General features: G+C 41.9%; 1 long non-coding RNA gene across 2 annotated transcripts; it reads left to right on the top strand.

Annotated features, from left to right (window-relative positions):
- Window positions 1-15,498: 15,498 nt before the first annotated feature.
- LOC109025775 (uncharacterized) lies at window positions 15,499-43,721 on the top strand. 2 transcript variants are annotated; one of them, XR_008676910.2, is made up of 5 exons: window positions 15,499-15,551; window positions 18,558-18,701; window positions 38,872-39,086; window positions 41,669-42,533; window positions 42,971-43,721. It is a non-coding gene; the product is annotated as an uncharacterized lncRNA (long non-coding RNA). The 2 variants fall into 2 exon arrangements; XR_010129969.1 differs by lacking the exon at window positions 15,499-15,551 and adding an exon at window positions 17,471-17,571.
- The last annotated feature ends 28,368 nt before the right edge of the window (window positions 43,722-72,089 follow it).

Genomic DNA, 72,089 nt, shown 5'->3' with positions numbered 1-72,089 from the left:
TCTCTGAAACAGCTTCTTTACTTGGCTTCCAGCACACACCCTTTCTTTATTTTCCTCCTCCTCACTTCCTTCTGAGACTCCTTCGCTGGTCCCGCCTTTTCCCTCTGACCTCATAATCTTAGTCCTGTTCTCTTCCTTACTCACCTTCTTGGTGATCTCACCTGGTTTCATAGCCTTAAATATCATCAGAAGCTGCCAAATGTGCACCTCCAGCTCAGATTTCTCTCCTGAACTCCAGAGCTTTATCCAGCTGCCTGCTTCATATATCAAACTTAACAAGTCCAAACTTGGACTTCTGTTCTTCCCTTTGAAGTTGGCTCCACTCCCAGTCTGCACCCCATCCGTCGATGGTGACTCTATTCAAAACCTTTCGAGTCTTTCTGGACTCCTCTTTCTTTTTTTCTTTTTTCACATCCGAATCTTGTTGGCTTCCTTTTCAGAATATATCCCACATCCAACCACTTCTCACTACCTCCGCTGCTACCAATCTGTTCCAAGCCATTGTCATCTCTCTCTTGGATGATCACATTCACTTCCTCACAAGTCTCCCCACTTCTACCCTTGCCACACTGTGGGATTTGGTCAGAGAGATGCTTCAGATGTGTAGGTTCATCGTATCACGCCTCTGCTGGAAAACTCACAATAGTGCCCTCTTTCATTCAGAGTAAATACAAGTCCTTACAAAGGCCTACACCACTCAGATGACCAACTCTTCATTACCTCTTTGGCTTCAGCTCCTGCTGACCTCACCTTCACTCATTCCATGCCAGCCACACTGGTCTCCTGACTGTTCCTCAAACACTCCAGCTATGTCTGTTCCTCAAATGCCCCAGCTATGTCTGTTCCCTCAGCCAGGGATACTTTCCCCCACAGCACATGACCCACCCCTCATCCTCATCACCTGTTCACTCAGTTCTCACCTTCTCAGCAAGGCCTCCCCTGCTGCCTGGCTGAAACTGGACTTGCCTGCCCTCTCCACAGCCGGCACTCCTGATGCCTTACCCTGGTCTAACATTTCCTTTTCCCAAAGCATTTATCGCATGTAATGTCCTATTGAAATTACTTACTTATTGTGTTTATAGTTTGTTTTATGTCTTCTACCTAGAATGTAACCTCTATAAAGACAGAGATCTTTTGTTGTTGTTGTTCACTGATGTATTCTAAGCACCAGATCAATGTCTGCCACATGGTAGGAAATCAGTAAATATGCTTGAATAAATGAAAGTTCAGAACTTCAGAGACAGGAACGACAAAAATGAGAAAAGTCTATAAAAATCATATCTGTGGGCCCAGCATGCTGGCTCATGCCTATAATCCCTGTGCTTTGGGAACGCGAGACAGGAGGATTGCTTGAGTCCAGGAATTTGAGACCAGCCTGGGCAACATAGTGAGACCTCATCTCTACCAAAAAATAAAATAAAATTAAAATAAAATAAATTAAAATACAAAAGTTAGCTGGGCTTGGTGGCATAGCATTGTAGTCTTAGCTACTTGAGAGGCTGAGGTGGTAGGATTGCTTAAGCCCAGGAGTTTGTGGTTACAGGGAACTATGATTGTGTCACTGTACTCCAGCCTGAGCAACAGCAAGAACTTGTGTCAAAAAAACCACACCTCCCCCCAAAAAAACAAAACAAAACACATCATATCTGTGTTGATTCAGTGAATTTAAAAGGAATTTTTTCACTTACTTCCTGATAACAGAAATAAGCATATGACTTTGCAAATTTACATATTAAAAGCACCCATGACAGTTTATTCACTTCAACTGTTGTTTTTGAAGAACTCAATAAGTGCCTTTTCAACCCTTCTTTTTTTTTTTTTTTTTTTTTTTGATAAGCCTCTTTTTAAATACTCAAACCATCTGGGTATTTGTACTCTGAAGGCATCAGAAAGGCATGTAGCTAAAGCATAGAACTGATCAGTTTTCATGGTCAAAACGACACCTCAACATTTATTCTGTATCTTTGAAGGACAATACCTATAGCTCCCATCTGGAGAGTACTCACAGTGTTCACAGCACTGGGTAGAGGCCTTGAATTCCTATCACCTGTGTTTTCAGCTGAAAACAAGTGGGATTCTGACTCACAAGTTGGCTTGTGGGTAAAACCATTGACTACAGTTGGTCCGGGTCTGATGACCACTGTGGCTGTTACAAGTTTGTACTAATATTTCTCTTTTTGAGACATTTCAAGTACTTTTCTCAGTATTATGAGGTAGATTACATGTACGAATGACTCAACATTTCTGAGGCTGCTTAAGAGTGTTTTCTGGTAAGCCTAGCCACTACATCATAGGTGCATGGTAAATGACAACATGGTTTGTATAGAGGTTAAAAAGGGCCATTCATCTCACTGCCCTCATTGGAAGGCCTAAAATAGTCCAAGATATTTTATTCTGTGGTTTTCACCTATGCCCTTTTCCCTTGTCCCAGGAAGACTTAAGTGGATTTGCTGTAATAACTGTGTTATGCTATGATAGATAGAATCTGTGTTATGATTAAATAGTTGATGTCTGTTTATAAAAAGTAATTTTACAATTTATAATGGAGGTTATATTACTTAAAGTAGTTTTATTTGAAGAAATAAAAATTCATCACTCAATTTTCAATACTAGGGCTTGAGATTACTGTTGTATTTTTAAATTCAAACCATTAGATGAATATAATTATAGGAATATGATAACATTGTAGGAATTTGGGGAAGTTTTAAAAATTACCCATAATTTCATCTAACCATTATGATCATTTGTACATATTTCCTGTCAGTCATTTCCTAAATGCATGCTGCTTATTCCTATAACTGAAACTAATACCAGTATCACTGGATGGTAAGTTCTTTGAGAATGGGGCCCCTTTCTGATGATTCTGTGTATACCCGTAGTTTAACACAGAGCCCAGTAGAGGCAGGTGCTAGAAAAATTATTGCTAAAAGAATGGATTAATAAGCAGATCTGCTGAGGATCTAAAACTTAATTAAGTACAACCAGTGCTGGATTGATTATTTTGTTGATTCACAAGAAGAGGCCAAAGTCCCAACACTCAGCAAAGATCAGCCATTCTATGACCTCCTCTTCTGCTCAGACCTCTAGGGGCAGCACGGGAGAGGAAGGGGACAGTCAAATGGTGATGTGTTACTCTCCTGCTTTGCTCGAAAACGATAGCAGTAATTTCTCTTACTTCTCCATTCCTTGTCTGCAGATCACCTGGCCCTAGAATGGCCTTATATCTCTGAGATACAGACTGACGCTAATAAATGAGTTGCTGATCCTAAAATAAAAGTGGAAATCAGGTTTGGAGTTTGATGTAAAAGCCGGAGAGGCACAGGTTTGTTGCTCATTTAGATTACAAATGTCATCAAAAATAGAAACCAAAAGGTTAGGTAATTTCTAAATTAATCACTCTTAGAATAATTACCATGTCACAGCATCTGTGTGCTTTGGTAGAATTTGAATAACACTTTTTTGCTCAGAATAATGTTCTATTCTTGTCACCAAATAATACTTGACGTCTGTGCTCTTGTACTCCCTAACTGCAGGAAGGGTGTTGCCCTGAACAGCTGACACACCCTCAGCAATGAGGCTTAGTTTTGCTGGAACTTTTCAGGTACTAAAAAAAATCCCTTTCTCTACTCCCCATTCATTCACAGGCATGAGACTGGAGCTTTATTATTTTTTCTAAATCTAAATTGACTGAGTCAGGCTTGTAGTAGTCACCACTAAGAACAGACAACAGTAGCATGGAGAATATTACTTGAATCTTCTTTCCATCGGAAACTGGCTGTGAAAAGAGTAGGCCCATTAATCATAATTTGAAAAAGCAAGTTACAAAGGCTTGCTTTGTAACTTGTAAAGCCTCCTTTGATGAAGGCTTTACAAGCTGTCATTGCAGTAAGCAGAACTGAAACACTTTTTTTTTTCGTTGAGCAAACACACCTGGTCATTTTGGACATTTCCATTTTGATAGCTTAATGGGTGGGAGAAGATTCCTGGGCTTAAAAACAACTTTTCAGCATTTCATGTTTCTAAGACTGAGACTGAATTTAAGGAATGTTAATCTGTCCCCTTTTATACCACAAACCTACAGAATTTACACAGAGTTTTGTCAAAAGTGACATGAACTGGTTGTCACTGTCTGGCAGATAGCTCCTCACTATGACACAAAATTGCCTTTATTTGAAGGCCACACATGACATAAGTAAACAATGGCAGTGTTTTGTATATTTTTTCTGTTACTTTAATGTATTTCAATTTCAATTATGTGGGTACAAAACATGAGTTGTATTTTTAAACTCTGTTACTTGATGATGACTACTCTTTTTCTTTCTGTATTAAAAAGAAACTCTTTTAACTGTGGTCACCATTCAGTGCAATGTATTGTATATTTCAAAATTGCTAAAAGAATAGCTTTCTAACATCCTCACCACAAAAAAATTGATAAGTTGATGAGGTGATGGATATGTTAATTAGCTTGATTGACTCTACAATGTATTCATAGATCAAACAATCACATTGTACCCCATAAATATACACAATTTTTGTCAATTAAAAATAAATAAGAAACTATTCTAGCTTAAGAGCCTTATGTATTCTAAAAATGAACAATCAAAATGCAGAGACTGCTATTGGTCCCCTAACATGTGTTCTCTTCTTCCACAGTGATAGAACCCCTGATTTTTTTTTTTTTTTTTGTCGAGATGGAGTCTCGCTCTGTCGCCCAGGCTGGAGTGCAGTGGCGCTGTCTCGGTTCACTGCAAGCTCCGCCTCCTGGGTTCACGCCATTCTCCTGCCTCAGCCTCCTGAGTAGCTGGGACTACAGGTGCCCGCCACCAGGCCCGGCTAATTTTTTGTATTTTTAGTAGGGATGGGGTTTCACCGTGTTAGCCAGGATGGTCTCGATCTCCTGACCTCGTGATCTGCCCGCCTCGGCCTCCCAAAGTGCTGGGATTACAGGCGTGAGCCACTGTGCCCGGCCGAACCCCTGAGTTTTAAGCTAGGCATGTAGCTGTTCAGAAAAAAAAAAAAAAAAGCAGCTCTTTTCCAATTTCCCTTGCAAAGTACTAATGGAAGTATATGGCAACTTCTCTGTCCTGTTGCCTCCAATATGGACATGAAAGCAGGAGCTCTGGCTGCCATCTTGGACCATGAAGACAAGGGTAACAGTGCAGATGAGTGGACAGAAATGTAATAAGCTTGTCTACCTCTGCAGCTTTGTATGAAAGATAAACTGTCTTGTTTAAATGACTGTTCTTTTGTGTCTATGTTTCTCAAAATGAAAAATAATCTTAATGTATACAATCACGAATAATGGAAAAGATAGATTTTATCTGACATGAAGAAACCAACATACTGTAGCAGACACCTATTGGCTTATCTGCCAACACTCTTTTTCAGAATTAACTGACTCTGTACTAGTGTCTAGGTGGTTACAGTGGGAGTTTCCAAACTCAAGAACATGACCCCATTTTTGGTTAAAGGATAATCTTGACCCTGGCTGGGCCAGTCAAAATCTTTCCCCAGGTACTTGAAAATAAGATGGAGAAAAAGAGAGCTTAGTTTTTTTGAGCTGTAAGACTGTAATAGTAAATATCTGAGCTATTGGTAGATGTATTTTCCACCATATGTTGGGAGAAGTAGCAGAAACCAGGTTGTGATATAAAAAAAAAATGAATCAGAGTCAAAGAGAGAAGCAAAGATTTAGAGACAGAAGAGAGAAACAATTCCTAGGTTCCTCCATAGTCCTCCAGTGCCTGGTTGTGTGGGAACTGTTGCTCACTTAACAATCACTCTTCATTTCTTTTTTGAGGCAGAGTCTCACTCTGTCACCCAGGCTGGAGTGCAATGGCATGATCTTGGCTCACTGCAACCTCTGCCTCCCAGGTTCAAGCCACTCTCCTTCCTCAGCCTCCCAAGTAGCTGAGATTACAAGTGTGCACCACCATACCCAGCTAATTTTTGTATTTTTAGTAGAGACGGGGTTTCACCATGTTGGCCAGGCTGGTCTCAAACTCCTGGTCTCAAGTGATCTGCCTGTCTCAGCCTCCCAAAGTGCTGGGATTCCAGGTGTGAGCCACCATGCCCGGCCCACTCTTCATTTCTTAATGTTGATGTTTTTCTGGATCCATCCATCCTTAGAAAGGGTTGCAGACTGGTCCAAGACACTATGTGCATGGCAATGCCCTGGCAACTGTATTGATCCAGTGATGGACATGTGACCTAAATTGGCCCAATCATCTGATTGAGGATTTGTATTCCATTCCTAGGGGAGAAATTAGTCTTCTGCTGGATGTGAACAAGGAAGTGCATAGTTCTGATTGCCATTGTCAGCTCTCTTGCCATCATGAACGTGACCATGCTTGTTTGAGGGCAACACTGAAGATGGCAGCAAGAATTCTAAAAAGCCTGGACCTCTGATGGCAGTTTTGAGTCCACCTTGGCACTCAAGCCAATATATTAGATAGTAAATGACCCATTATAGAAGCCAGGAGTCGCCAAACTTTATCTGTAAGGGCCAGAGAGTAAATATTTTAAGATTGCTGGCCATAAGGTCTTTGTCACAACTAGTCAAGTCCTCTGTTTTGCTCTAAAGCAGTACTAGACAATACATATATGAATGGATGTGAATGTGTCCCAGTAAAACAAGTAGCTAATCTACAGGCTATCATTTGCCAACCCGTGTTATAAGCCAGTTTAAGTCTGAGTTTTCATGACTTGTTGCCAAAACTAGCAGATACGATACACTGGTTCTTGCTCATTTTCGGGGTCCAGCTGCATCTAGCTCTTAGAGTATATGAGGAACTCCAGTGTTCACGGCTGCTGGGCAAGACATTTAACAAAGAGTAGAGCATAAACACCAACCAACCATAAACATGTAGGATAACCCTGCTGGGGTGAATCAGCTAAATATCACTCTGCTGTTATCCCTCCAACAAGTCCTCTTTGTTAGTTAAACTAGTCAGAGTTTATTTCTGTTATTTTTAAACAAAGGCATCCTTCCCTGTTCTTTTTCGATTTTCTTTTTGGGTACTACTTTAATCATTTCACTTATTTTTTTGGTTAAAATGCTGATCAGTTTTATATCTTTTTTCTTTTGGGTTCTCCATTTCTTTAGTTCAGTAATTTCAGGGCCAGGATGGCATTACTGATTCTTTTTAAAAACGGGTATCTGGGCCAGGTGTGGTGGCTCACACCTATGATCCCAGAACTCTGGGAGGCTGAGGTGGGAAGATGACTTAAGGCCAGGAGTTTGAGACCAGCCTGAACAACACAGTGAAACCCCATCTCTACAAAAAAAAAATTTGTTTTAATTACCTAGGCATGATGGTACACACCTGTAGTCCCAGCTTTTCAGGAGGCTGACACAGGAGGATCACTTGAGCACAGGAGTTGGAGGCTACAGTGAGCCATGATTGTGTCACTGCACTCCAGCCTGGGCAACAGAGTGAGACCCTGTCTCAACAACAACAATAACAAAATGGGTATGTGAAAACTTTTCCTGATAATGAATCTCTGCAGACCTTATGATAAAAAACACAAGCTACCACTTGACAGGATGAGGTGTGACCATAACATACCAGAAAGATTTTAGCATACATGCCACAGTTCAGACATCCAATGTGTTTTGTGAAATGAAGTCACAACTGGGACTCATATCCCAGTTATGCTGCCATTTCTCAAAATATCTTTAGAATTCCTCCAATCTCCTCACTTTATTTTAACATCTGATATTGATAAAGATATATCACATCGTCATCAGGCTTGGCTCTGGATAGAGTCCTACCATTTCAAAAAAAAAAAATAGATCTTTTTTTTTTTTTTTTTGAGATGGAGTTTCATTCTTGTTGCCCAGGCTGCAGTGCAATGGTGCGATCTCGGCTCACTGCAACCTTCACCTCCTGAGTTCAAGCGAGTCTCCTGCCTCAGCCTCCTGAGTAGCTGGGATTACAGGCATGTGCCACCACGCCCAGGTAATTTTGTATTTTTAGTAGAGATGGGTTTCTCCATGTTTGTCAGGCTGGTCTCGAACTCCCTACCTCAGGTGATCCACCCACCTCGGCCTCCCAAAGTGCTGGAATTATAGGCATGTGCCACTGCACCCAGCCTAAAAAATAGATCTATCTTAATATTTATAAATCATTGAATATTTTCCCTTCCTTCCTTTCTCACATAATTCCTAGGCACCTAGCTATGCCAGTCACCCTTCAAGATGCTGGCAAAATAAAGTCCTTTTCATCAACGTGTTCATATTTTAATACGGGAGAAAATAACAAAATAAGTTATAATATAACCTAAATTTGTCCAGGCTTCACCAGTCTATGAGTGCAAATATGGTCCTCATAAGAAAAATAACCCAGATTTCACAGGCTTTGGCCCACTTACGTATATAGGAACTTAGCTTCCTGCCAGCCTTTTCACAGAGACTCCCACACTGACCCCTGAGGCTTCTCCAGTTCAGCTCTCCCCTGTTCATAGCTGCTGCTTTCAAGCCTCAAGGATTCCAGGTATCTGGTACTTCTTCCTCATCTTTTTTTTTTACTTTTAAAACTTTTATTAAATGATGGAAGAAACAATACTACTTATTATACTAGTTTAAAGCTTTTCAAAAAATTCTAGAAAACATTTTACAGGGGAGAAATCTCTGCAGTAGGCAGCCTGACCGGCAGCCAGTGTCTCTCGAATAGCTTATTGTAGAGAATGCTTACTGTTTTCTAAACTGATCTGCTGTAAAAAGGAAGAGGCTAGTTTAACCCAGTGAGCAAATGTGGAGCCAAAAGACAGGAAGAAAATAGGGACAGCAGAGTAACTGAGCCATTTCCTTCTGAAGCTCAGCCAGCTGCCCCCTCTTTTGGAGTGAGGGGTTAAAAGAACATAAATACTCTGCTACAGATGGTGGCCCCTGGTCATCACACAGCAGCAACACACCCCATGAGGGCAGAAGTTTTGTCCATTTTCTTCATGTCTTCATCAGACCTAGAAGAGTGCCCGACACTTACTAGCTGCTCAATACATATGTGAACGTTGAATGAACAAATGTCAAAATAGGGTTAGTCCTTCAATCCACATTTCACTGTGACCCAGTTATCTTCTACGCAGAAATGGGGAGAATGACTCTCCCCTTGCTCATTGCAACATTTTGTTTTCTGCATCCCAATGCAGAGGTGTCTGGGCCCCTCTTCTTCCAAAATCCTTGATGATCATAGCCCTTTTCAAATTCTGCATCAGCTCCTTTTTGTAAGAACAGTTTTGGTCTTTGAGTAACTGCTGGGAAACAGACATACTTGAACCCCAAGTATGGCCTAGGCTCAAACTTAATCTCCTGACTTAATTACCAGTTAGCGTGATAAGAGCTATACTAGATGCACATACAGGGACATGGGAAAGGAACAAAGAAACTGCAGACAGCAGGAAATCAGAGGGAGGAGGACAGATGGTGTAGAAAGATGATGGATGAAACTCTGCCTGCTTCGTGTTTTTGCTTTGTACTTGCTCCCACCCCCCAATTTTTACTTCATAATCTGATTGGAACTTCCTCTTCCTCATTTTATAATTTCCTCTTTCCAAGTACATGATAGGTGCTAATTTTGTTTGTTGACCGGCTAACAAAGAGAATTAAGACCTTAGTGGAGTCCCATTGCTTTTCCCCTAATATTTGCTTTTCCATATTGATTGCTCTTTGGTTGAACTGGGATATGAAATACTGGATAATGAGAACACAATAAATCCTCAGTTGTTCAAATCAATCACTACTAATGGACGGCACACAATATCCCAAGCATTGTGCTAGATGGAAAGCCACACAGATTAATAAGGGTGCAGCTCTAAAGAAGCAAACAGTGTAGCAATAGTGATGAAGCATGCCAAGCAGCTAGACTGTAAGGTAGAAAGAGTCCTGTGGTGTACTAGAAGATCACATAACTTGCTATAAGAACACAGAGAACACAGAGGAAGCAAAGAGAAGTCTAGTTTGTAGGCTCTGGGAAGGTTCCATAGACAGCTAGGAAGAATAAACAAGATTTTAACCAGTGGAGATGTGTGAGGGAAGCATGCAGACAGTGGAAGCCCCATGAACAAATTCCATCTACAAAGGGACATATAGATGCTTCCAGTGGTTTCTCTCATCCTTTATCAGTTATGTGGCAGTCTCTTATGACATAACCAGTAGAATAGTTATGGCATGTTTTTTAGAGTTTGCATTGAAGGACAGGGTTTCATTGAACAATGCTGCTGGCAGTATTTTAAAAGAAAGATTAAAGTGTCACACTGCATGTGACTCTGTCTGTCTAATTCTGCATACAAAGCAGATGGCTGTTAAATGTTTGTTCCATCCCTGGTATTGTTTGCCTTGTAAATGCTAAAGAGAGCTGAAATCAAGAATTCTACCACAGTAAAGGAATTTTTTTTGCCTATAATTTGTTTATAACATATTCTGGGCTAACATAACAGGCAAGCTCTCTGCTCCCTGGGGCTATGCTGTAAGCGCACACACATTCCGGAATGATTAGCCTTTTCCTCGCTGATGCTAAGAGCCCCAAAATCAATACATACAATCATTTATCACTGACAGATTAGCAATTTCTACTGATTTCTTCTGAAATGGGAATTTGCACCCTCCACGGAGCTTTATTCTTTTAATAAGCAACTAGGCAATCAGTTGTAATTTCAGGTTTTGAAATGCTTTGGCAACAGTTTTTATGAAACACACAGAAGAAAAACAAGAAGGGGCCCTGGATAGTTTCAAAGTCTTGCGAAGATGTACAGAAGCGAATTTCGATTGCCTGCCTGTGCCAACAGTGTACCTCTGTCCCCTGAAGCAGATGCTCTGTCCTTTGCCATGAATCTAAGGACTACTGTTAATTTGCAAACTTCCAAAGTCTGGTGGGCTTCTTGTCTTTCTTCCCTTTCTAAAAACCATTGTCAACCTGGGATACAATCTTAGCCTCTACATCTTCAGAGACCAGCAGGCAGTAGTGTTTGGAGGATCCACTTTTAAGCAGGCTTAAACTAGTGCTTTTCAAACTCTCCTGGGGAACCCCTTAAAATGTGGATTCTGATTCTGGGGTGGGGTCTCAGATTTTACATTTTCAACAGGCTCCCAGGTGCTACCTGTGGCAGGACTTTAAACTCTTTTCCCTGACAGAATTCCTCTTCAAGGTAGAGAGGACAGGTGTGAGACAAGGGCAGAGTGCTAGGCACTCAAAGGCCACTTGATGACACAGAGCCCTGAACAAATGTCCCACAAACACCAGCAATAGAACCAAAAAGGAGAGTCTGAGCTCTTCACTGATAAAGCTTGTTCATTTTTATGTGTATCTCTGAGGCAGTACGTGAATGGGATAATAGAAGAAGGGAAAGAAAATCAATCATTCATTCCTCTGTTCTGTACATTTGAATCCCCTACTCCATACCAGGCATTTTAGGTGCAGGAAATGTAAAATGTAGTAAAACTGGTATAGAAAAGTCTATTTTGGAAATGCAGATACTGAAAGCATTCCCCTCAACCTTTTTCTTTTGGTCAGGAAACTTACTCCAAGACACCCTACACACAAGGAATCCAGCCATTCAGCATTCCCAGCAGAACAACATTATCTATCATTGTTCTTTGTGTTCAGAGATATTCTGGCAAAGATGTTACTATTCCTGTGTGTGAGTTTGGCAGAAAGCCCTAAGATGTGACCTAATTTCCAAATAGCTTGTCCTTCTGGTTAGCTGTTATTAGTAAAACCTGCTGTAATTTATGACTCTACCTTATAGACTTCGGGAAAATCATCAGGAAGGCAATGGAGATTTCCCACCTGAATTAGCTTGTGTTAACTAGACAATCTTTTTAGAATAGTAGCTTCTGCCCATAATTTAAAGAAACGATGTAGAAACCAATGCATTATCTTTTCTTTCTGGGAGAAGGGCTCTTAAAAGCCTGGAAGTGGAAGATCATTAGGTAATGTGTTGTCAGCTCAAGAAGAGCACATTGTGGTATACTTATAGTCGTACCGTCCAGTGGGGAGAATGTTTATATATGGACCTGTCTTATCATCTCTTCTACCCTGAGTGGTTCTTGAAAGTTAAATTATAACATTGCATTATGCATAAAGGAGAAGGATGCTTTACAGAAAAGACATTTACCAAGCTCTTGAGGGACCATTGTGTGCTGATCAATGACAGATGGTGTTCAGCGTTCACAATGTAGGAGTGCTAAAGGATGTGGGGTCACAGAAAAGCCGTGGAAAATCCTAGAGTAAAATATGGTGCAAGTTGTTGTCAGTCTGGCACAAGAAGAGGAGGTACCGAGAAAATTGTACCAAACACCAAGAGAGGAAAGGAAACTGAAATGAAAAATGATAGTACTTCAATTTCTGAAAAACAGGCCTGCCCCTAATTTAGCTATGAGATGTTGGGTAAGTTACCAATGTCTCTGGGCCTTGCTCTACTAGTACAACAGAGGAGAGAGAAATTCTAGATGATTTTCAACTCCCCTCCTGCTCTGTAACTCTGGTTCGCTATGTGCTAAATGCACCTTGAAATAAACACTTCCTTTTTGTGTGTGTGTTGGGCGGTGGAATCCTCATTTTACAGAAGAGGAAACTAAGGTTCAGAGAGCTTAGGAACCCAGGCCAAGCTTACACAGCTATTAGGAGGCAGAGCTAGAACTTGAGCCCAGACAACCTGACACCATAGATAATGCTTTTAAGCTTTATGTTGCCTTTATATGTCTAAGACTTTTATGGGTAAAGAAGGAAGGAATATTTTGTAACTTTCTTAGAAAATCAATTGTCAGGGGATCTCTTAAAAAATTTGTTACATACCTTCTTTTAGAATTCTTGACATTGGGCCGGGTGCGGTGGCTCAGACCTGTAATCCTAGCACTTTGGAGGCCAAGGCAGGTGGATCACTTGAGGTTGGGAGTCCGAGACCAGCCTGGCCAACATGGTGAAACCCTGTCTCTACAAAAAATACAAAAATTAGTTGGGCGTGGTGGCGAGCACCTGCAATCCCAGCTACTTGGGAGGCTGAGGCAGGAGAACTGCTTGAACCAGGGAGGCAGAGGTAGTAGTGAGTTGAGATCACACCACTGCACTCCCAGCCTGGGTGACAGATTGAGACTCGGTCTCAAAAAAAAAAAAAAAAAAAAAAAGAATTCTTGACATATTGGAGAGTGGAGTTTGATTTGAATAAAGGAAGATGTTGTAACTGACATCATAATTTAAGGTCCAAGAATTTAAGACATGAGATGAGAAGCACATACTTTTCTCCTGCCTTACTCAGCTCAATTAGTTGCAGGTGCTGATACATTTACTTTTCAGGTTTTTGTCTGGCCAGTTGAGCCCACTATGTTCAGGCCAGGCTGCCGAAAAGTAGCTGCACAAGTGATGGCTAGTGACAACTAGAATTCATGTTCCTGTCTCCTAAACTTGAGATCCTGGGAGTCTAGGGAAATGCTGGGCTGCAAATGGCAGCTTCTCCACATCCTCATCCAACAGTTTCCCATGCCCATATCATGAGGTTCTGGCAAAGTTTCCTGGTTTGACAGACATTCCTCCTGAAACTGAATTCTTTATTAAACACCATCCTGCCTGGCTGGGGCTATGATACCTCTCAGCCCTCGGAGGCAGTGTGTTAAAGGGCAGTGGGGGAGTGCCAACTTCATCATTTTTGCATATCTGTATACCACTTGTATATACTGTTATTTACTTATATTTGTCTTTAAATGGACTCACTTTTGAAATTAAATACCTTAGTTTTTTAAAGAAAATGTCAAGTTTTATAGTTAATAAGTTTTGTATCTAGGTCTGTGATTCATGTTAATTTTCTAAATGGTGAGAGGTAAGGATTCAATTTTGGTTTTGCATACTGATATCCAATTATTCCTGCACTATTTATTGAAAAGACTATCTTTTCTTCACTGAATTGTCTTTGCACCTTCTTCCCTCTCCTTGGGAGTTAAACTGGAATTTTTGTTCTTCTTAATTGTTAGCTAGGGAGCCAAAATATGAGCTGCCATCCACCTGTCTTCAACCAGGACTCTTTCCAGGAGTACCTCCTGCTGCCCACCCATTAGTTTGAAATCTAAGTTTGCTAATACCTTTGAACATTGTAATTTAGTCTCTTATCGGCTTCTCTTTGGCCACTCTGCTTACTAATAAAAATGCTCCCTTTTCTTGAGAGTTTATAAGTACTCTGGCACTATCTCTGCCAATTCCTCACATTCTCTCCTTTTCTACCAACCTGCCTGTGATGCCCCAAAAGTTAAAACTTACAAAATAAGTTTGAAATTTTATAAGGGGTGGAATAGGGTAGCAAAAGGTTTGAATGTTTGTGGAGGAGAAAGCAACGTCATTAATTATTGGCATGTCACAAATGAGATTCACTATTTAAGGGCTCCTGTGGCCAATATGTTATTTCCGCCATAAGATTCCTGTTTTGGAGTAGCCATGTATATACTATCACACATATATGTACATATACAGACATAAAGACACAAACATACACAGATACCTGGAAATATTTTGTGCTTAACGATGACTTTCCTTCTAGTTAATTTACAGATGTATTTTGTAGACTTGCTATAGGGGGCAAAATTTTAAGTTATAGGATCTTAGAGACACTAAGGGATCATCTGGGTTGGATAGGTTGTCAACTCTGATAAATTGGTGGGGATGGCTTGGAGCATTGTATTGAAAAGGATTGCTAGGCTGAGTTTAGCTCAGCAGGGAAGACAGCTGTCATTGATTAGTCATAGACTCCCATTGCTGGGGGTGGTGGCATGTATATGGTGTATGACTAACTCTAAGACTAGGCCACTCTTTTCCAATGCCATAATCTCTTCTACACTTTTCTTGACAGCTGAATTCTACCCATTGCAGGAATTCTTTCAGTAATTGTGAGCTTACTATTTTTCAGGAATGCTCATTGCTACATTGAACAGCTCTTCTACATGTTCGAGTCTAAAATCTGTCTCATAGCAACGTCTAATCATGTCTCCTAATTCTACCATTTAGAGCCATACAAACCCATTTTATACCTATTCTACATCATAGCTCTTCAAATATCAGAAGACAGCCATTTTGTAACCTCTTCTAGATAAAAACCACCATTTCTTTCAATTATTTCTCAGATATTGTGGTTCCTGGGTCTTACATCATCCTGGATGTTATTTAATTTTTCCTTGCTCCCTTTCAGGTGTGCTACCCAAAAGGGGGCTGAGAATTTCAGATAGGATCTGACCAAGTAAAATTAATTGGGACTCTTTACTATTGGCTTCCATGTACTAATATTAATAAGCTTCAGTCTGCACCTGAAACATGTTACTTTGTTATTTCATATTGAGCTTTTGATAAATTAAAAAATTCTTTCTATATGAACTATTTGATTCAGCTCTTCTCTTTCCTGAGTTTATGTTTGTATTTGTACCTTTTGAACTGTATCTTAATAATGATTGCCCTTTCTTGAGTACATATGAGTACCTATGTATTTTCTTTAATATCTATGAAGTAAATATTCTATTCTCATTTTGCAGTTGTGACAACTGAGATTCAGAGATGTCCAATCTACTCACACAAATAGTAAGTTGCAGAGCCTGGAATCAAACCCAGTTCCTTCTGGCTCTAAAGTCTATTCTCTTTTGGCTACTGATATGGTTTAGGATCTGTGTCTCCACCCAAATCTCATGTTGAATTGTAATCCCTAATGTTGGACGTGGAGCCTCGTGGGAGGTGGTTGGATCATGGAGGTGGATTTCTCATGAATGATTTAGCACCATTCCCTTCGTGCTATTCTCCTGATAGAGTTCTCATGAGGTCTGGGTGTTTAAAAGTGTGTAGCACCTCTCTCTCGCCTTCCTCTTGCTCTGGTTATGTAAGATGCTGGCTCCCCCTTTGCCTTCCTCTATGATTGTAAACTTTCCAAGGCCTCCTCAGGAGCAGATGCCACTATGGACAGCTTGCGGAACCATAAGCCAATTAAACCTCTTTTCTTATAAATTACCCAGTCTCAGGTATTTCTTTAAAGCAATGCAAGAATGGACTAATATAGCAACCAGATACTCAATTTAGCAATTCTGAATACTGAGTCCATTATAGAAAAAAAGAAAAGGTTGGGGGACATAGGTCATCCTTTTCTCAAGATGTTCGTTGTTTTTGGGATTGTGATGAAGTCAAGCATTTTGTTTTTAAAAAATAAATAAAAAGGAAATACAGTTTGGCCTGACTAGTTCTGGTGAACACTTACTGGTTCTTAGGAGTCACCTTTCTAAAGTGCTCACTAGCTGCTTGCTTAACTATTCAATCTAGAACTTTGCTGGGGATTGATGGCAAATGTGTCTGTCTATAATTGCTAGAATCCAAGTTTATGGGGACATTTGTTTATGTCCTTTGTCTGATCCTTGTCCTATTTCCCATAAGATCCCGTGGGCTGCTCGCAGTGGTTCTACCCTCATATCTGCATGTTTGTTCAGTTCTCCATTATGGAAGTGGGGTGGGGGAGGGGTTTGCCTTCATTTAAAGTAGCTAAATGCTTTCACAATATATTCCTGTTTATTCTTTGGTTTCCTCCCAGTGTTATTTCTTCCATTTCCAATTTGTAGGTAAAAAGCATTAAGCCTCTCTCTTAATGGAGGGATTAATGGAATAGAGACACTCAATAAAGCTCCAGTGATTTCTGTTAAGTGGTTTCTAAAGTAAACACTTTTATGGCCCCAACAACAACAAAAGACAGTGAATCCACTTACTCAAAAGCCCACCTAGTATTATAAGTCAGTGAAATGCATTTGGGAACTATCTACTCTTTCAGATGATCTGTGCTGGGAAATCTCTCCATTAATAAAAATAATAGCCAAATTTGAGTACTAATAAATAGGGTTAATATTTAGTGTCTCAACTAGACCTAAGAGTATATGCATTTTAAGAGTTTTTTTTGTTTTTAAGTTTCTAGCCCATGACAGACTGACGTATCTAAAAATCATAGATTAGGTAAAGAATGTGTGCAAATTAAAATCCATGCACAGAAACCTATGTGAGAAGAAGGAGCGTTGTCATCGCAGACGTTTAACTGGGTAAGAGTTATGAAGTAAGCACTTAAAACCCAGCTAAAAGCCTACTCTCGGTTGTTTTCATGCTCCCCAGTGCTAGAAAGAGAGCCTGTCTGCGAAACACCAGTAATTGCACGTTGTCTGTGTGAAAGGACATTGAAAGACTCGATAAATTACAAGGAGGGAGGGAGCTAGCTCTCATTGCAAACTTGACCTAGCCTAGATTAGCAACCCGGGATTTGACTTTCCATGTGACCCTTCCTCTTTGTAGTCTTCAAAAGCAAGCCCGTACAAAGCCCGGCTCCTTCCTTCCTTCTAACTCCCTATCAGGAAGCTCCTTCGCCCCTCAAATCCCTTCAGGGGCTTTGAAATCCCGGGCTCCGAGCCCAAGCTGGGCATGAATATTCATCGGGGGCGTGGCCCCGCCAGCGCGCAGGGCTCCAAGCAGCTGCGACCAGCGGAAAGCGCGCGCCAGCTGCACGCAGGGAAACAGTTCTCATTTTGTGTGCTCGGCTGACTACACGTCCAGCCTCGGGCCAGCTCGAGACGGCCACATTGTGAGTCTGTGGGAGGGGCTCTACCGAGACGAATGGACTTTTCTGAGGCAGGGCCCAGGAGCTGTAATTCGAGGGGCCTCAGATCTCCCTGCCACCCACCTGCCAGGGCAAGTGAAATTCCACTTAGAAAAAATCAGGCGTATCTATTCTCTTCCAGGAGTTTGTCTCCCTTTTAAGAAACAAATGTCCCTTGTGTGAATGATTGGAGGCTTTTTATCCTCCGGTGGCGCCTCCTTCTTTGCAATTATCTACAATGGAGACTGTTTCTTTTCCCTTCTTAGTGATTACAACTGCTACTTGCATTCTTTTTTTTCTTTCAAGATCATGAAGCCATGTTGTCTCTATCTTTCCTCTCCTTCATCCTTTACTTAGTAGTACCGATAGCACTTTTAACTTATGTCTAGTTAAAAGCCAGACATCCTGGATTCAGATTCTAGCTTGACCACTTATAAGCGCCATGAATGTGGCAAGTTAGCCTTTTTTGCATCTGTTTCTTTATCTGCATAAAGCAATAACAATACCACCTACCTCATGGTTTTTTTTCCTGAGAATAAATAATTATATACAGTCATGTGACAGTCATGCATTGCTTAAGATCGGAGAAATGTGTCACTGGGCGATCATGAGTTTGTGTGAACATCATAGTGTGTACTTACACAGACTCAGATGGTGTAGCCTTCTACACACCTAGGATATATGGTATAGCCTATTCCTGCTAGGCTACAAACTCGTGCAGCATGTTACGGTACTGAATACTGCAGGCAATTGTAGCACACTGGTAAGTATTTATGTGTCTAAACACATCTAAACATAGAAAAAGTACACAGTAAAAATACAGTATTATACTCTTATGGGCCCACAATAGTATATTGACTGAAATATTGTTATACAGCACATGACCTTATAAAACATGTTTGAATAGCGCCTGGCATGTAGTAACCATTTAGTACATGCTAGTTATTAATGTTATTATTTTGATTGGATAGGCCTGGTTGAAGATGGCTGAGCGTAAAACAGAATGCAAGTCAGCTGGGGCACGTACTACTGGAGGCAGAGCCCCATGAGAAGGGGCCAAGAACCCGCACCCACCAAAATCAAGAAGAAAGGCTGAACCCAGAGAGAAAAGGGAGGTGAGCCTGCGGAGGGAGATGGGATGCAGCTGAGAGGGGAGTGCCAGTGGGGAGGTTTTGGGAGCCAAGCCATTAGAGGAAGGATCACACAACGTCCAGAGGTAATGAACACAGAACTTTTTAGTTTGTTTTTAGATCAGAGTCTCATATCCTGGTCTGCACTCGATGGATTCTTAAAGCAATTGGAACCTCAGGCTGGTCCTGGAGCAAGAGCTGGTCCTTTACTTGGGGCTCTCAGGTTGAGAAGTTTGAGCTCTAGGATTCTCCACTGACCACCTCTCCCTGTCTTTGCTCACTTCCCATCTTTAAACTCCCATTGAACTGGCATGCTATTCTTAGCATGGCACTCAGGCTCTTGACTCCACCCAGTCCTTCTAGTTATATTGGCCATGGTACCTACGTTCTTGTGTCTCCTAGCACTGTCTACCTACCCTCTCTCCACAACATATATTACACCCCCAACCCAACCCATAATTCCCATTGGTTTCCAGGTATGCCAGTCTTCTTACGGTTTCCTAAACATGTCATAGTAGGGAAAATGCTACATGTTCACTACCTCATTTCACCTTCCTAGGCAGATGAGAAGACATCTCCCAGTTTCTTTTTGCAGCTAGGTTGGGACACTGACCAAATTTTTGACAACAAAAAAGTGAGTGGAGGGATATGGCATTCTGGTTCAGGAAAACTAAGAGGGGGTCTGAGTTCTTCATGCTTATTCTCTTTTGTCCATATGCTAGGATGTGCAAAACTCTAACTCAGTGGGTTGTAAAGTGGAAGCAGGCTGGGTCCTGAATTTCTGTTGCAGGAAAGCTGATCAATAGGCATAAGATTTTTTTTTTTTTTTTTAATGAGAAAAAGCCACTGAGATTATGGGGTTTTATTTGTTACCTCAGCCTGTCCTATTCTATCATAACAGCACACATACCATGCTTTTTCTTATTTTGGCATCTCTATAGTTACATTATGTCACTTGGAATGCCTCCCTGCATTCCTACCCTGCAGCAAATTGCTACTATCCTTGGATTCTCCTCTGTGATCTTATAGCAGCATGCTCAGGTTTCTGGCCTGAGTGATTAGATGAATCTTGGCACCAGTAAGGAAAATGAAAGGGAGGAAGAGGTGTACATTTGGCAGAGAGAAAGAACTCTGTATGTGCACTATGTGTTTGAGAATGGGACATCCAGGGATATATGGATCTGAAGCTCAAGAGAGAGGTCTGAGCTAGAGATAGGTAGAGGGTTGAGAGTCATGAGCACAGGGGAAGAAGTGGGCAAGATTACCCAGGGAAAGTATATAAATTAAGATAAGAGAGTGGAAGATGGAAAGGTGAATCTTAGTGGAACACCATCCTTTAAAGGAAGGCAGAAGAAGCAGAGCCCTTATAAATTTCACAGTGTCCCCCTAAGGACATTCAGAATTGAGTGTGAAACCTGGGAAAGCAGGACTAGTTTACTGATCAACATTTACAAATGTGAAACTTAATTTTGAGGAAAACAGGGTATACTGCAATTGAAGCTGTTGAGTAGACCCAAAAATGCCTTTGAAGGTGGAATTGCTCACCTTTGTTACTGAGAAAACTCCCGGGCAAAAGTTTAGTTTTGATCATGTTAAAGGTAAATTAAAAGCTGACCTTGGCTTTTATATTCCTGGCTTTCCTCAACCTGAAGTCTTCTGACTTCTCTGAACCTAAAGGAATGAGAAAGTTGCAAGGATTTGTAACTGGCTATAGGAATTAATTGTGCTCACTAGCCTGTATTTTGTTTTGCTTTTTTCTCCATGTGTTTGCTTTTTGGATGTAATTCTTAAATTGTCTAAATGGTCACCTTTTGTTGTTGTTATTCCTTAAATGGTACCTGGACAGCTATGATGGGTCAAGAGAGAGAATTGCTTTATACTACAAGGCTATCAGAAGATCACTGAGGTTGTAGTGAGCCGATATCGCTCCACTGCACTCCAGCCTGGGAGACAATGAGACTGTCGTGAGGAAGGGAATGTGATAATCCAAGAGAGAGATGACAATGGATTGGAACACAGTGGCAGCAGTGGAGGTAGTGAGAAGTGGTTGGATGCAGGATATATTTTGAAGAGGAAGCCAACAAGATTCGGATGTGAGAAAAGAAAAAAAAGTAAGAGGAGTCCAGACGGACTCTAAAGGTTTTGAATAGAGTCACCATCAACTGAGAGAGTGCAGACTGGGAGTGGAGCTGGCTTCAAAGGGAAGAACAGAAGTCCAAGTTTGGACTTGTTAAGTTTGATACATGAAGCAGGCAGCTGGATAAAGGTCTGGAGTTCAAACGGGCGTGGTGGCTCACGCTTGTAATCCCAGCACTTTGGGAGGCCGAGGCAGGCGGATCACTTGAGGCCAGGAGTTCGAGCCCAGCTGGCCAACATGGCGAAACCCCGTCTCTACTAAAAATACAAAAATTAGCTGGCCGTGGTGGCAGGTGCCTGTAATTCCAGCTACTTGGGAGGCTGAGGCAGGAGAATCACTTGAACATTGGAGGCAGAGGTTGCAGTGAGCCGAGATCGTGCCACTGCACTCCAGCCTGGGTGACAGTGTGGGACTCCATCTCAAAAAAAAAGAAGTCTGGAGTTCAGGAGAGAAGTCTGAGCTGGAGGTGCACATTTGGCAGCTTCTGGTGATATTTAATGCTATGAAACCAGGTGAGATCACCAAGAGGGTAAATAAGGAAGAAAAGGTGCCCGAGGGCTGAGCCCTGGGGCCCTCAAAGATTATGAGGTCAGAGAGAAAAGGCTGGACCAGGGAAGGAGTCTTAAGAAGGAATGCCTAGTGAGTAGGAGGAAAATGAAGAAAGGGTTTGTGCTGGAAGCCAAGTAAAGAAACAATTTCAGAGGAAAGGGAGTCATCACTGTGTTGGATGCTACTGACACACACCTCAGATGTGACCTGAGAACTGAGAAATGGACTTAGAAAAGTGTAGGTCAGGCCGGGCAAGGTGGCTCACACCTGGAGTCCCAGCCCTTTGGGAGGCCAAGGTGGGCAGACTGCTTGAGGCCAGGAGTTCAAGACCAGCCTGGCCAACATGGCAAAACCCCATCTCTACAAAAGCATACAAAAATTAGCTGGACATCTTGGCGTGACAAAAATTAGCTGGACTTCTTGGCGTGCGCCTGTAATCTCAGCTTCTTGGGAGGCTGAGGCAAGAGAATCGCTTGAACCTGGGAAGTGGAGGTGGAAGTGAGCTGAGATTGTACCACTGCACTGCAGCCTGGGCGACAGATTGAGACTCCATCTCAATAATAATAATAATAACAATAACAACAATAACTGAGGTTCTTATAACACTAATATTATTCAACATCTACAGTCTCAGAGATTCTAGGTCCAGATCGTTGGACTGTCTCATTCAGAAGTATAACTCCTTTGAAAAAAGTTCCTTGTGAAAAAGGGATGGTTTCTCTTTGATATGGAGATACGGGTGTTGTCAACTATTACAGTCTCATATAAAATTCCAATGCACTGTGCTGGTTTAATGTAGTTTTTAGTTGGAAAGTGAGAATCCCCAAATGCATTTTTGGTAGCCAGCTCTGTTGCAAATGATGCCACTGGATGTAGCATTAAGTAACTTAACTCTTAAACTTTGGGCATATTCAAGTGCATAGTACATCTGCCCTCAATCTTGGGAGTCTGTCGTAAAATGCAGTCACAGGGTATATGATATACCATTCTCCAGTATGTGGTGTATTTGCTGAATATCATGTATCAGAAGCTCAGAGAGAGAGAAAGAGAGAGGAGCAGACAATTTAGAAAGCCCAGCCTGCTCTGTGTCAAGGGCACTGCTCCAGAGTGAAATCTGCTTGTGAGCTACCAAACAGCATTTTTCTCATACTGAAAAAAACTATTCTTGTAATCTGCAGTTTGAATGACCTGTTCCTGTGTTTATTCATTACTTTAGATTTCCTTTCATCAAGTCAGTGGAAACTTTACACGACCTCTGACTGATGCTCTGCTGTTCCTAGTGGAATCATTGTCATAACTAGCATTTTGTTTGTGGGTTTGTACTTGAGTGTCCATTTTGGACCACTCATGATGTTAGGGGCTTATATCACATCTTTACTTTGCACATCAACTCTATGAGACAATCATTATCATTTTCATTTTAGAGGCGAGGAAACTGAGTCTTGAAGAGGTTAAGTTGCTTCAGGTCATGGCTGGTGAGTAATAGAGCTAGATTCAAAGCCAGGACTGCCTACCTCCAGAGCTCGTGCCCTTCCTTGTGCCATCTTAGAGTTCTTCCTATACAACTTCTCACTTGAACTTGGAGGCTCCTATTTCTTGAGCCACCCTGTGAGAGAGTTTGATGAGTTCATTTTAAATGTTCTCATTTGTGATTCGAGAGAACTGAAAATTCTCTGAATTTAGACTTCAAATTCCATTTATCTTAGCGTTCCTGCCTCCTCAGCTCCTGGCCTCGTCGTTGGTGGGCTAGTTCATTGGTGGCTGGTGGATGCTTGTGCCTTGACTCCTGTCTTGGCTGTGCTTCTAACACAGAGGGTAACCTGAGGAGGTCACTCAACCAGTTCATGTCTCTCATTCTCCAAATATAGTATTAAGAGGGCTTGCCAGGACTAGCCAATTAGGCACTGTACTGCATGTTGGAACTATGAAGGCTATTAATTCAGTCAATTAACATTTATTGAGTGCCTGCAGTGTGCAGAACCCTGGGGCAAGTGGAGGCATGGTATTCCTGACCTGTGGATGCACTATTCTATATATTTCATGTATTTTTGCACCTCTGTGTGACTCCACCCAACCCCTAAGAATACTCTTATCCCCACCTACATGTTTCTTTTCTTTTCTTTTCTTTTCTTTTTTTTTTTTGAGACAGAGTTTCACCTTGTTGCCCAGGCTGGATTGTAATGGCACGATCTCGGCTCACTGCAACCTCCGCCTCCCCAGTTCAAGCGATTCTCCTGCCTCAGCCTCCCAAGTAGCTGGGATTACAGGCATGCAACACCACACCTGGCTAATTTTGTATTTTTAGTAGAGACAGGGTTTCTCCATGTTGGTCAGGCTGGTCTCGAACTCCTGACCTCAGGTGATCCACCCGCCTCAGCCTCCCAAAGTGCTGGGATTACAGGGGTGAACCACAGTGTCCAGCCACATGTTTCTTTAATTTCTCTGTGTGCCAGGATTCACTCCTGAGTACTTTATTATCCTGGCCCACTCTGCTTTGCTTGCAGTGAAACAGCATGGTTTCCTCTTGGCCTTCAGGAAATCCTGTTATAATTCAACCAGTTTTGAAAATGACCTCTTTCTGCTCTACTAAGCTGGTAATGTTTCACTGGGTTAGAGTAGGCCAAGGTCATGTACAGTTCTATACTATTAGCTTAGAGGAGCATACTTTTAAATTTTGATTTCAAACATGTAACCTGACTTAACAGTGGGTCTTCCCACAGTGGGACCGTGATAGTGGCAATAGAACTTTCACGTGTTTGGGGCTCTCAGCCAATGCATCCATGTGCCTGAGATAGAGCATTCCTGTGATTCCCAGGTCTGCTCTTCCTTGGTCCTCTGTGCCAACCCATGAAAAAACTGCATGCTATGACCAAATTCAGGATCAAGTTTATCCTGTCTAGAGCCAGCTCTCCAAAGATGAAATTTTACCTTATTCCTTTGAATCTATTTTCTTGTATTTTTATTTTGGGATCTTTTAGTAACAAGGCAGCTTCCCGAGATTCTGTTGTGAGCAGTTCTGGAGTCGATGGGTATTTTTACATAGGTGTACATTTGCTTCTATTTGTGTGTGTTTGTGACCTACCAGAGGAAAGAGCCTCCATTTGCCTGGAAGCCTGGGATGATTTAATCTCTACTATTTGGGTTGCATTAATTAAGTGGAGTGGATGTTTCAAATACTTAGCTATCTTAGAGATACAAAGGGAAGGTCTTTGAAGAATCTGTACCATAGTGAAAGATACATAAATAGCGTGTGCTGAGAAGAACGAGCAGCCCTGTGGGCCAGGAGCAAAACTACTGAAAAGAATTGGTGAAGGATTCATCAGCTTTCTAGGAAAAGGGCAGCATGGGTCTTTATGCTTCACTTTGTCAAGTTTGAGTCATGCCCATTTCATAAAGTAGTTGGCCTGTGCTAAGTGTTGTTCAAAATGTGATATCCTTGTTTGATATCACAAGGTGACATGAAGTGGTGGATTAAAGGGAAGAAAACTACCATTTTAGAAAAACAACAGCAATTGAACACCTGAATGTACAAAAAAAAAATGAGATTACTATTCATCTCTGGAAACCAAGTTTCATCAGAAGTAAGAAAACGGAATACAATTTGAGACAAGTTCTTGGCTGTTGGGCTACTTTCAAGATTCCTTGACTATCAGAGCTCTATAGGGGATCCAAATGTGGCCTTAAGGGTTTTGTCTTGTCTGTTAAATTAATTCACCTGACGGCCGGGCCAGTGGCTCAGGCCTATGATCCCAGCACTTTGGGAGGCCAAGGCGGGTGGATCACCTGAGTCAGGAGTTTGAGACTAGCCTGGCCAACCAACATGGTGAGACCCTGTCTCTACTAAAAGTACAAAAATTAGCTGGGCGTGGTGGCACGCTTGTAATCCCAGCTACTCGGGAGGCTGAGGCAGGAGGATTGCTTGAATCCAGGAGGTGGAGGTTGCAGTGAGCTGAGATTGTGCCACTACACTCTAGCCTAGGCGACAGAGCAAGACCCTGTCTAAAAAAAAAAGCATGGTGGCTCATGCCTGTAATCCCAGCACTTTGGGAGGCCAAGGCAGGTGGATCACTGGAGGTCAGGAGTTCTAGACCAACCTGGCCAACATGGTGAGACCCCATCTCCATTAAAAATACAGAAGTTAGCCAGGCATGGTGGTGGGTGCCTGTAATCCCAGCTACTTGGGAGGCTGAGGCAGAAGAATCACTTGAAGCTGGGAGGTGGAGGTGGCAGTGAGCCGAGATTGTGGCACTGCACTCCAGCCTGGGTGACAGAGCAAGACTCTGTCTCAAAAAAAAAAAAAAAAAAAAATTAATTTACCTGGCAACATGTAGGTATGAAAGATCAAAGCCAGTTGGGAGGGCTATACAGGCAGGGGACCTATTCATGTTTTCTGAGAGTGGGATCACTTTTTTTTTTTTGAGACAGATTCTTGTTCTGTCACCCAGGCTGGAGTGCAGTGGCATGATCTTGGCTCACTGCAACCTCTGCCTCCTGGGTTCAAGCGATTCTCCTGCCTCAGCCTCCCAAGTAGCTGGGACTATAGGCACATGCCACCACGCACAGCTAATTTTTTGTATTTTTAGTAGAGACAGGGTTTCACCGTGTTAGCCGGGATGGTCTCGATCTTCTGACCTCGTGATCCGCCCGCCTCGGCCTCCCAAAGTGCTGAGATTACAGGCGTGAGCCACCGTGACCAGCCTGGGATCACTTTTTAAAAACAGCTTTTCATGGTGATGACTAACATGACAGAAAGTACGCTATCACAAACAATAATCCTAAACCAAGTTGTTGGATGAGGTTCATTAGCTTTACTTTTTTGACTGTGATTATCTGAGATGCAGCTGACTTTAAGAATGGCCACTACTGAAATTCATCCTGCACAGCAAGATTTTCTTTAGGTTTCCTTTAGAAACATCATGGCTCCCTACCTTTTATTTCTAGCATTAACTTTGGAGGCGCTTTTACTCCTCTAGGAGTGCAGCCAAGCTGACCTTCTCAACCCTGAATCCTGTTATTTATGGAATCAGTGATTCTATTCATTATTAATTCACAGTAGGTCTGGCTTCACACTAATTTTAGAAGCTCTTTCCTCTTGTTACCAGGCAAAACAACAAATGGCCTGGTTTGCCTTTTAGGAGGTAAGAAACCAAAAGTACTCAGATATGACCATTTAAGATTTGTGCTAATCTCGAAGGCTTGAGATCTTTCTTGGAAACATAGTGAAGAGGTCCATGATTGTTTTCTAAGATTATCACTCAATTGAACATATATTAAAACTCCCTGGAATCAGAAAAAAATACCATGACAAGTATCTTCAATATTGAGTCAAGAATGCTTTTTAGGGCCAAGGTGCTGCCATTTCCAGATGGCACCTTCAGAATTTCTTTCAATTTAGCATTACTAACATTTTGCTGCTTTGATTGAAGCAATGGTAAAGCAACTTGAAGAAATGGTAAAGCAATTCAATGTAAATAAATACAAATGCTGTTAAATGTTAATTTTTTGAAGTTGCTAGCTTTGTGCTCTTTGATTTAAAGGAAGGTTATGATCTCAAACCTGGATGAAATATCCTGTGTGAAGCCAGTTTTACCCATATACAATTACAAATATTAGGCCCTATAATTTTTTTTTCTCGAGATGGAGTCTTGCTCTGTCACCCAGGCTTGAGTGCAGTGGCGCGATCTTGGCTCACTGCAACCTCCGCCTCCTGAGTTCAAGCAATTCTCCTGCCTCAACCTCCCGAGTAGCTGGGATTACAGGCACTCACCACCAAACCCAGCTAATTTTTGTATTTTTAATAGAGACAGAGTTTCACCATGTTGGCCAGGCTGGTCTCAAATTCCTGATCTCCTGATCTGCCCACCTCAGCCTCCTAAAGTGTTGGGATTACAGGCATGAGCCACTGCTCCCAGCCTGGTCCCTGTAATTTAACCCCTTTACTGTATTAAAGCAAATAATTAAGGATGTATGCAAAGATTTAGTTACAAGTTGATACTGGCAAAAATGGGAAGTAAACTAAATGTTCAACTTTAGGAGAATAGTTAAACAAATAATGGCACATGCATACAATAAAATTCTTCTAGCTACTTGAAAAGATGTTGTAGAGGAATATTCAATGACATGATAAGATGACAAGATGTACCGACTAAAAAATGCAGTTTACAAAATAATATAGATAGCATTAGTTTTTAACCCTTTTTGGGTCACATACCTCTTCGAGAATCTGAATAAAAATGCGCATTTACCTTGGGCTTCCTAGCTCCCCATCTTCTCTTTCCTCTGGTTATTGTTTCAGCTTTAGATAGGAGCACATTACTACTATTTTACCTGTTGACCTTTTCCAAGCTTTGTTCTTGGCAGTTTACCTATAAAACTTGAGTTTCTCCCTCGTCTGCAATTGAGGTTAGATAAATCATGAAATACTGAACTTGAAACATTCCCCTAAATTTTATGTAAACAAAAAGGCTTCATGCATAACTTGTGTAAGATTACATCTACTATTCGTTCAGATACTTCTAATGTACTTAATGTTCATTTTTGTGGTCATTCATTCATTCTCGCTGGTAAAACACTCCACACAGAGCCTGGGATGTAGTAAACAAACATGTAAATGTTAGCTAGCTATTATTATTTTCACTCACATGCATTGATTTATCGGTTTACATCTTTATTGGACCGCCACCTTGAGCCTAGCTAGCCAGTGGTGAGTAAGATATAGTTCTGCTCTCCTATAGCTTCCTTATGTTTATTGGGGGAAGCAGACATCAATCAACCGCTAGAGAAAAAAATAAGGATAGCGCTACGAAGTAGAGATGGAATGTACTGGAAGAGCATATACTGGGGTGCCCAGCCTCTTCTGAGGTGTCAGGGAAGCTGAGACCCTAAGGGTGAAGTAAAATTAGATTGTAAGTTAAGAGTGGAGCGGGTGGGGAGGGAACAGCATCCAAGCAGAGGAAACAGCATGTGAGAAGAGCCCTAAGTCAACATTTGACCTGGATTCCTGTAGGTTTTCATAATTTAGAAAAGTTATACTCTTAGTCATTGGCAGTCAAGAGAGTTGAAAGTGTAAGTCCTCCAACACGGACTTAATTCTGTTTTCAAAGTTTGTCTTCCTTAACTCTGTTTAGAAACTGGAAGATTGGATGTCCGTTACAATTGTGGCGAGCTTCCCAACAGCTCCTAGGCAATATTGTCGGATGTATCGTGGGAAGTAAGCCAGCAAGGTTTCAACTGCAGATCTCAAATGTGAACACCTGGCTCTGAGTCCTAAATTGCCCTGGAAATTTTAACAACATTATCTCAAAATTGTATTTGAAAAAAATAAAAGCAAAAATGGTTCTCCTTGCCCCCATTGTGTGTACAGATGATCTGACTTGCTTCCTTCGAAGCCCGTTTGAACATACAAATAGACACAAGCTCACCAGGAATTACAGGTATGGTAGATAGCTTTGTAGGTGCATGTGATTGCAATGGACCCTCTTATCAAGTTTCAGTTATATCAAATTTTACAGCAGGCTGGAGTCTATGAAACCAGACTTTCTGGAAGCAAAAGTTCAGTGTAAGTTCAGAGGCAATGGATGTGGCAGAACCACTTTGCAAACGTGAAAGATCGAAAGAAAAATTATTTCCCTGTATTTAAGCATTACTAGCCTTTCAAAAATACTTTGCATTTTTCTCCCTCTTCCTACATAACATCATATAAGATAATATTGCAAACAAATGCCCAGACAGATGCTGAATTATTTATAAGAACAGGCTACTAATGTGGATTGGAGAAAAGAAATAACAAAGCAAGAAATAATAATGTCATTGAGACTATAGAGTAAAAGGACATAAGCAAATGTGAGTGAACAATGTTTCTAGAGATTTTTGCCCCCAGGAAAGTTGTGTGCTGTTACTTGATTCATGTAGATTCTTACTTGAGAATGGAATCAACACCTGAAGAATTAGCTGTACTGTACTATTTAACATTTTATTTATAACCTTTCAGCAATTTTCATAATCAGCATTATCCAGTCAGAGATGTCTTCCGAATCAGGTCCCAGGCTCTGACAGCCATGTTTTTTTTTAAGAGAGATGATTTGTAGTACCTCTCCAAATTGTTTCACAATTTGGAATCTTCCGGTCCTTGCCTATTCACTATTGTAATTTTACAGCAGACTACGTCAGCAATAGCAATTAGAAGACTTAGAAGCTCTATTCTAGCGCTGTTTCCAAAAGAAGTATCTAAAAGCTCTGTTTCTAAGGACTTTATTGTTCTGGGTTTTTTTCTGGGTATGCATGGCCAAGATAGTATTTAAATTTTGGCTATGAACCAACAGGAATCTCTATGGCTATCACTGGGATTGGGGTACAGGAAAGCCAAAACTCTTAAGAGGGATATTTCTCTTTTATAAAGTTATTCCATGATAGATATGTGCTTCTTAAGCCTTCCTGATGAACCACACCTAATAAGTTCTCTAAATTTTCAAGTATAAAAATCTAATTTCCTTATCATTTAGCAAACCATATTTAAATTAAATGATAGCTTAAAAATTAAAATGTAGACAATTTTTTTTGAGAAAGAAAACCTTTTGTGAATCTTAAATAAATGTTTTTCCAGTTTCTAGTCATTAAATTTCTTAGGAATGATTTTCAGCCAGGATGCTGTATTTCAATTAAAACAAACTGGGCTAAATGCAGTTAGATATCCTGGAACAGAAAGAGGACATTAGCGGAAAAACTAGTGATAACTAGTTTAGTTATTAGAAATGCACCCGTGTTAATTTCTTAGTTTTGACAAATGTACCAAGGTTAAGTAAGATGTTAATATTAAGAGAAACTGAGTGAAGGGTTTACAGGAACTCTCTGTACAAATTATTTTATAATTTTTCTATAAATTTAAAATTATTCCAAAGTAAAACATTCATTAAAATGTAAAGCAAATCGGGACATAGATTTCAGGCACCAGAATTGAACTAATTATTACAGTTGATCATTAAGTTTAGTGCCAATCTTAGAAATTAAGATAATGAAGGGTGTGAATAGATTGTATGGTTCTTGTAAGAAAAAATAAGATTCATTATCTTCACTTGAAGTTATAAAATTTTCCAGGTTAAAACTTTAGAAGGAATTTACTACATAGATGCTTATATACGAAATCACGTGTAACTTAAAGGGTGATATGTTCAATTACTATTTAATTAAAAAACAAATGTTTTTTTTAAAAAAACTTTTAAGTTCAGGGGTACATGTGCAAGATGTGCAGTTTTGTTACATAGGTAAACTTGCGTCATGGGGGTTTGTTGTACAGGTTATTTCATCACCCAGGTATTAAGCCTAGTATCCATTAGTTATTTTTCCTGATCCTCCCCTTCCTCCTACCGGCTACCCTCCAATAGGTTCCAGTGTGTGTTGTTCTCCTGTATGTGTCTATGTATTCTCATCATTTAGCTCCCAATTATAAGTGAGAACATGTGGTATTTAGTTTTCTGTTACTGTGTTAGTTTGCTAAGGATGATAGCCACCAGTTTCATCCATCTCCCTGCCAAGGATATGATCTCATTCTTTTTCATGGCTGCATAGTATTGCATGGTGTATATGTACCACATTTTCTTTATCCAGTCTATCATTGATGGGCATTTAAGTTGATTTCATATCTTTGCTATTGTGAATAGTGCTGCAGTGAACATATGTGTGCATGTGTCTTTATACTATGTAATAGACAATAGAACAATTTAATATACCTTTCAGTATATACTCAGTAATGGGATTGCTGAGTCAAATGGTATTTCTGTCCTTAGGTCTTTGAGGAATTGCCACACTGTCTTCCACAGTGGTTGAACTAATTTACAGTCCCACCAACAGTGTGTTCATTTTTCTCCACAACCTCACCAGTATCTGTTATTTTTTGACTTTTTAATGATAGTAATTCTAACTGGTGTGAGGTGGTATCTCATTGTGGTTTTGATTTGCATTCCTCTAATGATTAGTGATGTTGAGCTTTTTTAAATATGCTTGTTGGCTGCATGTATGTCTTTTTTTTGAGAAGTGTCTGTTCATGTCCTTTCCCACTTTTTAATGAGGTTGTTTTTTTCTTGTAAATTTGTTTAAGTTCCTTATAGATGCTGGATATTAGACCTTTGACAGATGCATAGTTTGCAAAAAATGTTCTCCCATTCTGTAGGTTGTCTGTTTACTCTGTTGATAGTTTCTTTTGCTGTGCAGAAGCTCTGTAGTTTAATTACATCCCATTTGTCAATGTTCGCTTTTGTTGAAATTGCTTTTGGCACCTTCATCATGAAATCTTTGCTCATGCCTGTGACCTGAATTGTATTGCCTAGGTTGTCTTCCAGTGTTCTTATAGTTTTAGGTTTTATATTTAAGTCTTTAATCCATCTTGAGTTAATTTTTGTATATGATGTAAGGAAGGGGTCCAGTTTCAATTTTCTGCATATGGCTAGCCTGTTATCCCAGCAGCATTTATTGAATGGGGAATCCTTTCCTCATTGGTTTTTTTTGAGTCAATTTTATTGAAAAATCAGATAGTTGTAGTTGTGTGGTCATATTTCTGGGTTCTGTATTCCGTTCTGTTGGTCTATGTGTCTGTTCTTCTACCAGTACCATGCTGTTTTGGTTACTGTAGCCCTGTAGTAGTTTGAAGTGGGTAGTGTGATGCTTCTAGCTTTGTTCTTTTTGCTTAGAATCACCTTGGCTATTCAGGCTCTTTTTTTGTTCCATATGAATTTTAAAAGTTTTTTCTACAGTTTAGAACAGTCTTAAAAAATGGTTCTGTGAAGAATGTCAATGGTAGTTTAAAAGAAATAGCATTGAATCTATAAATTGCTTTGGGCAGTATGGCCCTTTTAATGATATTGATTCTTCCTGTCCATGAGTATGGAAGGTTTTTCCATTTATTTGTGTCATCTCTAATTTCTTTGAGCAGTGGTTTGTAATTCTTGTGGAGATCTTTCAGTTCCCTTGTTAGCTGTATTCCTAGGTATTTTATTCCTTTTATGGCAATCATGATGAAAGTTTGTTTGTGATTTGGCTCTTGGCTTGACTGTTGTTGGTATATGGGAATGCTAGCAGTTTTTGCACATCGATTTTGTATCCTGAGACTTTGCTGAAGTTGCTTATGAGCTTAAGAAGCTTTTGGGCTGAGACGATGGGGTTTTCTAGATCTAGGATCATGTCATCTGCAAACAGGGATAGTTTGACTTCCTGTCTTCTTATTTGAATGCCTTTTTATTTCTTTCTTTTGCTTGATTGCTCTGGCCAGAACTTCCAATACTATGTTGAATAGGAGTGGTGATAGAGGGCATTCTTGTCTTGTGCCAGTTTTCAAGGGGAATGCTTCTGCCTTTTGCCCATTGAGTGTGATGTTGGCTGTGTGTTTGTTATATATGGCTCTTATTATTTTGAGATATGTTCCTTCAATACCTAGTTTATTGAGAGTTTTTAATATGAAGGGATGTTTTATTAAAAACCTTTCTGCATCTATTGAGATAATCGTGTGGTTTTTGTCTTTAGTTCTGTTTATGTGATGAATCACATTTGTTGATTTGCATATGTTGAACCAACCTTGCCTCCCAAGGATGAAGCCTACTTGATCGTAGTGGATAAGCTTTGAAAACAAATGATGTTAAATAGATTTTTAAAAAATTAATCTTCAAAATGTCAAGTACCTAACTTAAAAAAAACCTCACCCATTATTTTGGCAGAGGGGGTTGGGAGAACTAAGACAATATGCCCTAGGTATATTGCTTTTCAATTATCTTAGCTGAGAAGTTAGAAATATAGAAAGTTAGGATTATTGTTTGGAGAACCTAAATGAATGAAACTAATATATCCTTCAGGCTGTGTCTCTTAACTAAAAGGTATCACAGCTTAATCAGGGAGGGGTCATAAACTTAGTGTTGATTCAAGGGGCACTGATAAGCTTTAGGTTGGGCAATAAAACTGACAAAGATGTATTAATTTAGGAAACTTACAGGTGGTGGGTCATCCCTCTTCTACCCCAAGATAGGCTTCATGAGTCCTATTAAAATAACTTTATTTTTATCCCAAAATGAAGTTTTGAATCTGCTTAAATAATTGAAGCAAGCTAATGATTGTGAGTTCTGCACCAATTTGTATGTAATAGGTGATTTTGGCTGAGAAGTTTTTGTAACTATTGCCAGTCAACTACCCAGACCATGAACAAACAAACAAACAAATAAGCACTTAATGTGTTCTTGTAGAATAAGGACTAAACTTACATCCTGCAAAGGCTCAGTAACTCCTCTGTGGTGGAGAATGCTAGCTGTCTGCCAGAATCAGTGCTCCCATTTCCCAGGCTCCTTTGGAGTTTGGGAGGAATTGATTTGGGCAACTTTCATCCTATTTACTTAAGAGTCATCTCTGGCCCTAGACTGTCCTCTTTCCCTTTCTGGGTGGCTGGAATAGAGCAGCCCTGGGAGATGCATGTTGAAGATAGCAAGAGGCACTGTCTGCACCAGCTCTCAAAGGACTGTGTGGCTCAGAGCTGTCTGCCAACCCTGAGCCAGTCATCTAAGACCAAAACATGACAGAGGCAACCTTCTGCATTCTCTGAGTTAGTGGGTCTTCCATCACAGCTACTTAGCCCACTCTGTCTAATGTACCTTCAAAAAACAGGGATTCTGGCAAATTGTGCTGGGGAGTATGACTTGGACCTATGATCTCCCATCTTTGACCCTAAATCTCTGCTTTAGGACTCACAAAGTCCAGTGTGTCTTTGGGCACGTGCCTAACCCTACAGCACAGATTCCAACTAACCCAGCCACCTGCGTGGAGGCAAAGTCCATCTCACTCCCCAGGTCAGGGCTGAACAGGGCAGGGAGGAGAATGGTTGGCCTCCCCTTGTGAGAGGACCTTGCTGGTTTTGCTACTATATGGAAAAATGAAACACAGGGGTGGACAAGGAGAATTTGAACTAGATAGGCTGGAGCCTGTTCCTCCTATTATGAGACATGTAATCCACCATACATAAGAGTGGGGCTTAGTCAGTGTTAAGCTCTGGCCAACTGGTTCAGCCTTTCCTCCCTTGAGGAGCAACAGCAAGTAGTTAGGGAGAAAACATGGAGATTCCCTCTCCATCGTTCCCCAGAAGGGAGGACACAGAAGCTCTATAGAAAAGACCTGGTGTAGGGAAGTGTATATTGATTAGGGTGGGAGAAGGAGTAGAGAAAATCTTCCCCTTACTCAAACAAGTCAGCTATCAAATGTGCTTTCCGAGTTGATCTGTTGAATGAGCCTAATTGGTGGCATCCACATCAATATTAGAGAATGTTTGCCAAATATGAGAATTTTGGTTTCACTGTTTGGTAATCCTGGCCTTTTTGAGACACACCCTGTGGGAGAGGACACAGAAGCATTGGATAATAGATGCAAAGGTAATGAATCCCCAGGAAACAGAATCTCAGTCACACCCTGTTCTTTCCCATGTCCTGTGACAGGTTCCTGGGTGACTCACAGGCAGGCCCACCCTAACATTTGTGGGGTTTGAGAGAAAAGTATCAACAGAGTTATTCAAATGTTTTGAATCAAGATAACAAATTATAAAATATGTGCTATTCTTTGAACCATGAATTGGAATATTTTAAAAAAGCAAGAAAATTGCCTCTGAACACTACTGCAAAGCAATCTTTAATGCAATAGTCTATTCCATTCATGGTACCTGAGGAAAGGTTGGGCAAGTTGTCTTCTCTTGTGTTTTAGCCACTCAAACCCATAAAACCTCTGCAGCAGTGTCCATCTCTGAAGTCCATAGCAGCAAGATCCACATCTCTGATGGCATTTGGATGTGAGGCAAGAGATGTGGGGAACATTTCCCTGAAGCCTGAACAGAGAAGGTCAGGAGATCTGATGTTTAGGGTCAGGGTCTCAGTTGCAAGAGCTGAGGGACAAAGCTGTCCATGTGTTCTTTAACATTATGTCTTTTTTGTGTTTGTGACATGTGGAGTCCTCCAAAGCATGGTCCCCTCTTGCCTGGGCCTAAGGGCAGTATGTCTTGCACATTCTTCTTGGACGCTTACTTGGAAGATTTCTTGCAGCTGTGAATGGAGCCACTCCTGCTCTGCTGTCTGAGACTGTATCTGCTGCTCTGAGAGTGAGCTTTCTTCCTAAGGATTCTTTCATTAGCATCCTGAATGGAGGGCGTTGTCTTTTCTAGTTCCTGATAGCCCTCTTTCTAGGGAACAGGGGACAACAGCCCCAGAGTTAGCTCAGGGGCTATTTGGGCAGCATTATCCTTTGTATTATCTGGAAGCATCCTTCCACACCAACAGTCGGCCAGAGCACCCAGGCAGAATCTAGGCATCCAAGTTCTCGACCGCTTCCCCAACTTCCCTTCAGTCCCACATATTTCTTTTTCATTCTTTTCCTTCAGGGCTGACTGAGTCCTCCAGCAAATACACAGGGCTCCTACTCTCCACCCCAGTAGCCAAATGCCTGAACTGGGCATGCAGATTACCATGGCCCCTTCCCCATCCCCCATTTCCACAGTTTATGCTCAACTACATTGTCTCCAAATAATCAGACAACAGGTACAACTGCTTCATAAAGCTGTTGCAATTCCCTAGTGATAAACTCACATCAGCACCAGGGAAGATGCTTGTCTTTCTATTCCCAATGGCTGGAGGGCATCAATCTAACCCTCCCAAAGGTTATGGCAAATACCAAATGCTCCCCAATGGGGCTATGTCCTGATAAGTCTATTTAAGTTGAAAAAAAATTAAGTCAAAAATGCATTTAATGCACGGAACTTACTAAACATCATAGCTTAGCCTATCCTACATTAAAAGTGCTCAGAACACTTACATTAGCCTATTGTTGGGCAAAATCACTTAACACAAAGCCTATTTTATAATAGTGCTGAGTATCTCGTGAAATTTATTCAATATTGTACTGAAAATGAAAAACAGAATGGCTGTATGTGTTCTCAAAGTATGATTTCTACTGAACGCATATGGCTTTTTCACTATCCCAAATGCCAAAAAAAGGAAATTCCTGCAAGTTGGGGACTGTTTATAATTTACACAGATGTTTAAAAGAATGGGAGGGACTAACATAGGCTCTGCTTTACATCATTTAAAATCGGGATTTCCTTTTGTCAAAGGGTTATTTCTGCCTACTCTAGATTTGGGCAAGTACATTTACACAGGATTTATAGGATTAACAGCCGGAAATGTACACCATGATTATTCAGGTGTTTTTTGTTTTTGAACTCAAAGACTAACCTGCAGAAGACCTGCAGATACTGAGACAAAGATGACACTGTCCTTAACCACGACTTTCATGAAATGCAGTAGAACATGATCGTAAGGGCAACCCATCATCCTTGAGCCTAAATGTAGTATTTAATATCATTAGACTGGGGGTTTGTCCTTGAGTATGTTGAGAAGAAAGCTGATGTTCAATTTTGAGGGAAAAATAGAAGACTTCACTCGAAAATTGGTGAGTAGGATGACTCCTTTTTGGAGATGGGGTTGATTGTACTTCCGTTTTTTCCTGAGGAGTCCATACATATGTAATTAATTAGGATAGTTCAGCAAGGATTGAGATCGAATTAGAATGCTACCTTCCAATTTTGACCATCTCCTGGTTCATTTCTGTATGTATTTTGCTTTTAAAATAATAATTGAGCAAAATAATAATTGAACTTGATATGTTCCAGGCACTATAGTAGGCTCTTTCCCAATGTAATAACTTACTTATTCCTGACCAAAAAACTTCTGTAAGATAGGTTTAGTTGTGTTCATTTGACAGGTGATGGAGCTAAAGGTAGAAGAGGGTAGTCACCTGCCAAAAATCTCACAAGTAACAAATCTCAGAGCTGGAATTTGAGCTTGCAGCTCTATGGTCCCAGAACCTTTTGCACTAAGTCATACTGCCTTCTACAGTATTTGCAAATACACAGGTGCCTGGTCTAAACAACTCATGCTAAGGGAGTTCAGGTCTGGGGTGATCAACAGAAATTTCACTGCAAAGGTAAACTAGGAGGTGAGAGCTAGTCCTGATATTAGGTAACACAGATCCATTTGAATACAGGAAAACATTTGCTTCCCAGAAAGTCTAGCCTGGGTAGAAACTGCCCTGGACTGTGTCAGAATGCCAGGTCCTATGGCATGTTGGTTTCATGTTCATGGGTAAAGTTAGGCTGGAGTTTTGTTTTTAATTCAGGAATCCAAAAAACGTCTTTTTCTTTTTTTTTCTGTTTAGGTTTATATTTGCTTCTGGGGCAAAATACTGGAATGAATGTGATGCAGCTGAGAAAGAATAGCAGCTTTAATATAAGCCTGCTTTTTCCTCCCTGCCAGGCCAAAAGTTTCAGCAGAACACTCCAGTGCTCTGATTCCATTCAGTTACAGCTCCTCACCATTCAGAAGCCAAAACTCAAGAGACAAGAATTGGTGGGAGCAAAAGCAGGTTTATTTGGAGGGCCAGCAAACTGAGAAGAGGGTAGACTAGTATCCTAAAGCACCATCCTAAGTCAGTACAAATTTTAGGCTCTTTTTAAGTTAAGAACATGGGAAAAGGAGGGGGTCAGAATCAAGAGGTAACCAGTGATCACAGACATCTGCATGTCAGTGAGGGTCTGAGAAGGTTGGGAATTTCTTTGTCCTTGGTCAGATCACAACGCTTCTATAATGTTTAACAAAACATAGTTGTTTACATACTTCTCCTTTAATCCCAGAGTTAATTTAAAAAACTACATGATTGCTGTTTTTGCATATTATCTCAGTGTTCTAAAATTATCCTAGCCTACTTGCAGGAATGGGTAGAGGCCCCTTCAACAAAAATGGAGTTAGTTTTGTTAGTTCTTTTGCTGTTTCATTGTTACACATTTGCTTTGGGCACACAGCTTTGGTCCCCCTATCCCCTATTTCAACTCTCCTGGGGTTCTCCATGTAACAAAACACCTTACCTGTGAGTTTTATGTCAACAGGGAAATGTTTAGAGAATAGTATGTGTTCTACAACTTTTGGCAACATGAACCTTTGTGAGCAGGACATTAACATTTCCTTTTCCATCATTGTTGAACTAATTTTGTGGTGCAAAATAGAGGGGATGATGATGTCACCTTGGGGATGAGAAGTGGAACTGTGAAGCAAGTTCCTCAGGGCCTCCACACACCTGCCTAGCTCTCCACACAGGGCTCTGCATTCTTGGAAATGATCAGAACTTTCACTGCGGTTTTTTTTTTTTTTTTATGTTTCCTTATATCACCTCCTGATTTTATATGTATTCCATGTTTCTTTATAGCACATGAATTAATCTTATTGTAGAGAGAGGAGGTGCAATGTAACAGTTAAAAACAGGGACCATTGTGGAAGACAGTGTGGCGATTCCTCAAAGACCTAGAGGCAGAAATACCATTTGACCCAGAAATCCCATTACTGGGTACATACCTAAAGGAATATAAATCATTCTATTATAAAGATACGTGTATGCATATGTTTCTTGTAGCACTGTTCACAGTAGCAATGACATGGAGTCAACCTAAATGTCCATCAATGATAGACTGGATAAAGAAAATGTGGTACATATACACCATGGAATACTATGCAGCCATCAAAAGGAATGAGATCATGCCCTTTGCAGAGACATGGATGGAGCTGGAAGCTATTATCTTCAGCAAAAGAATGCAGGAACAGAAAACCAAATACTGGATGTTCTCACGTGTAAGTAGGAGTTGAATGATGAGAACACATGGACACAGGGAGGGGAGCAACAGACACTGGGCCCTGCCAGAGACTGAAGGAGGGAGAGCAACAGGAAGAATAGCTAATGCATGCTGGGCTTTACCTAGGTAGTTAGATGATCTGTGCAACAAACCACCATGGCACACATTTACTTATATAACAAACCTGCACATCCTACACATGTGCCCTTGAACTTAAAATAAAAGCTGGAAATTAGAAAAAAAAATATGCAGGGATTATGGAGGCAACCAGATCATTTCTGTCATTTTCTAGTTGTATGACCTTGGGTAAGTTACTCAATTTCTCTGTAAAATGTCTATAAAATGGGGAGGTAATTCCTCCCATCCAGGTTTGCTAAGAGGCTTAAATGTAAAACTGTATGCCAGCCCTTAGCAAAATGCGTACTACATTGTAAATGCTCAAAAAATGGTAGTGATTATTGTTATTGGTTTGTCTTTCATGTTTCTAGTTTGTTGGTGAGAGAGTCATGACTATTTTTTTTTCTTCAACAGCAAGATTGATGACAATGTCGGTGTCTACACCAGCATTTCCTAATTGCCGATATAGGCCATGGAAGCAAAATGTTCTTGCCTTTGGTTTTCCCCTCCCTGCCTTGTTTCTGGGTGGTCTTTCCCCCCTCCCACCTCATCTCTTCTTCCACTCCTTACCCTCCACCACCAGATTCAGGGTAGAGAATATGGGCATGCTGTTACCAGTGTTCAGCATAATTTTAATGGAAAAATGCTGTTCTTCATAATCCCACAATACTAGGCTGCTTCTGTTAACAAAAAACTATTTATTGTATAGACCAAAAAACATCTGGTGACTGAATTTTCTCTATTTTTTTTCAATCAGTCATGCAATATACACTTAATACAACTCTGAGACTCCTTGATAACAAACTAGCAAAAATGAGGATAAAACACTTTACAGACTAAAAATTCCATTTAAATCTTTGTTTTTGATCCAAGCACATACAGGGGTAGGAATGCTGAATGTTCAAAAGAGTTGTTTCTATCCCCAAGAGAAGTGGCCTGGAAGGGAGGGAGAGGTCATCATCAATGAGGTGTCGTTGGCAGTCACGCTGACATGGTCTCAGCCATACTTGCTGATTCCCTTGGAAGGGTGGCTCCACTCGGGGCACTGCTCAGGGTCTGGGTCAGCTCACCCCCACTCTCTATTCCTGCTGTGGCTGTCTGCACAGCCACGCCATCAGCCCGGCCATTCCTCTTCCCTTCCCAGAGAATTCATGCTTTCCTGGCACTTAGAAGCGGTGGTAGTTCTGGAAAAGGAAACCAAAGTGAGATAGAGAGGGTACAGCCCAGTGTGGGAGTCACTGCATGAGTAAGTCTGGGTTCAAGTCTGGGCTCTAATGCGTCCTGGCTGGGAGCTTCTGAGTAAATAATTTAGCTTCTTGAGCCCGATTATCTGTAAAACAGTGCTTCCTTTATTCATCGTTAGATATTGAGTGAGTACTTACTGCATGCCAGCACTGTTCTAGGTGCTCACTGGTGCTAGGGATGGGGGTTAGGGGCTATGGGTATAGAGAGTCCAGTTTTAAAATAAGTCAGAGAAGAATTCACTGAGAAGGTGACATCTGAGTAGACACTTGAATGAAGTGAGGGTCTCTGGGGGAAGAATGTTCTGCAAGAGGTAGCTAGTGCAAAGGCCCTGCGGTAGGAAGGAGCCTGATGTGCTAGAAGCCCAGTGAGGGGGCCAGTGTGGCTAGAGCAGTTGAGAGAAGCAGACAATAGCAGCAGATGGGTCAGCTCCCTAGCCAAGGTGTGTGAAGCCGTGTAGTCCTGGGAAGGATTGGGCTTTTACATTGAGATAGGATGGGAAGTCATTGGAGGGTTGTGAGCCAAGGACTTATGTTTTGCAAGGGTCACTCTGGTTGCTGTGTTGAGAATAGACCATAGGCAAGCCTACCCAGGAAGCAGGGAAACGGGTTAGGAGGCTATTGCCTCTGCGTGACAGGTGGTGGAGTGGACCAGGGTGTAGCTGTGGAGGTGGTGAGAAAAGGCTGAATTCTGGAGATAGCTTGAAGGAAGAATGAATAGCATTTCTGATGGAGTGGATGTGGGTGTGAGAGAAAGAAAATAGGAGAACTCAGAGGTTTTTGGCCTGAACAATTGGAAGAATTGTGTAGCTATTAACTGAGATGGGAAAGCCGGGGGAGGAAGGGATGGGAGATAGATGGAGAACTTGATGATAATAATAATTTTGCCCTGCCTCCCTCACAGGACTAAATGTGATGATTTATGTGTAATTTACCCCGCAAATATGCTCTGTGGTTACTGGTATTCAAAGGGCCCTCTCCTTCCTATGCAGAAGCAGTCTGTTCCCTGGACATGCTCCTCTCTCTCAGTCCTCAGGTGGTGCCAGTTGGTGGGGGAGAATGTTCCTGGCATGTGGACTTGAATCTGGCAGGTATCATCTGAGCTATGTTTAGGTGGATATTTTGGGATAGGTCCTCACAAATGTGACTCAAGTATGACTTAACAGTTAATATCTTTATTTCTCCCTAACAGAATATTGTTTCTAATTTTTCTTTTATATAGCAACTGATGTTGCCATGCAGATCCCTTGGTTGCTATGAGATGGTAACATCACTCTGCCCCACCATTGGCCAGTGCCTCCTCAGCTGCGGTGCCTCCCAGGCTGTGTGGTTCTCACGCGGGCCACTGACACAGAGCTGTTACTATGGTGAACTTTACAATTTCCTTTGATTGGTGGATTTCAGAAATAGGCCATCAGCAGAATTCATTATATTCAGCTAAGTAAAAATGAAAAATAAATACTATAACTTTCCCCTCATCACTAACATGAAGGAAACGTGACCCTTCATGACATAATAAATCGCTGTTCGGTAACTTAGGATCCTTCAGAGGACTGAAGCGGGATGATCCTCCTATGCCAAATTTGGGTGGGAAAGATATTCCCTGTAGCTTTGAGTCGACTCTTCAGAGTTAAGGGCAGTGGGCCAACCAGAGTTGGAACTTCAGAGTTGGGAGGAGGTGTGGGATGGGGCATGCATTGAAATGTAAACTCTATTGTCTCTGAAGTGATGGGTGATGCTGGGGGCCTGAGTGTGGAGGGCAGTTTTACATCTCAGGACAATGTTTTCTCAGATGCTCTTCCAGAAAGGAAAGCCAGGAGTACTCCTGGCTGGAGGCGGCATGCCTGAGGTCAGAGTCAGAGTAGGGTTTGTGCTGTCTGAATCCTTTCTCCCGCTCTCCCCAGCCTGGCTCAGCTTCTCAGCTTCTCAGGTGGATTGGTGAGTCCTGGCCAATTATGCTTCAGCTCATCTCTACTCTCGGCAAATAAGAAAAGGGAGTGAAGGACTGAGTTTTAACCCTTCTAATTTCGTAACCTGACTCTCTATAAGAAAAAGTAGGAGAAAGACTGAAGAACCCGAGAGAACAGGTGAATTATTTTAAGTGCATCAGATCTACCTTTCTAACAAGTCTTCTTTGGAGTGATGGGGGTGTGGGTGGGGGAGGGGAGGGGAAGACCCAGGCTAAAGGGAGGGAGAGAGTCAGGGAACCACAAAAACAAAGCAGGTAACAGATTGGAAGCCCTAGGGCTAGTGTTTGACACCCAGACTACATCAGTTTTAAAACCTCTTTGCTCTATATAATAAAGCTGTTTTTAGTAATAATCACAACATGAAATGAAAATAATGATGACCAGAAATGTTCTTTTATGAAATTTTGTGTCGTATCAATAAAAACTAAAAATACAGTAAATGCTACAATCCAAAAAAGGAAAGAAAGTTATAGTATAATATTTTTAGTTTCATTAGTGTATTTTTTGAATAAAGGGATGAAAACTTATACCTACATATTGGTCTTTCATGTCAGGCCTCTGAGCCCAAGCCAAGCCATCGCATCCCCTGTGACTTGCACGTATATACGCCCAGATGGCCTGAAGTAACTGAAGAATCACAAAAGAAGTGAATATGCCTTGCCCCACCTTGACTGATGACATTCCACCACAAAAGAAGTGTAAATGGCCGGTCCTTGCCTTAACTGATGACATTACCTTGTGAAAGTCCTTTTCCTGGCTCAAAAAGCACCCCCACTGAGCACCTTGTGACTCCCACTCCTGCCCACTGAGCACCTTGTGACCCCCACTCCTGTCCGCCAGAGAACAAACCCCCTTTGACTGTAATTTTCCTTTACCTACCCAAATCCTATAAAACGGCTCCACCCTTATCTCCTTTTGGTGACTCTCTTTTCGGACTCAGCCCGCCTGCACCCAGGTGATTAAAAGCTTTATTGCTCACACAAAGCCTGTTTAGTGGTCTCTTCACACCGATGCGCATGAAATTTGGTGCCGTGACTCGGATCGGGGGGCCTCCCTTGGGAGATCAATCCCCTGTCCTCCTGCTCTTTGCTCCGTGAGAAAGATCCACCTACGACCTCAGGTCCTCAGACCGACCAGCCCAAGAAACATCTCACCAATTTCAAATCCAGTAAGCAGCCTCTTTTTACTCTCTTCTCCAACGTCCCTCACTATCCCTCAACCTCTTTCTCCTTTCAATCTTGGTGCCACACTTCAATCTCTCCCTTCTCTTAATTTCAATTCCTTTCATTTTTCTGGTAGAGACAAAAGAGACATGTTTTATCCATGAACCCAAAACTCCGGCGCCGGTCACGGAAGGCAGCCTTCCCTTGGTGTTTAATCATTGCAGGGACGCCTCTCTGATTATACACTCACGTTTCAAGGGTGTCAGACCACACAGGGACGCCTGCCTTGGTCCTTCACCCTTAGCGGCAAGTCCTGCTTTCCTGGGGCAGGGGCAAGTACCCCTCAACCCCTTCTTCACCCTCAGCGGCAAGTCCCGCTTTCCTGGGGCAGGGGCAAGTACCCCTCAACCCCTTCTCCTTCACCCTCAGCGGCAAGTCCTGCTTTTCTGGGGCAGGGGCAAGTACCCCTCAACCCCTTCTCCTTCACCCTTAGCGGCAAGTCCCGCTTTCCTAGGGGGCAAGAACCCCCAACCGCTTATTTCTGCACCCCAACCTCTTATCTCTGTGCCCCAATTGCTTATTTCCGCACCCCAACCTCTTATCTCTGTGCCCCAATCCCTTATTTCCGTGCCCCAACCCCTTCTCTGCTTTTCTGGAGGGCAAGAACCCCCCACCCCTTCTCCGTGTCTCTACTCTTTTCTCTGGGCTTGCCTCCTTCACTATGGGTAAGCTTCCACCTTCCGTTCCTCCTCCTTCTCCCTTAGCCTGTGTTCTTAAAAACTTAAAACCTCTTCAACACACACCTGACCTATAAATGCCTTATTTTCTTCTGCAATGCCGCTTGACCCCAATACAAACTCGACAGTAGTTCCAAATAGCCAGAAAACGGCACTTTGAATTTTTCCATCCTGCAAAATCTAAATAATTCTTGTTATAAAATAGGCAAACGGTCTGAGGTGCCTGATGTCCAGGCATTCTTTTACACATCAGTCCCTTCTTAGTCTCTGTGACCAGTGCAACTCGTCCCAAATCTTCCTTCTTTCCCTCCCGCCTGTCCCGTCAGTACCAACCCCAAGCGTCGCTGAGTTTTTCTAATCTTCCTTTTCTACAGACCCATCTGACCTCTCCCTTCCTCCCCAGGTTGTTCCTCGCCAGGCCGAGCTAGGTCCCAACTCTTCCTCAGCCTCTGCTCCTCCACCCTATAATCTTTTTATCACCTCCCCTCCTCACACCTGGTCCGACTTACAGTTTCGTTCCATGACTAGCCCTCCCCCACCTGCCCAGCAATTTACTCTTAAAAAGGTGGCGGGAGCCAAAGGCATAGTCAAGGTTAATGCTCCTTTTTCTTTATCCCAAATCAAATAGTGTTTAGGCTCTTTTTCATCAAATATAAAAATCCAGCCCAGTTCATGACTTGTTTGGCAGCAACCCTGAGACACTTTACAGCCCTAGACCCTAAAAAGTCAAAAGGCCATCTTATTCTCAAAATACATTTTATTACCCAATCTTCTCCCGACATTAGAACTCCAAAAATTAAATTCCAGCCCTCAAACCCCACAACAGGATTTAATTAACCTCGCCTTCAAGGTGTACCATAATAGAAAAAAGTTGCAATTCCTTGCCTCCACTGTGAGACAAACCCCAGCCACATCTCCAGCACACAAGAACTTCCAAACGCCTGAACCGCAGCTGCCAGGGGTTCCTCCAGAACCTCCTCCCCCAGGAGCTTGCTACATGTGCCGGAAATCTGGCCACTGGGCCAAGGAATGCCTGCAGACCAGGATTCCTCCTAAGCCCTGTCCCATCTGTGCGGGACCCCATTAAAAACTGGACTGTTCAACTCACCTGGCAGCCACTCCCAGAGCCCCTGGAACTCTGGCCCAGGGCTCTCTGACTGACTCCTTCCCAGATCTTCTCGGCTTAGCGGCTGAAGACTGACACTGCCCGATCGCCTCGGAAGCCCCCTAGACCATCACGGACGCCGAGCTTCGGGTAACTTTCACAGTGGAAGGTAAGCCCGTCCCCTTCTTAATCAATACGGAGGCTACTCACTCCACATTACCCTCTTTTCAAGGGCCTCTTTCCCTTGCCTCCATAACTGTTGTGGGTATTGACGGCCAGGCTTCTAAACCTCTTAAAACTCCCCAACTCTGGTGCCAACTTAGACAATACTCTTTTAAGCACTCTTTTTTAGTTATCCCCACCTGCCCAGTTCCCTTATTAGGCTGAGACACTTTAACTAAATTATCTGCTTCCCTGACTATTCCTGGACTATAGCCGCATCTCATTGCCGCCCTTCTTCCCAATCCAAAGCCTCCTTTGCGTCCTCCTCTTCTATACCCCTACCTTAACCCACAAGTATAAGATACCTCTCTACTCCCTCCTTGGCAACCAATCATGCACCCCTTACTATCTCATTAAAACCTAATCACCCTTACCCCACTCAACGCCAATATCCCATCCCGCAGCACGCTTTAAAAAGATTAAAGCCTGTTATCACTCGCCTGCTACAGCATGGCCTTTTAAACCCTATAAACTCTCCTTAGAGTTCCCCCATTTTACCTGTCCTAAAACCAGACAAGCCTTACAAGTTAGTTCAGGATCTGCGCCTTATCAACCAAATTGTTTTGCCTATACACCCTGTGGTGCCAAACCCATATACTCTCCTATCCTCAATACCTGCCTCTACAACCCATTATTCTGTTCTAGATCTCAAACCTGCTTTCTTTACTATTGCTTTGCACCCTTAATCCCAGCCTCTCTTCGCTTTCACTTGGACTGACCCTGACACCCATCAAGCTCAGCAAATTACCTAGGCTGTACTGCCTGCCGCAAAGCTTCACAGACAGCCCCCATTACTTCAATCAAGCCCAAATTTCTTCCTCATCTGTTACCTATCTCGGCATAATTCTCATAAAAACACACGTGCTCTCCCTGCTGATCGTGTCCAACTGATCTCTCAAACCCAAGCACCTTCTACAAAACAACTCCTTTCCTTCCTAGGCATGCCTTTCTGTCCAAACAACTTGACCTTACTGTTTTAGCCTAGCCCTCATGTCTGTGTGCAGTGGCTGCCGCTGCTTTAATACTTTTAGAGGCCCTCAAAATAAGTAGAGGCCTTTCCTACAGGGTCTGAGAAGGTCACCGCAGTCATTTCTTCCGTTCTGTCAGACATAATTCCTCAGTTTAGCCTTCCCACCTCAGTACAGTCTGATAACAGACGAGCCTTTATTAGTCAAATCAGCCAAGCAGTTTTTCAGGCTCTTATTCAGTGAAACCTTTATATCCCTTATGGTCCTCCATCTTCAAGAAAGGTAGAATGGACTAAAGGTCTTTTAAAAACACACCTCACCAAGCTCAGCCACCAACTTAAAAAGGACTGGATAATACTTTTACCACTTTCCCTTCTCAGAATTCAGGCCTGTCCTCGGAATGCTACAGGGTACAGCCCATTTAAGGTCCTGTATAGACGCTCCTTTTTATTAGGCCCCAGTCTCATTCCAGACACCAGACCAACTTAGACTGTGCCTCAAAAAAAAAAAAAAAAAAAAAACTTGTCATCCCTACTATTTTCTGTCTAGTTCATACTCGTATTCACCGTTCTCAACTACTCATACATGCCCTGCTCTTGTTTACACTGCCAGTTTACACTGTTTCTCCAAGCCATCACAGCTGATGATATCTCCTGGTGCTATCCCCAAACTGCCACTCTTAACTCTTGAAGTAAATAAATAATCTTTGCTGGCAGGACTATGCCAAATCTCCTTAAGCACTCTCTAATCAGACATCCTGAGTTGTCCCAATTCTTAGACCTTTTATACCTGTTTTTCTCCTTCTGTTATTCCATTTAGTTTTTCAATTCATACAAAACCGTATCCAGGCCATCACCAATTATTCTATATGACAAATGTTTCTTCTAACATCCCCACAATATCACCCCTTCAAGACCCACCCCACAAGACCTCCCTTCAGCTTAATCTCTCCCACTCTATGTTCCCACGCCGCCCCTAATCCCGCTTGAAGCAGCCCTGAGAAACATCGCCCATTCTCTCTCCATACCACCCCCCAAAAAATTTTCGCCGCCCCAACACTTCAACACTATTTTGTTTTATTTTTCTTATTAATATAAGAAGGCAGGAATGTCAGGCCTCTGAGCACAAGCCAAGCCAAGCCATCACATCCCCTGTGACTTGCACGTATATACGCCCAGATGGCCTGAAGTAACTGAAGAATCACAAAAGAAGTGAATATGCCTTGCCCCACCTTGACTGATGACATTCCACCACAAAAGAAGTGTAAATTGCCGGTCCTTGCCTTAACTGATGACATTACCTTGTGAAAGTCCTTTTCCTGGCTCATCGTGGCTCAAAAAGCACCCCCACTGAGCACCTTGCGACCCCCACTCCTGCCCACTGAGCACCTTGCGACCCCCCACTCCTGTCCGCCAGAGAACAAACCCCCTTTGACTGTAATTTTCCTTTACCTACCCAAATCCTATAAAACGGCCCCACCCTTATCTCCCTTTGCTGACTCTCTTTTCGGACTCAGCCCGCCTGCACCCAGGTGATTAAAAGCTTTATTGCTCACACAAAACCTGTTTGGTGGTCTCTTCACACGGACGCGCATGAAATTTCACAGTCATGAATAGTGATTTTTTGGTTTCTGTTTTTGTGATTAACTTCTGCAAATTTGTCAATGACTTTGTCAGAGTTATTTTTCTTCCCATATTCATGAAGTTTCTATCTATCTTTGATCAAGGAACATTTTTCATTAATTTTAATTTTGAAAGCTTACTTTCACATGAAGGAACAGATTAAAAAAGTAAGAAAAAGCCTTAAACATAAGGATACATTTGGCAGAAATACGTAAAATCTCATTTCACAATAAATTCCAGAAAATTTAAACACAGTAAAAAACTCTGGCAGTCACATAGAATGACAGAATTGAAGTAACTCAAGTTCTGTTTGTCTTTACAATCGCTGAGCTATCATTGTTTATTTCAATCAATTGTTTGAAAACAGGAATATGTAGTACAGTACCAGGGAGGCTGAGACACGAATTGTGCCCAAAGCAAGCTTTGTTTTGTACTTACTCTCAAAATAAATGCATGGAGTTAATTCTCTGAATCAACTCCCATGTAGAATGCAATGTTTACTAAGGAAGGCACAATTTTAAAAAGTGCTGAGTTGAAGCATACATTTATATTCCTAAAATTCAACTGCAACTTCAGCGATTGTGTAGAACTTAGACCAACAAAACATTTTTTTTTGGTGGTGGGGAGAGCAGTTTATCACTGATATTGTTTAGAATTGCTTGCAGTGGTGATAATAAAAAGCACGCTGGCTTTCAGTGGGTTTTATTATTGTTTTTAAGTCCCTTCCAGGCCATGGACCCCTTGATTGCCTGCCCTGAGGGGTGGACCCATCTTCTTGCCCTGCCCTTGGGACCACACTGCAGTGGAATTAGCTTAAATCATTAGCTTAAATGCCTCCTTTGTCATAAAAACATTGGTGATTCCTGCAGTTTTGTGCACTATTTGTGCTAGCTCTTGTGTAGCCTAACATTTCCGCCTGAATGTTTGCCATTTTGTTCTATTCTGTAACATTGTTTTTGACCTCTAATTTCATTTTGCAATGATCTCAGCACTGGGTTTATCTTTACGAATGAAATGTGTGAGAAACGCTTTGCTGAATCTTCACAACGGGTTCAATCACATGGGACAGTGGAATCAGAGACATGAGGTTGCGGGAACCATTAGGGGGTTAGAATGGATAAGGGAAAGAGAAAGAAAAAATAGCAGAAGCCATGACTTGCTCTTGTGGGTTTGCTTTGTATGACACTCTTTTTTCTGTCACTGCATCAGACAGATATGTTTAGATACACCATGTATTAATAAATGGTTTCCTGGGTAGGGTTAAAAAGCTCCGGTGCCTGAAATTCTACCTGAAATTCTGGTATCTGAAGTTCTGTATATTCCTTTAGGTTAAATATTGTTTTCTATCCATGGGCCTTTGTAAAGTAACTACCTCTGGGAGAAGTAACACATCAAATCTTTAACACTTTAGTATAAATGAGCATATGAGATTGCTTCCTCTATTATCTGATCAGCAGGTTTGGAACCCTTGGTATGTAGTCATGGAGACACCTCTAAACTCAGCCTTGAATGTATATCTTTGCTTTAAGAAATTCCAACTCCTACTTGGAGGAAAACAACAGAAAAAGACCCCCTCTGTTGATGATAGGTCTGAAGGAACTTCTTATGTAAAGGATAGCCATATTTTAATTTTATTTCTTTCCCAAGAACAAGAACCTTCTCCTGACCTGCAACACAGCCCCTCACTTTGTCCGTAGAGTGCTGGAGGCTTCGTGCTATCATTTGTGTCTCGTTTTTATTCTATTCACATATGTCTAGGGAGCGGGTCCTTTGAGATTTCTTCTTGGCTCTGCTTCAGGCTCCATAATAGCAATGGATCCACACTTCTTAATACAGTGAGGGCAGGTGGCAGCAAGCCAAAGCTGCCTCCAGGGAGTGTGTGTGCAGGAGTGGTGTTTTCAGCATGCATTGAAAAATCAGGAACCAGCCAGGTCAAAAGCCCAGAGTGACAGTGTGGCCCTCAGAAGGATGCCTGCACCAAGTTAAAAAAAAAAATCATTTTTTTCTATTGAATTCAGTTAAGATTCTGTGCCAGGTTTTGTTCCTAGGAGCATTGTGTATGGGTGCGTGTGTGTGCCCACGTGCACACGGCTAGTTGCTCACACAGCTGCTACCTGATAAATCACAGAGGCAGGTTGTAGAAGTTGAACCTGGAGAGTGTTCAGAAGGCGGCTGAGGGTGTGTTCACACAAGGCTATCAAGGGCAAATGAAGTGGCCCTGACCTTGTTAGTAATTTGTCTCCTCTCAAGGCTTTCAAATATATTTGTGTCATTATATACCCTCAGGACATTCATTAATTGCCTATCTGGATGATTCTGTTAATAACATGTATTTATTCCAAACACAAGTTGTTAATAGGAAATACTAAAACAAGTGTGGATGTGGAAAGTTTTTCGTTATTCTAGAGTATGGAACCACATATATGAATGTGGTACCACATGCATTCATACTCCATTTCACAAGCCATTGTCCCTCAGTACATGTAATAGTGTTTTCCTAGGAATGTGTGTCTAATTTAAATAGTTTTAAATAAAATCATACTTTTTTTTTTTTAGACAGGGTCTTGCTCTGTTGCCCCGGCTGGAGTGTACTGGTATGATCTTGATGCACTGCAACCTCTGCCTCTGGGGCTCAAGTGAACCTCCTACCTCAGCGTCCCAAGTAGCTGTGACTACAGGTATGTGCCACCATGCCCGGATAATTTTTATATTTTATGTAGAAACAAGGTTTTGCCATGTTGCCCAGGCTGGTCTTGAACTCCTGAGCTTAAGCCATCTGCCTGCCTCGGCCTCCCGAAGTGCCGGGATTACAGGAGTGAGCCCCCGCACCTGGGCAATAATCATACTTTAATCGCTCTAAAAATTTAGAGTTCCGGTTGCAAAACTTTCCTTTCTGCAAAGAATGAGTTAAGAATGAGAGGGTCATTGGCCAAGTCATTTTCCCTCTGTGGGCTTAGTAGTCTCATCTATAAAAGAGGGTGAGTGTAATGAAAGATTTCTAAGATCCCTTTTCAGCTTTATCATTCTGGGTTCTAAAAACTGTTTTGTAGTGTGAATAATCACTTCATAATGTGTCCATCATCTTTTAAAATCTGAGATTTTTACTCTTGGCTGCCTTAAGAGGGGTTCAACTGAATTGGGACTAGCAGGTTGTCTGAATTCGTTACTCATCTCCTTTATTCTTCTGGGATGAAGTGGAACAAGTGTGAAGTGATAAAGCTATAAAAGCACACACAGATCAACAGGAAGACAGAGACAGGAAGAGAAGTGGAGACGCGTCAGCATTTTCCCGAGACAGCTTGATCTCGGAAAGCAGAAGTGGAAGTCCCTGTTGTTGGCTCACAGCTTTAGTGCGCTGACCTGTCGGCCACAAGCCTTTCCTGGAACCTGGTGGGTTTCAAATGCAAGTGGCTGTGCTGTGGGTGTCTGTGCAGGAGAGGAGTCTGTGAACTGTATGAGTTACAGGAGGTTAATCCACACGGTCAATGCTGGGGCGAGGCCCTCCCATCTTCACCCTGTGAAATTGTCCCCAAACCAAAACATTCATTGAATGAGTTTTTTCTTAGTATTTCTATTGTGGGAAATTAAAAGCCCTTTCCTTGGTGATGGCAAAAATTAAGTAATTTTGTGGCATCAGTGGCTTTCGGTAGTGTAAACCTACTCTTGGAGCAAAGGTCTATTGGCTAAGAATATTTATTAATATATTTTGAAGAGAATTGACACAGGATCAAAGGCTGTTTTATGTATAATCATTTCAAAAACCATAAACCTGTTATTAATTGTTTTAATAACTCTTATATCATCAATAAACATACCTTGGCTATATTTTACCTACATAATTTTGGCTGAATTGATGGGAGTAAATACTACAAAGGTAAAAATCTAACCTGGAGTGGGATATACTCCTGAAAATACTGTCAAATTTCAGCGTTCTCTAGATACCTCATTATTTATCAAAAGTTAATAATTAGGGATCTAAAGCCACCGTATGATATTGTCACAAAAGTGGTAACTAAACCCCACATCCAGTAACAAGATAATTAAAACCTAAATCTGAATATGGGAGAAAATAGAGTTTAAAGGGAAGTGTGTAGAAGAGATGCTAGGAAGTTATTGAAGGCAAATTCAACTTGCTCAACAATTCTCCTGTGGACCACAGTGGTAGCCATCAGAGTGGGACTGGAAAGACATGGCACACCATATAAATGTTAGCAGGGCACTTTGTAAATTGAATATATTTAGTGTCTATTGAACGTTTAGTCTGAGGGTCCATTTCTACCTGCCTGCCTTGAGGTCTTGTTCTCAGTGCTGCTCGGTCGTGACACATGACAGAGGTGTGGCTGAGATCAGCTAGGACCCCAGCTAGCTCTCCTGCTTTTCCCAGCTGCACTCTCAGTAGACCTTCTTTTCTAGTCTCCCAGGCTTAATTGGAGCTGTTGTTTTGCTCTTAGATCCATTCTTCCTTCAAATCTATGAAAAAACTACTCGAAAGAAGATTGTGAGCTCTTGCTGCTCCTGATCCCTGAGCAGGAAAGGTGACTCTAATATGATTAATGAGCTCAGCTGGACTTTGCCCCCTGACCTAAGTGATGATGTGGGCTCCCGAGAACATTTAGAGGAGGAGCAGGAAGAGCTCCAGCATGCTGTGATGTCAGATGCCCTCCTGGAAAGGTCTGGGCCTGGAAGAGGCACTCTATCCCAGCAGGATCCCCTGTCAGAGTGTGACAGAAACATGCGGAAGAGGACAGCTACCCACCCACTCATCAATAATAATTCCACCCCTCTGCTAGCTATATGTCCCCTCTGATTCAAGGATGTTCCTGTTAAACATGGTAGCACCTAAATTAATGGGGAAAATGGCTTGAATGGGATACAGAAAGGAGCTTAGCCAAGAGGGAGAACCAGGCGAGAGGGAGATGGCCTGAACTGCAACCAGCCGCAGTTCTCAAGCTCAGAAGGGCTGTCATCACCACCCAAACCATGCTGAGATTAGATGGTGGCTGTGACCTTCTTGGTAAACTGTGTAGTGTTTATTGTATGGATTCAGTTCTTCTCAGTAAGCTTTTCTTTCTTTTAAGAAACATCCCTTCTTGGAGAGGAGAGGTCTTTGAACTGAGTGGGCACTTGACGCTTGTGTTGGCTGTGCCTGGAGATGGTGGCTTGTCTGGGATGAAGGGCTTGAGCAGGGGCTGGATCTAGCCTGCTTGGCTTGCTGAGCTGCACCTGGCTCAGGACTGGGTCAGCTATGGGAAGGAGCATCTTTGCAGAATTGGTCTGCCTTCTTCTAGTTTGCAGAAAGGCCTCTTAAGGTGCTAGTGGTATGTGACCACCATCCCAGGAAGGTCCAGGAGCAATGTGCAGTGCATCCTGGTACCAGCAAGGTAGCTCATGCACATACCTGAATGGAGCCCGTTCCTGTTTTAGGTTGCTGCTTACCACTCTTGTACCTAAAGAGAAACAAAACCATGGCCTTCAAGAATTGGGTGAATGACTGTGCTGGCCTACTCTGCTCTTGATGAGACCTGAGACTCCCTCCAGCATGGACTTAGGGAATAAACCCTCTACCCAGAGACAACTCAGAAGACCTCAGTTTTTGCTCTGACTCCATCTCCAAGAGCAGTTTTATCTAGGGTGAGCCTTTTAACCCAAACTTTAGATCCTTCATTTCCTTACCTGTAAATGGGGATGAAAATTTTCACATTCAGGGATCGTCCTGAGGATTAAACAAAAGAACGCTCTGGCGAACATTTCTGTGAGTTGTAATATCCTGAACAAATGCAAATGTTAGAAGCGATTATTACTTCCTATGCATGCTTAGCCTCTGATTCACCTCGGGATGGGAAACCAGATGTTCTTGTTTTCTTTGTGCAGTGGCTACTTCAAAGTCTTGCTAAGTCTACTTAATAATGCTGGTGTGGAGTGAGCCCCAGCATTCTGGAAACAAGGCTGCACCGTGCTCTCTGTTGCTATTTTGTTGTGAGAGACTTCTTTAGAGATAAATAACACTACTCATGGGGACTTCAGAGAGAATATCTATGTGCTATAAAAAAAAGTTTTACTTTGTGAAGTTCAATATAATATCTTTGTGAAATTTATGAATAAGACTAAACATTTGGGTGAGACTGAGACAAATGGCAATCTCCTGGGTTGTGTGTTTTTGACTCCACAAGTGCTGCCATCTTTAGCACTCTCAAACTCCTTTCAGACCAACCTCTCTTTTGAGTCTTTCTCCACGTCCTAATAACCCTCTCGATTTTATTAAAATACTCCATAGGTAGATCTGAAACCTGGGTGATGGGCAGGTGAAGTATAGATAGCTATTAAGCTTAAGAAATTCCCCAACCCCCAAATACCTCTAAAGTATTCCATTGCTAATGACCAAAATTCTGTTATTAGCCATTAATTCCTTTAGATTAAGAAAATTATCTCCCTATTAAAATTTAAGCCATCCCTGGAGGAGTAACTTTTAAAAGTGCTGTACTTTCATGTGAAGGGCTTTATTCAGGGGATGGGGAACTTTTTCTGTTAAGGATCAGAAAGTAAATATTTTAGGCATATGGTCCATAAATTTTCTGTTGTGACTGCTCAGCCCTGTCTTTGTAGGATGAAAGGCAGCCATAGATGGTACACAGACAAATAAGCACGGCTGTGTTTCTATAAAATTTTATTTAAAACAGCAGGAGGTGGGCTGCTTGTGGCCCCTTGACTCAACTGAATCCTCTCAAAGTGGGCAACCAGCTGAGAGCTAGACAAGGAGGAGGAGAGAAGGAGCATCTTGCATCTGGTGTACCAGAAGGGGAAGTGACCAGTAGGGTGTGAAGATGTGGAGCAAAGAGCCACGGTGGACCCTCAAAGCCAAGTTTCATAAGAGCTAGTCCTGTTTAGCCATTTAGGCATTTTTTTTCTGAGTGGAGAATATTTGACTCAACATGTTTACTACATATATTTCTACACTTTTTTATTTCATGGTGGTGAGGTGACACTTTTTTTCATTCATTTTCATTTGATTTAGTGTATCATTCTTATTTAGTATATCAATTATGTAGTTACAGGAAAAGGCAGCTGTCATTCTACCATCTAGCATCTTACAGTACTACTCATATTGTAGAAGTTGCTAAACATTAAAGGGAAATACTTTTGAATACAAGTAAATTTCAGGCTGTATTATGCTCTCCCCTTCCTCTGTTTGTTTGAACACTCTTTGACAGTTGAATTACATTGCAGACGGTCTGTGAAGTGAATGGTGGTCTGATTTCCTAGGATCAGTGCATAAAAGAAGTTTTTTCTTTTTTGTCCAGACAGCATTTTATTTCAGGATCAATGGTGGCTGATGCATGGTGCTTATTCTTAGTCGTGACATGTTCTTGAAGTAAAAAGAGAATTATTTGTAAGCCTTTGAAGGCCCATTCAGGTGTTGGGCACACGCTGCAGAGCTGGGCTGTGGACCCAGCCCATGGAGGGAGTGAGCATGCATGGTGTCTGAGGAGCGGGGTAGATTTGAGCTAAGACCTTACTTTCTCTCACCCAGACCCTCCTGTGGCAGTCAGTGCAACATGGAAGACAATAAATTTAGAATTAGGAATGAAGCCTGCAGCTGCAGGCCAGGCAAGCTGGAATCATAACTACAGCCCAAGAAAATGAAAACTGACCACTAGGGTGGGGAGAGGAAGGGCAGTGGGCTTGTTGAATTGATGCTTTCCTTTTTCTCTGAGACATGCTGGCTTCTTTCCCCCTTTGGGAATAGGCTCAATGTCTTGGAGACAGTCTAATTACTTTTTATACATTCATAAAGAAGTTTATTTTTGGTAAAGACACTCAAACTAGAATATACTTGATTGGTTTACACTGAAAAAGTAATTTGGGACTCATCACTCAAATTGCATTAAAAATGCTGAAATGCATTCCAGTCATTATCTAGTCTAGCCTGCTTCTTACTGTATCAGAGAGATGGAATAACATCCAAATTACTAGTCCTGCATATATTTTATGTTCCTAAATCTGAACTAGTAAGAGAAAAACTCTCCTTGTTAAAGGGAATGTTAACATTCACTAGGAGGTTTGTACATGGACTCCTCCCCTCCATCTGCAGAGTATTGTCGAGGATCTGAATACAGAAAGGACATAACACCCTTGTCATCTGTGCTAGGCATAGCCAGACCTAGAGGAAAGGGCAGTATTGCATCTGCATCAGTAAGGGGGCTACCAGGGAAGCAGAGGGAAGCGGAACATAGGGAAGCAGAACCAGCAGGACACACACACACACACACACACACACACACACACACACACACACACCCAAGTCAGTTCTTGCTATTCGTGATAGCAGTGTTCTATAAAGCTGTCACAAACATTGAAATAGCAAATGCTGAGCCATTGCTCCTAGGGGATCTACAGGGTTAGGTTCCTATGAACCTCTGGTCACAACATTTTCATCAACTGATCAAGATATTACCTTGTTTTATGTGTGTTTCTGTTTAAAGACATCTTATTTAATATATACTGTTGATGCATTAACATTGAACTCATGGCCAAAACATTACCACCCATGCCTGAATGAAGCTTATCTAACACACGTATTTTCCCTGTGAGGCACATCACAGTCTTCTGGTGCTTAGAAACACCAGACAACACCTCAGCACTGCACTCAAGGGTCATTTTAAGCAATGAAATCACCAACAAAAAGCACAAGAATGTGAAAATCATGGCACTAAATGAACTGTGAGAAGGACAGTTGTTTACAGTATGAGAGCTGAAACATGAAAGTGCTGCCTCAATTGACTTCAGCTGAAAAATTTGTGCATTGGGTGACTTAAACTTTTCACTGCTTTGAGCATGTCTGTGAATGATTGCGGAAGCACTGCAAGTATTGGTTTTGGGGTTACAAATGAATTTTAGAAAGTAGGCAAATTTCCAAATACATAATCCATCGATAATGAGGATCAACTCTACATTACAAAAGTTTTTCAAGAATTGGCTTGTGTGATTGTGGGGACTGACAAGTCTGAAATCTATAGGTCAGGCCCAAGGGCTGGAAACTCTCCCACAGGAGCTGGAGCTGCAATTGACAGGTGGAGTTTCTTCTCCTTGGAGAAACCTCAGTTTTTCTCTGAAAACTTTCAACTGATTACATGAGGCCCAGAGAAATGATCAAGAATAATTCCTTTACTCAAAGTCAGCTGATTGTGGATGTTGATCACATCTACAAAATGCCTTCGCAGCAATACCTAGACTAGTGTTTATTGAACAACTGGGTACTATAGTCGAGCTCATTTGACACATAAAACTAACCATCACAGTACCCAATTTAGAGCTCCTGGAAAGCAGCCGTGGAAGAAATCTTCCCTCTATATTTTCCTAGATTACTATGAGAGAGCAGTAGCCCCTCAACCCTGTCTGCTGGCCTGGGTCACAGTGTTTGTTTAGCATACTCTGAGGCTCACTCTGTAGAGGGACCTTACTCAAAGCACTGACCATAGTGTGGGTGATGAGAGATCCTTTTTTTCAAAGCATTAAAAAGGGGTAGAGACTTAAGCCTCTTCCCTGGACTCACCAAATATGACCTTTCTTTTGCCCATTGTTTTGGGCTGTTTTTTGCTGTGAGTCTCTTCCAGTAGCCAGTTGCTCAGCTTCTGCCCTGGAATTAACAAGAGGACTTTGACTGCTCCCCTGATCAGTGGGGGCTGATGTGTCTTCTCAGCAGTGTTATTGGGCAGTAGCAGTGTTATTGCCCAGGCTGTAGAGTACAAGGCTTCCTCCTTCCTCTTGGGACCATGATGTTTAGGAGAAAAAGGAGACACCTTAACCTATACTCTATCCCCTTGATATTCAAAGTGTGGTGTATAAGCCAGCAGCAGCAGCATGACCTAAGAATGTGTTAGAGATGTAGAGCCCCAGACCAACTGAATTAGAATCTGCATTTTCTGTGAGACTCATATTCACACAAAAGTTTGAAAACATACTCTAGGTAGCTATCTGGAGACTTCTGGTCCTTTAGCCCTCATTGTTTATGTCCTGAGCCCTGACCCATTTTTCCACCTATTTTGAATTGGATATCCCAGAATAACCCTGCTCCCCCTGGCACAGGTGGATGAACACCCCATCCTGCTTCTCACAACTGGCAGCCCTTGAATATCCCTACCTGCCAGAGTGGCCTGCATTTTTCCTTCCCTTGTTTGGGCATGGCATCCTATATCCAGGCCCTCCCCAGGAACACTACTTCTGCCCCATCCCACTCTGTGTTCCTGCCAGCCCTCCACCCCCTAGAATTCCTTTTGGATTTTGCATGCCAGAATATGTAGGGAAGAGTGCCTGGAATTTCCTCCTCAGAACTGACTTAAATGGATTCAAACACTAGTGAGCACAGTTCAGAGAGGAAGTAGGATTAGCTGAGAGATTCAAGGAACAAGGGGTCAGTTTCTGAGTATCCCACTTCTGAGGTGAACATAAGACTCCATTTAAGCTTCCACTGCCTCAATTCTAAGTTGATGGGAAAGCTACCTTTGAACATTTCTGTGAAACTCATTAAACCAGTTTGAAATCTTAAAGGCTCTCCATACATTTGCTTTTGAGGCCAGTTTAACAAGGAATCCATGGCCAGCAAAGAGTTATGCTGCTGACTTTACTAGAAGTCTAATGGTCCCTTTTGTTTTTATTAAACGTGGAATCCATTAACCTGTCATTATGGGATATCCCCATGCTATGGAGGCAAATGGTTAATTGAGTGGCACACCTTTAATAGTATAGTCTGTAATTATAAAAGCTATTTTTAAAACCCCACATATGAACATTACCAAAGAAGGAGGAATTCTCACCATGAAAACCAGCTTTCGGCTTGGACAGCAATTACTCATATTTCCTTTCCCTGCCATCAGGAAGACAGGAGTAGACAATGGATTGGTTCCAAAAATAATCTCAAGCTTTTCCCACTTACAGTATGTCAATTGCCAGGCTTGTCTCCCATGTCTCCAGAAGTGGAAAAACATATACATAGTCACAAACTGCACAATCAACTCCGGCCTGCAATTTGCTGAGGGTCATTTTCTTGACTGGTCTGAATTACCACGTGGTTAATTTGATTGTCATTGCATCCAGCTGGACTAAGTGCATGTCGATAGATGTGCAAGGTTACTTGAGCAAAGTAAATTAATTATACAAGTGAATTAACTTAAACATGCTTGGAACACCCTGAGCTACTGTACTACTCCAGGGGCGCCATTGGTGTCCTTGTAAGTGGAGTTCGTGTGCGGTTCACAACCCGTACATAGCAGCCTGGGAGCACTCTTTCCTTGACTGTGTGTGGTTGATGACTTGCCATCAGTCTGTTTCAGCCTAAGTATTACCTCCTCAAAAAGGCATCCTTGACCATTTCATCCTCACTCCCCAGTCATTAGGTTTATTTTTCCCATGGTACTTACAGTCTGAAATGATCTTGTTTAGTCTCTGCCTCTCTACACCCAACTGGAAGTTTCTGGAGGGGAGGGATGCTGGCTGTCTTGTTAGGAACCTATTTGACACACAGTAAGTACTTAATAGGTATTTGTTGAATGGGCAAATTAGATACTCGGTATGTGCTTTTGAAATCCCTAAGAAGTGGCAAATTACATTAGAAGTATTTTATCCTATCACCAAAATGCTAAGGTAAATTTTCTTCTGGAAATTTTTACTTTGTATAGTTTTATTTCTGTCCCATGTTTTACTTTGTCTTATCTTGTCTTCTCCCTACCCCCTGTGATCTTGATTAAGGTACAGATAATGACCTTAAACATCCTTAAAATAACAGAACCAACTGGTATTTGAGTACCTGCTGGATATCATGATGAAAACCATGGGCCTTACATGAATGATGAGCTAAGACATAAACATGAAACACTGACAATTTTAAATTATTCAAGCTATCTCTGTGTTCTTCGGGGTTGAGGTGGAAGAGGACTGTCTTTCTTGACTTTCCATTCTTTGCTCAACATGCTTAAAATAAAAAAGACATACCTTTAAAATATATCTTTTTTAGTACAATAAAAATGTTAACACCAATTTGCAGAAAGAAGAGCTGTCACAAGGAAATACATGAATAGCTGCCAAATTAATTGTACATTTGACCCTTGAACTACATGGGTTTGCACTTCAAGGTCCACTTAAATGCAGATTTTCTTCTGCCTCTTAAGCTCCTGAGACAGCAAGCCCAACCCCTCCTCTTCCTCCTCCTCAGGCTATAAAGATATGAAGGCAATGAGAGTAAAGACTTTTATGAGGATACACTTTCACTTAATGAATAGTAAATATATTTTCTCTTCCTTATGATTTTCTTAATAACGTTTTCTTTTCTATAGCTTGCTTTATTGTAAGAATACAGTAGATAATACATATAACATAAAATAGATATTAATTGATTGTTTATGTTATTGGTAAGGCTTCCAGTCAACAGTAGACTATAAGTAGTTAAGTTTTGGGGGACTCCAAAGTTATATGTAGATTTTAGACTGCAAGGGAGTTTGGTATCCTTAACCCCATGTTATTTAAGGGTCAACTGTACAACCATGCCTCCTACAGAGGCTCGTGAGTTTATTTAGCCTGAGATAGAGATTTTATGAAGGTTGGCACTGAGTCTCAGGATCTAAAAGGGTATATAGTCGAATTGGCTATTTGAACCTAAACTGTTTCCACCAATGGGATTAGAATATTTCTGAGCACATCTGACGAGCCAGCTGGGCTATCAGATGTCCATTTGCATAAGTCAATTGTCAAGAGTTCTCTATGGCACAGGGACAGTAGAATGGAAAGGAAAGTATGGGGCCTGTTGAGGCCCCTGCCAGTCAAGGGCCTCTGATCTGAGCCTATGGAACAGGATAGATGCCAAAGGAGTGGCTTTCAGGAAGGATCTTAGTTACAGGGCTGTGAGTGGTGTTTCTTGGCATCCCTAGCACCTGCACCTTGAGGACTCCAGGGGCCACAATGCTGGCACCTTAAGGGTACAGCCTTGGGGTCATCAGGAAAGAGGATATTATGATATTCATGGAAGGCTTCAGCAGGAGTGGCTGCCTCAGCTGGAAGCATAACAGGGGGAGGCGGGTAAGAGTGGCTGCAACAGGAGAGGAAGAACATGGCAGGAGACACATTTGTGGGGTATTGTGAGGACACATCAAACATCCCCCAGGGTGAAATTTCTGGCTATGACTTTGAGGGGCCCAGAGGTTCTGCATCACTCAGGTGTGGCCAGATGCAATGTGGGGAGCTGCTATTGCTGTGATTCATAGGTCAGTGGAGCTAGGCAAACTCAGATTATAGAATTGGTATGGAGATATTTGAAGAGAAGAGTTGGTCACATAACATGGTGGAAAGATGTGAGCAAAAGGTTGGCAGTAAGAACAAGCATATGGCATTCCAGAGACAGAGTCTTGTTGAGAGTGATGGGACATCAAGCTGTAAAGATGGACTGTAGCCAGAAGCAGAAGGCCCTTGCTATCATCTGAATGTTTGTGTCCCCCTAGGATTCATATATTGAAATCCTAACCCCCAAGGCAATGGTATTAGGAAATGGGGCCTTTAGGGAAGTGATTAGGTCACAAGGGTAGAGCCCTCATGAATGGGATTAGTGCCCTCATAAAACAGACCCAAAGAAGCTCCTTTGCCCCTTTCACCATGTGAGATTACAACTAGAAGATGAATCCTCACCAGACACAGGATTTACCTTCATGTTGGACTTCCCAGCCTCTAGAACTATGAAAAATAAATTCCCATTGTTTATAAGCTACCTAGTTTCTGGAATTTTGTTATAGCAGCCTGAACTGACCAAGACAGCCCTGAATGGCCAAGGTGAGGAGGTTGCCACTGGAGGCTGATCAGAGGAGAATGATGCAGGGAAAGCAAGAGTCAGGGAATTTACCTGGACCAGGTGTTTAGCAGTAGTTTTGAAATTTGCTTTAGCAGTAGAAACATTTGGTCAAATGAAATCTAATGAAGACACTGCACAGGTATGAAGTAGATCAGACAGGAGTGGTAGAAGGAAGTGTAAAGCAGTGGATAAAGATGGGGCTGGGTGCAGTGGCTTACACCTGTAATCCCAGCACTTTGGGAGGCCGAGGTGGGTGGATCACAAGGTCAGGAGATGGAGACCATCCTGGCCAACATAGTGAAATCCCGTCTCTACTAAAAATACAAAAATTAGCTGGGCATGGTGGCATGTGCCTGTAATCCCAGCTACTTGGGAGGCTGAGGCAGGAGAATCACTTGAACCAGGGAGTCGGAGGTTGCAGTGAGCCGAGATGGCACCACTGCACTCCAGCCTGGTGACAGAGTGAGACTCTGCCTCAAAAAAAAAAAAAAAGATGGGGCCCAGGGTTCAGGGTGATGCCCCACTGGTTGCTTTGCAGTGGTGGGATGGTCTGTAAGTTTAAACTTTTTTCAAACCTGTTTTTTTCTAATTTACTATAACAAATTGTTATTTATTTTGTGATTTAAAAATCCAAAGCTATTTTTAAAACTAAAACAATCCATTGCTTCATTTTTAGAATCAGTTCATAGGCTGTTCTCAGAAAAACTTGTCACATTCTTACTCTGGACCTCACATTTCTTTCCAGCACATCTTGCATGCTCTTTAGTAATTGTAGTTCAATTCACAGAGGCACCCCCTGCCCCATGTTACCTCCCTAATCAGTCTGTAAACTGACTAAGGTCAGCTTGTCTTACTCCACGGCTCCATCCTATTCATTAATAGGTGTTCAATTAATGCCTGCTAGCTGAGGAAAGATCCCTCTGCTGAACTGGGGGGAAGCAGGGTTAGGAAACTTGTAGGTAGCCATTAAAACCCTGTTTGGAATGTGGCCTACACCTTGGGAACTTTTGCGTATATCTGTTGACTTGTTTTTTTGTTGTTGTTTTTGGAGACAGAGTCTCGCTCTGTCGCCCAGGCTGGAGTGCAGTGGTGCGATCTTGGCTCACTGCAACCTCTACCTCCCAGGTGCAAGCAATTCTCCTGCCTCAGCCTCCTGAGTAGCTGGGACTACAGGCGCATGCCACCACGCCTGGCTAATGTTTTTGTATTTTTAGTAGAGACGGGGTTTCACTGTGTTGCCCAGGCTGGTTTCGAACTTCTGAGCTCAGGCAATCCGCCCGCCTCAGCCTCCCAAGGTGCTAGGATTACAGACGTGAGCCACCGAGCCCGGCCGACTTGTTTTTAAATCAATTACCAAATTCCCACTGCTATCTAAAATGACACAGCCACTGCTATCTATTGGGTCCTAGCCCAAAAGACTGCACCCAAGAGACTCTGCCACTCACACAGGAGAATGTAATCTTTTACTAATTAGGTTAGGATGCAGAAAAAAGTGTGGGAGGCTGGATGCTAATATAGCTTAGACTTGAGGAAATGCCAGGGTGATGGGTAACTTGCTCCATGTGTTACTTGCAGGCTTCAGACCTGCCAGATGTGCATCTCATAGGCATTTCAAATCACACCATCACCTGCCCCTGCAAAGCTGTTTTGCTCTCTTACCCTCTCTCCTGCCCTGCTGTCTCTCTCTCTCTCTCTCTCACACACACACACACACCCCTTAGTGTTGTGCTTTCTTTTGTTAACTCTTTTAATCAGACTTTGATTTTCTAGATCTGTATGTTTCAATTAAATCCTAGTCTCTTTTGGACATTGAACTTGCAGAAGTTTTTTCCTGTATCTTCAGTTCTTGGTTCTTCTGATAAGTGCCTAACGAGAAACAAATAAACAAACATGAACAAAGAGATAAACAGCAAAAACCACTCCCGGAGGCCTTCACATGGAACCCATTCATTATGTAACAACAAAAGGCCCCAAACAACTGCAGACCAGCATGACATATCGATGACTTATTCTTTTTAATATTAATGACAGTCTGAAGGAAGTTGTGGTGACAAATCAGGGATTAATACTGCTAACTCTTTATGAATATCTGATCTATTAACACCACTGGGCTTAATGGGATTCATGAGTCTCAGTCACTGTCATGTCATTGCCCATATTGTGCAATCAGAGATCAGTTTTGCAATGGCTGATATAAACAAAGGCCCAGAACCAAGGAGTTCCAGCAGAGAGGAAGGAAATGAAGCTTCCTGCTGGCTGAAGCTGCTCACCCAAAAGAAAGGGAATTAGATAAAGTGAAAGGTATTTCTCAGAGATGGGCCCAAAGCTGCTTCTGTTTCCTTGTGGCCTCAGGCTGGCTCTAGCTAGCAGGACACCATGACCCAGAGTAACTAAAGGGAATTATTGGCATCCTCCCACGAGCTCCTACCAGGCCAGTGCCAGAAACACTCATCTACTCCCTTATGGAAGATCACTGAGTCATGAGATCTGTGGTTTGTCTGATTCTCCACTTCCGGAAGCCAGCCAAGGCTAACCGACCTGGGATTCTGAGAGACTGTCCAGGTGAGCTCGGGTGCTTCAGTAGCAACTGGCCTTCTGGGTGTGCCCCAGAGCAATTCTGAGTCCAGAGATCGTTTCTGGCACCACCCTCAGCTCTCTCAGGGTTCTGGGAACCCAGTGATCAGAGGCTGGCTGGCTGTGAGATGTTCTTTCTCTTACCCTGTGGTGGGCTCCACATTGCAGTCACTTCATGCCTGCTGCTAAAAACCTAGGCCAGGCTTATTACCTTTCATCCAGACCAGAACTGAAAGCAGTTTCCATCTCCTGGGCCAATTCCAACTAATTGGTAGTGGCTGCCCGAGCCCTGTGTAGAGAAAGATTTTGAGTTCAGCAGCAGAGTGTTGTTGTCCATTGGTGACGATTGCCAGAGGCACAGGTGGGTCACTGCAACTTGCATTCTGTGTGTTTACTAATTCTGATCTGGACCATTACATCAGCCTGCTAAGTGGTGCACTTACCTCTATTTCCTTCCAGAAAAAAAGATTAATCTTCCAGAAGCATTCTTTGATAAGAGCCTTATCAAAAAAAATTTCAACTCCACTCCACTTTAGCAACTCAGACCTGTTCTACATTTGTGATCAATCCATCTCTCTCTCTCTAGCATATATATACACACATATGTAATTATATATACACATACAATTCTATATAATTATATATGTATGTATATGTATACATGTGTGTGTCTTCTGTGACTCTTGCCAGCAACCTCAACCCACTTTCCCCTTCCTTTTGCTATCTCAGTCTTGCAAACCTTTCTCTGTGAATCAGTTTTCTCTGTGAATCATTTTCCCTCTTTCTTCCTACTCAAGGACTCCTGAAGGAGGCTAGAGGAATACACACTCTTGTGGTTTGGGTTCTACACAACCTGGGGCCTCTGACCTCGGCTGGGTTCTTAGCACAGTGACCCCTCACAGGCCCCTGGTCAGCATCCTTTCCTCCTGTTCTGTTTCTCTCTCATCTTAAACCCTCACTGCTGTGTTGCTGTCCCCTCCCCAACCATGACCACCTTTCTCTTAGCAGACCACCAAGGCTCCTGTCTTAGTCATAGTCTATATTCTATCATAGAATTATAGAATTCTATAGTCATGCAGGTGCATGGCTACACCATGCCTGGCTAATTTTATGTAGTTTTAGTAGGGATGGGGTTTTGCCATGTTGGCAAATTCTATAATTCTATAATAAATTGTAGAATTTATTCTATAATAATAATTTATATTTATTAATTAAATATTTATAATTTATTATAATTATATAATAAATTCTATAATTTATTATAGAATTATGGTGTTCTATAATAAAACACCATAGACTGGGTAGCTTAAAAACAGACATTTATTTCTCACAGTTCTGGAAGCTGGGAAGTTCAAGATCAAGGTGCCAGCAGATTTGATTCCTAGTGAGGACCCATTCCTGCTTGCAGATGGCCTTCTTCTCACTGTGTCCTCACCTGGCAGAGCAAGAGAGGGCTCTGGTTTCTTCTTCTTATAAGGGCACCAATCTCCTTATGAGGGCTCCACCCTGATGACCTCCCAAAGGCTCCACCTCGCAATGTCTCACACTGTGGATTAATTAAGGCTTCAGCATAAGAATTTTGGTAGTTGGACTAGTGTTCACAAACATTCAATCTATAGCAGCTTCTATTTCGCAAACTCCCTGAATTCTCATCCTCAGAGCTGCAGGCTGTTCTGCAGCCACCTCACCTTCTAAGCCCTCTCCTGTATTTTCAAAGAAAAGCTGAATTCTCACCATCCCAGAGCCCTCACTGGTGCTCTAGCTCCAGTCTCTCATGAGCCTTTGCTGTCTCCATTATTCCTTTTTTCTTCTTCTCTCCATTTCTGGACCCTCCCTTGCAGTATGGGAACATGGTCACTAATCTTCCTTTAAAATAAAATGCTCTTTTCTCCTTCACAGCTGAGCTCCTGCAGTTGATTCCCTCATGATCCCGTCCACTTACCTGCCTTCTCTGTCCATTTTGCAACAGGCAATATCACTTTTCCTAGCTTTCTTAACACCAGGCCTTCTGGATTCTCCTCTTTGCCCTTTGATTAGTCCTCTTCTACCTTTATCCTTTATTTTAAAATTTTTTTTTGAGATGGAGTCTTGCTCTGTTGCCCAGGCTGGAGTTCAATGATGCAGTCTCAACTCACTGCAGTCTCCATCTCCCAGGTTCAAGTGTTCCTCCTGCCTCAGCCTCCTGAGTAGCTGTGGCTACAGGCACATGGCTACACCATGCCTGGCTAATTTTATGTAGTTTCAGTAGAGATGGGGTTTTGCCATGTTGGCCAGGCTGGTCTCAAACTCCTGACCTCAGATGATCCACCTGCCTCAGCTTCCCAAAGTGCTGGGATTACAGGCATGAGCCACTGCGCCTGGCCAACCTCTACCCTTTAAATGATGGAGTGGCCTAGAGATTTGAAACTGGGTCTATTCCAACGCCAAAGGCTGATTCCGTAAACATGTTGGTATGCCCCAGTCCTTTCCAAGCTGTTTCCTTGTGAGGCGTGAAGGTAGGCTCTGGAAGGTGGGCTGCTGGCACACCTGGGGATGAGGAGGATAGAGAAACAAAACGATTACCAACAGGGGGAAAAGTATGAAAAACATTCACATTCCACAGATTCCTCATCTGCTCTGCTGCTCCTGTGGCATCCCCCTTTAGCCCTGTCTAAAGAATGCAAAAAATGTAAATTTCCTGTTTGAATAAGATGTCTGTATTTTAACTGCAAGTATTGTCATGAAGAGGGCACCCAAATGCTTGCTTACAATGAGGGCAGCAGCCAGAACTTACCTGCCTGCCCAGCTTAGGGACCTGGCACATCCAAGAGACCACCAGGACTTTGCTCCAAAGAGGGTCTGAGGAGAAGAAAGGCTTTTCTCCAAGTCCTGGACTCGGGTTAGAAATCCTCACACAAAGGGGAAGAAAAAATGAAAGACTGCTCTTCAACTCCTTTATGAGATGGAAAAGGCACCCCGAGTGGGAGGGGTTGGGCTCAGGGTCTCCAAAAGGGTTTGAGAATTGACCCTGGACCCTTTCCAGTTGGTTTGGTTGGGACTGGTCTTGGGTTTATCAGAAAGAGCTGTAGATCTGAAAGGGTCTGCAGGGGAGGCCTGCCTCAGCACGGGGCCAGAAAACTCAGACCCCAGGCAGGAACAGCCCAAGCAGCCTCTCATGGACTCTGGTGAAAGCTGGCATTCTGGGAAGCCAGGTAGTGCCTGAAATCAAATACCTCTTTGTAACCTGGGCCCTCGATTTCTTTCCCTATGGCCTGCGAGGCTAGGAAATAAGTTGCCCTTGGAAACTGAAGCCCAGAGGTAAACAACTGAGAAGCTCCCCAACCGGTTGGAGAAGTTTCACTTCCTCTGCAGAATGTGGGTTTGGGAATAATAATGCTCTGCTTTATAAATTGCATTCCAGTTTTGAGAGCCCAGTGACTGTAACCATTCATTTCCATAGACAATTAGTCTCTCACAGTCCTTCTCCAGCCAGGGAGGCTCTGGTGTCTGGCCCACACCAGCTCTAGGGTGATCATGGACGAGGCTGTGCCACCATAAGGCGTGACCCAGTATGTGAAAATATAATCAGACCTACCATTTGAGAAACCAGGGTGATAATTTCCTAAAGTGCTTAGTCACCTTTAGCCACTGATTGCTTCCTCTGTGATTGGGCCCAGTGTGAATCTAAGATCTATTGGTTACATGAACTTGGCATCTGGTTGGTGCTCTGTGTACCTCATAATTTCCTTTCCCTCCCTTCCCCTTCCTTCCTCCCTTCCTTCCTTCTTTCTTTCTTCTTTCTTCCTTTCTCTTTCTTTCTTTTTCTTTCTTTCTTTCCTTTTTCCTTCCTTCCTTCCTTCTTTCTTTCCCTCCCTCCCCCCCTTTTTTTCTTCCTCTTACCCTTTCTTTCTTTCTGAAAAAGCCTCGGGAAATAAGATTTCACCTGTTTTTATGGATCAGCAGTAGCGGCTCACCTTGCAGTTTTCACAGCATGAATACTGAGGAGTTTTCTTTTTCCACACTTGGTGTTACAGATTCTTCCAATATTTAGCCTGTGGGAAGAATCCTCACTTTCTGGCACTTCTCAGCCTCCAGTGGAGTTACAGAGTACAAAAAGAAATGGAAAGACAGGTGTCTGGGAGAGTCTCCCACCAAAAATGAATCTAACCCAATTCCAGATGCTTGACTCCATTTGGAGTGGGACTTTCTTATTGCTTTTCCCTTTGTCTTTGAGATTAGTTTTCATTACTCATTGCTTCCCTAAGTGGATGAAAACTGAAAAACTGAAAACATTTTAATTGGGGACAGTAATATTCCAACAATTAGGAATTTAACTGATGTTTTTGGAAATTCAACGTACTGGCAAGAAAAAAATATTTTGCTCAAATTTTTCATATGTTGATCCAGGAAAGCAGAGAAAGCCATTTGTGTTCCAAATAAAAGATGCTCAAATATGGTCAAATAGTGAACTATTACCCGGTTCTATTCTTTTACTTCCTACAGAATATGGGGACCATTGCAGGTGTCACCACGAAGCTGATACTTATTATTACAAACATAGCCCTATGGTACTCTTACTTTCCTCATTAACTCTTGTTGAGTGCTTTGAGATAGAAAAATTATTTATTCTTTTCAACAGTAGAGGCTCCAAAAAGAATGATTTTAAGGAGTTACTCATGTCCATTATTAACAGCAGAGCCAGAATATATGTGATGCATTACCACACACTCTTCATTAGTGAATATAAAGACATCAAATAGGATTTAATTTGCCTGCTACAAAGTTAGGGAAACAAATCAAAATCTCCACTTTATTTGAAACATCTAATTAATTTATCAGCTACTTGCCTCATCACTTGAACACAAGTAAATAAAATTGCCTCTTATAGAAACTATATGGTTTTTGTCATGTTACTTTGTATATTATTTTCAAAAAAATTATCCTAGCCAATAGATTTGCAGTTCTTTGTTACTTTGTATGTTATTTTCAAAAAATTATCTTAGCCAATAGATTTGCAGTTCTTTTTTCAGTTTTTTATTGTTGTTTTTGAAACTTGGAATGTACAACTGAGAATTAAAGTGTGCTTCAAATTGTACAGGTCATTTACCTTAAAAACCGGACACTATCTGTGTCCACTTTAAAAATTGTTCACTATCTGCCTGGATCTGAGGATTCAGTCCTGACTGAACTTTTTATCTCAACTCAGCTCTATATTATTGCATAGAATCTAGATTTCATGTCCCAAATTCCAGAAAGGGACAGTGTAGGTGAAGAAAACAACTTGATGTATATCCACTGCCCTAAATGGTCAAAGGCAAACTCACATTGATATAATCACCTCATGAATGTTTAAAATCTGCCTGGTTCAATTATTTCCAATTCCTGGAACATTCACAAATGCAAAATTTAAAAAAAAAGTCTTATCCTTCCCAGAGGGCTTTTAGCCTTTTATATATATGCGTATATATATAAAATATATATAATTACATATGTATAATTATAATATATATTATATATTATTATATATATATACAACATTATATATATATGGCTAAAAGCCCTCTGGGAACTGTAGAGGACTCCAGTCATAGCCAAAATATTTGGGGGATGTGGGGATATATAATTATACATATATGATTATATATTATATATATATATATAGAGAGAGAGATTATTTTGAAGAATTGGCTCACACGATTGTGCAGACTAGCAAGTTCAAAATCTGTAGGGCAGGCTGGAGACCCAGGGAAATCTTGATGTTGCAGCCTTGATTCCAAAGGCAGAGTCAGGAGGCAGATTCTTTCCTTCTCAGAGGATCTCAGTCTTTTCTCTTACTGCCTTCAACCATTTGAATGAGGCCACCCTCCAAGACGATTATGAAGGGTCATCTCCTTTACTAAAAGTCTACTTATTTAAATGCTTATCACATCTAAAAAAAATACCTTCACAGCAATATCTAAACTAGTTTTTGATCAGACATCTAGGCACCATGGCCTGGCCAGGTTGACACATAAAATTTACCATCACACCCAGTAATTAAACTCCATAAGGGTGAGATTGGTGGGGGGTGTTGTTTGTTTGTTTGTTTGTTTTACTGTTGTATGTCCACAATTGCACTTAAGTCTGGCACATACGTGGAGTTATCCTGTTGGTGTCTCTACCCACAGTGAGGCCCTCTTTGCCTTGGTCTAGGTTTTTTATGTTCTCATCAACAGCTTTCTTTCATGCCTGATTTTGTTCTTACGATCCATTTCTCAAGATTATTTCTCATGCATTGTATAGGTTTACAAAAGCTTCACTCTCCCCCAACCCCACCATCCAAATAACCTACAGGCCTAACTAGTAAAGTGCTTTGGGGAGAGTTCACGTGCTTTTTGTATCATCATTACACCTACCGTGGGACTCACTAAACATTTATTGGTGAATTAACTTGTTGACTCCTCCTTTTATCTTATCCTTGCGTTTCCTTTATGTAAAGCCAGATTAAGACCTTTAGGGGCCCTAAAGCCCCATATAATTTAAAATAAAATAATTACTCAATCTTAAGTTTGAGAAACTCTTCCAAGTTAGTTTTCTCCAATGATGACTGTTTCGATGCTTTGTGTGAGATATCAAACTCTTTCTAAAATTTATTTCTTGCAGGGGAGAGGGAGAGGTTGGCGTTTGCTTTGCTGGTGGCTGAATCCCAGGCTTATTCTGCATTGTGTGTGATCTCATAGGGCCTTCCCTCCGTGGTGGCAGGGGGTCATGGGAAAGCTGGGTAGGAGCTTAGCCCACCTGCTTATGGTAGCCACAGCCTTGACATTCCTAGGAGGCCAGCCAGGCAGTTGCCATGTCCTTGCCATGTTCCCAAACAGCCCAGATGGCCAGTTGCACAGTCTGTGCCCCTTCACAAGTGGTGGGCAACTTCTTCTAATTGCAACTTTGGAACCACAGCTGCACAAGTGCAGCTCACATCCTCACATCTCTTCTATACAAAGTGGAATATTATTTGTAGAGCAGTCAACATAGTTAAGAGATTAAGGAGTAGATCAAGTAGCAGCTGGGACCCTCTGTATCCATGGGTTCCTCATCAATAGATTCAATCCACCAAGGATAGAAAATATTTGGAAAAAAAGGAAATTCCACAAAGTTCCAAAAAGCAAAACTTAAATTTGCCATGCACTGAGTACTACATTGAACCCACATGAATGAAGTGATGTGTAGGCATTGTATTAGGTATTATAAGTAATCTAGAGATAATTTAAAATATACAGGAGGATGTGTGTAGGTTACATGCAAATACTGCACCATTATATATAAGAGACTTCAGCGTCTTGGGACTTTGGTATCCAAGGGGGGATCCTGGAACCAACTGCCTATGGATACTGAGGGACCATTATACTTTAATCTAACAAGCCCTAGAAGCAAAAATGGGGATTGAAGAAGTAGCTAATAAGAGAAAAGGCAGTAGTTACTGGGATTTATTTACAATC

Source organism: Gorilla gorilla, chromosome 12 (assembly GCF_029281585.2).
Source record: "Gorilla gorilla gorilla isolate KB3781 chromosome 12, NHGRI_mGorGor1-v2.1_pri, whole genome shotgun sequence".
In the NCBI taxonomy this organism is placed as follows: Eukaryota; Metazoa; Chordata; class Mammalia; order Primates; family Hominidae; genus Gorilla; species Gorilla gorilla.
The sequence above is the reverse complement of the archived record's forward strand: the minus strand, read 5'-3'. Positions and strand labels throughout refer to the sequence as shown.